General features: G+C 39.1%; 7 protein-coding genes across 9 annotated transcripts in view; 5 read left to right on the top strand and 2 right to left on the bottom strand.

Annotated features, from left to right (window-relative positions):
- LOC130723958 (putative BPI/LBP family protein At1g04970) overlaps positions 1–1,793 on the bottom strand; it is a 4,148-nt gene extending 2,355 nt beyond the window's left edge. Inside the window, exons 1-2 of one of the 2 annotated variants that reach the window (XM_057575108.1) lie at positions 1,063–1,793; positions 146–285 (exon numbers count right to left, since the gene is read on the bottom strand). In XM_057575108.1, the coding sequence (XP_057431091.1) occupies positions 146–285; positions 1,063–1,470 (548 nt within the window). In that variant the 5' untranslated portion in view covers positions 1,471–1,793. The remainder of the gene's footprint in view (positions 1–145; positions 286–1,062) is intronic. The other variant, XM_057575106.1, reaches the window with a different exon arrangement.
- Positions 1,794–3,475: 1,682 nt separating this feature from the next.
- LOC130724149 (syntaxin-51-like) lies at positions 3,476–7,253 on the top strand. Its single transcript, XM_057575322.1, has 6 exons — positions 3,476–3,727; positions 5,484–5,696; positions 6,022–6,224; positions 6,313–6,413; positions 6,507–6,551; positions 6,822–7,253. Exons 2-6 carry the CDS (start codon positions 5,488–5,490, stop codon positions 6,951–6,953), a joined length of 690 nt encoding a protein of 229 aa, XP_057431305.1. The 5' UTR covers positions 3,476–3,727; positions 5,484–5,487; the 3' UTR covers positions 6,954–7,253.
- A 4,674-nt stretch (positions 7,254–11,927) lies between these two features.
- LOC130724667 (transcription initiation factor TFIID subunit 6-like) lies at positions 11,928–18,333 on the top strand. The gene is made up of 12 exons (XM_057575944.1): positions 11,928–12,146; positions 12,493–12,579; positions 13,019–13,120; positions 13,218–13,326; positions 13,729–13,823; positions 13,908–14,045; positions 14,146–14,241; positions 14,517–14,641; positions 15,792–15,924; positions 16,275–16,400; positions 16,669–16,780; positions 17,765–18,333. The coding sequence occupies exons 1-12, from the start codon at positions 12,021–12,023 to the stop codon at positions 18,148–18,150; spliced, it is 1,635 nt and encodes a 544-aa protein (XP_057431927.1). The 5' UTR covers positions 11,928–12,020; the 3' UTR covers positions 18,151–18,333.
- A 1,161-nt stretch (positions 18,334–19,494) lies between these two features.
- On the top strand, positions 19,495–22,109 carry LOC130726430 (cell division protein FtsZ homolog 1, chloroplastic-like). The gene is made up of 6 exons (XM_057577690.1): positions 19,495–19,941; positions 20,231–20,330; positions 20,474–20,703; positions 20,983–21,150; positions 21,375–21,608; positions 21,710–22,109. Exons 1-6 carry the CDS (start codon positions 19,660–19,662, stop codon positions 21,977–21,979), a joined length of 1,284 nt encoding a protein of 427 aa, XP_057433673.1. The 5' UTR covers positions 19,495–19,659; the 3' UTR covers positions 21,980–22,109.
- A 14,820-nt stretch (positions 22,110–36,929) lies between these two features.
- LOC130726015 (protein MAIN-LIKE 2-like) lies at positions 36,930–40,000 on the top strand. 2 transcript variants are annotated; one of them, XM_057577221.1, is made up of 4 exons: positions 36,930–37,087; positions 37,620–38,615; positions 38,701–39,461; positions 39,550–40,000. In XM_057577221.1, the coding sequence occupies exons 2-4, from the start codon at positions 37,625–37,627 to the stop codon at positions 39,889–39,891; spliced, it is 2,094 nt and encodes a 697-aa protein (XP_057433204.1). In that variant the 5' UTR covers positions 36,930–37,087; positions 37,620–37,624; the 3' UTR covers positions 39,892–40,000. The 2 variants fall into 2 exon arrangements, with proteins under 2 accessions (XP_057433204.1, XP_057433203.1); XM_057577220.1 differs by lacking the exon at positions 36,930–37,087 and having other exon boundaries at positions 37,178–38,615.
- Positions 39,980–41,599, bottom strand: LOC130726016 (PKS-NRPS hybrid synthetase cheA-like). Its single transcript, XM_057577222.1, has 3 exons — positions 41,052–41,599; positions 40,658–40,965; positions 39,980–40,585 (listed from the first exon to the last, which is right to left on the bottom strand). Exons 1-3 carry the CDS (start codon positions 41,585–41,587, stop codon positions 40,077–40,079), a joined length of 1,353 nt encoding a protein of 450 aa, XP_057433205.1. The 5' UTR covers positions 41,588–41,599; the 3' UTR covers positions 39,980–40,076.
- Positions 41,600–58,282: 16,683 nt separating this feature from the next.
- On the top strand, positions 58,283–60,727 carry LOC130726537 (V-type proton ATPase subunit e1). Its single transcript, XM_057577811.1, has 4 exons — positions 58,283–58,376; positions 58,506–58,654; positions 59,699–59,746; positions 60,346–60,727. The coding sequence occupies exons 2-4, from the start codon at positions 58,557–58,559 to the stop codon at positions 60,410–60,412; spliced, it is 213 nt and encodes a 70-aa protein (XP_057433794.1). The 5' UTR covers positions 58,283–58,376; positions 58,506–58,556; the 3' UTR covers positions 60,413–60,727.
- The last annotated feature ends 9,396 nt before the right edge of the window (positions 60,728–70,123 follow it).

Genomic DNA, 70,123 nt, shown 5'->3' with positions numbered 1-70,123 from the left:
TGATTGTTGTGTTATCAGTTAATGTTTGAAAGTTAGCATTTCCGTGGGAATTTGAGAACACTGATCACAAATAAGCAAAGAAGAGTTCTCCAGAAAGAACATGTGAAAAGTTATAAAAAAAACATGGTTTAAGAAGATTGCTTACAATTGGTAAAGCCAAGCTGTTCCGCCATCCAACTTTATAGATAAATCTCCCACATAACATCCATAATCTAAGAGACTCAACTTAAGAGTTCCTTCTTGGTTCTTTAAATTTACTGTAAGCCCTACTTGCATGCCTTTAACCTTCCAAACATAGCACAACACAACAGAGTGAGGGATATTTTTGATTGAAAAGCACATGTGTGTAGTGTTTGTGAGGGCCTGAGTATTAATTCTGCTATTTACACAGGTTTCTACCAATCAGATACTGAAATTGAACTACAATTGCTTAGTTGTTCACCTACAATACAACCTATATACCACATCTTTTTCTCTTTCTTTCTGTCCTATTTCTAATCTGTTGTTTCAATTGTACTGACTTATGACCTGGAATCCTAATTCTATAACCAAAAATCCTCATTATACTTATTTCCATATGATTTCCATGTTAGCTACGACCTTTCTAAACATAAGGAAACGGTTATAGATATTTTTTGCTCTTGCTTATGCAAATCTTAAATTAAGTTGTTAGAAATATGATATAAAACCATTTAGGTTTCTTTAACCAACAAGTTTAACCTTTAGGGGTAGTTGGTTCATGATATGATATCCAAGTGGTCTAGACTCTAAAGTTCCATTCTGTAGTTTCAACTTTCAAATACCCTTGATATGAGAATTGGCCAAGTTGTATCAAGTTAATTAACTTCAATTACAAGACTAGGACAAACTTCATTCAAACCTTGTTTATAAATTCCCTAGGACAACCAGGCTAATCAATTTTGAAAAAACTATTCAACTAGAGTAAAAAATTGTTGCAAGGTCAAAACTTCAAATTATAGCTATAATTCATCAAAACTAAAACTGCAGGTGTACAAAAAGATCAAAGGAAGTAAAAACATGGGTAAAATTATAGGTTTATACCTTCACTGAAGCAGTTCCACTATCTGAAATCCCAATTGGGATCAACCAACTGCTGCAAGAATACCTCCACTTCATACTCAAATCTGCAGTGGCACCTGAAATGACTAGAACGATGCCACTCTCTCCAGTCTTAACAGATGAAGAATTGATTTGAATATCCTTGATTGTGATATCAGAAAGAACCACTTTAGCATTTCCAACAAGTGGGACTTTGGCAGAGTTTTCAATCTCTGGCAGCTGAAGCAGAACAAGAGAGGCAATACCTTTCTCTATCAGCAAATCCTTCGCAAAATCGAGACCCTTATCAGATATGACCCCAGAGATGAAACCATCTTCATAGAGTTGGACATAACCACTTGCTGGAATCAACAGAAGGGATAGCAGAACGAAGAAAATAGAGGGTGCCATGAATTTTTGGATATGAGAGGATAAAGTTAGCAACTTAGCATAAATATATACATGGCTAATCCATTGAATATTGGCACAGAAAGTTGCTTGAAAACTTGCTAGAACATAGGTTTGTGATGCTTATACAGTGAAAGATGAAAAATTGGAGACACCCATATGATGAAACAGCGGGGAAAGCTGTTGAAGTTCTGAAGAGAAGGCTTTCTTGTTAAGGTTGTTACTATTGGAACTTGGTTTCTAAAATTGAGGGAGGACCAGGGACTATGAATGGAGACGTAGGTAGCAGGAATTGGTTGGTGTTGGAGTTTTGTTCATTATATATGTGATGTTGAGTTGGATTTATCATGTTAGAGACTTTGTGAGTTCGATAACCAGGTAACGTGTAACTTTTGTTTTCAGTATATTCTAACACTTGAAGACGCATCACTCACAAGATTCTCAATTCTAATCATTATAAAATCATGTTCTCTTGCACTGTTGCACGTGTGTTTTGTGTGTTCAACTATTGATCAAGGATGAGAAAATCACCTTCAAGAGTGTTAGGGGGAACGGTAGGATATCAATAATGATATGTTAACACCTAATTTCCACTTATTTTAATTTTTATCTTTCTCCTTTTATTATCCTTCGCCCCTCATTCATAAGATATGGTGGTTCTTCTCGTCAAGAGGGTTCTTTTGCAGGACATGATGCGGCTACTCCATCGTTGGACAATGTCGGTGGGGGGTTGACACCCAAGTTAAAATTTGACTGAGAAATGAGAGGTAGAGAAGGAAGATATACGTATATTATGTCTTTCAGAATCCATTTTTTGGTCTCGTTTGGAAAAATAGCTTAATTAAGCTCTTATGGTCATAAGCGACCATAAGCACTTATGACATAAGCGCTTATTCAAAAACTATTTTAAAAAATTTATTGAAATAAATTGAAAATAAGCTATATATAAGCATAAGCTATCATGAGTAGCTTATAAAAATAGGCTCAAAACAGCTTACATCTTATGGTTGCATAAGCTCTCACAAACACTTCACAAACGTTTATCCTATCAGATATGCTCAAATAAGCTCTTCCAAACATGGCCTTTATATGGTTGGGGTTTATGAGATCCGAGGTAAAGAGGTCTTATGTTGAATGTCATGATGAGTACAATGTACAAAAATGATGAAGGGCTTCTGGCATGCTATTTAATTGGAGGGATAAGGATTGCTTATTGTGTGAAAACTTCGACCGTCGCGCCTGTACCTCAGACAGAGAATCGTCGACTTGATGCTAGTAATTGAGACATATCTCGTGACCTAGCTTAACGAGTGACTGGGGAAATGTATTGTCAGTCGTGGAAGCGCAACCAGTCGTGGAGATGCAACTGGTTGAGGAGGGGGTCTATTTTCTATGAGGTTGATAGTAACCTGAGGTAATCGACATTCGGTAAACTAATAAAAAACCATGTTAATCATGGAATGGACGTTAAGTGTAAATCAGGCTCTGGAACATATTCAGTCTTTTTGTCATGACCCCATGGTCTTAATTCCTATGGATGTGTATCGACTTTGACTGAATTGCTTGTTAAATTAAAGATTAATGATATGAGAAATGGTTCGTATTATACGTGTTATCAAATATAGGAAAATGCCCCATTTATTTCAAATTGGTATGGCTAATTTATTTTATAATATTCGAATCAATTAATTTAGCTAGTTTGTGCGTTAGATTGCTATGAATACAATCTCTATGTTTTTTTGTGCATAGCATGATCAAGATAGTTACCCCTAATTTTTATCATTTATTTATTTATTGTATATATATAGATTTTAAAGAGATCCTTATCTATTACTTTTGTCATTAGATTTAAACATGATAATGATAGATGTTAAACAGAAATTCAAAAGCTATAGACAATCAAAGCTATTTATATTACCATTATCCAATTATCTTATCTCAATAATCCATATTTCCTAGCTGTTAAAATCGATATAAATCTTTAATAAATAAAAAAAGAGATAATAAATAAACCAAGACAATAAGGCGCGTAGGCTACGCACAAGGTACAGCAAAAACGACGGTGTGCAGAACAGGACCGTTTCCTTTCCAATTCCATACCATTTAGACGACGACGAAGAGATCAGACAAACTGTGCTGCTTTTCGGTGCCGCCATTATTCTACTCTCCACACCTTTCTTTAAACGACGTCGTTCAATCACCCTCATCAATTCCCTTCCTTCTCAAACCCTAATTCAGAAGCTCCAAAATTAACGAACGGGTCAGATTTCATTCCTCTTTACGATCCTTTATTATTTGCTAAATTTTCCTGTTTTTTCTTCTGAATTGTAATTCTAGAGTTGCTGGATGAAATTTAGTTCCTCGGGATCACGTGTTTTCTGTGCCTGATTTAGAATTATTAGGTTGTTGTAATTATTGTTTTCTGAGAATTATGGGTTTTTTTTGTCTGATTTTGATCGGAAAGGCGGGTGATTTTCTGGGTAGCTCATGATGGGTGGAAATTTCTTAATTTTCCGATCAAAATCACCTTATACTGTTTCTTTCACTTTTTGGTTAACATGAATGAATTGTGTTGTGGGCGTAGATTTTTGAATAGAGAAATTTGTTGTTGAAGCAATCAGTCTTATTTGGTTTTCTGGGTTATAAGGTCAACAACATATAGAGATTCAATTTGGGTAAAAATTACGTGGATGCTAGAGTTGACCCGCGGTAGTGGTGCTAATTGGAAAATTGGCTTAATGGTTGTAGTCAAGGATGGGAGATGGCAATTGCTGATGAGGTTTATATGATGAATTACTTCTTTTCCTGTCCGGTTTGCTCTGTTGTTAGTGACTACAATAATGGAAACAGCTCAGACAGGAATGCCTCAACTCAAGGAGTGGAGTTCCTAATCTCCTTCTTTTCTCTTTGATATCAATGTTGCATCTGATTTACTAATCATTTAAATGCTTAAGCGAGTTGGAGGTTCAGCCATATGAATAGAGGAAAGCTTGGCTGTTTATTGATAAATTTGTAAAGTGTCTCGATTGCCTTTTTTGTCTTCTTTTTGGTCCAAATTTTGGAATTTGGATAAGATATCAGGGCGAGTTTTTTAGGATTTGGCTCTTTTTTCAGCCATTGGATTCTATTGGACAATATAGTTTTTCTTCTCTCACTCTAGGTGACTGGTCTGGTATTTATCAGATATGCAGAGTTCATCTTATGTTTGTAAATTTCTCTTCGTAATAGGTTTCATTTATATTATAGAACTCATTTAGGTCCAAAGTTGCAATAAGTAGGTTTTTACATGCAGAATAAAGCAAAGCGAGCATTAGGTTCCACTGATAATCAGTCATGCATTAAGTTTAGCTACATTTGAATATGAGGTTCGGTGTGGTTCACTTGTAGAGCTTCCTTTGATTGATAAGTGATAACCCTCTCTATCCTTTATTTTTTGTTGGTAGATTCGTATAAACCTCTTATTAGGGAAGAAGGCAGTAAATCCAATGGAGTAAATTCATAAAGTTCAACAAAAATAAACCTAAGTTAACTTTCACAGTGGCAGTGGCCAATGTTGTATGTAGAGTCACAGTATCGCAAATAACTATGATGGAAAATACTATTGCGTGTGAAAAACTTCAGTATGTCTATTATCATAATATTGATTGCACAACAATATGCTGGTAAGTGTTTGAGGGAGCTAAGTAGCTTGCAAGCTGTGGATATTAAAGTATCATAAACGGAATAATTAATGGTTACTTCTATCAAATCTTACTTTTTTGAGTTTCTCTAACCAGGTAAATTTATCATTTGTTAATCACGTGGAGTGGAAAAGTTCTTTATCTTGTTGGACACTATTTTAAGGTGTATTGACTTTCTAGATTATCAAATTATATGGAATCTTTTATTTGTTGGTATTATTTTTGCTATGGTTCAATGTAATATAATAAGTAGAACTTTTATCGATCATATCTTCCTTAAAATCACCATACTTTGCCTCTCACAGTTTTCTGCTTTCTTTTTCACCTGTTTTTCAGGTCAATGGCATCTTCTTCAGACACATGGATGAAGGAATATAATGAAGCAATGAAACTTGCCGATGATATCAACAGCATGATTTCTGAGCGGAGTTCATTTCCTGCATCTGGACCAGAAACCCAGCGTCACGCATCTGCTATAAGAAGGAAAATCACAATATTGGGGACCAGACTTGATAGCTTGCAATCCCTTTTGTCAAAGCTCCCTGTAAAGTGAGTATTCTGCTGCTGTTTCTGCTTACTTAGAAAAGGTCATATGCTAATATGCTATTACAGCAGAGCAACGGGGACCTGCAGCACCATGTTCTGTAGTCATCTAAATTTTTGTTTAAATAAATGTTTTGGAGAATCCTCCTGGTCTTATCTATATCTTTCTTAGGGTTTCTTTCTCATCGTAAAATAAAGCTTGTGGTGATAGTGATAAGAAAATATGTTATCAATATAAGAGTCACTATCTTTATCTTCTCTTCAGCTCTGAAGGTGTAGGATGAAGTTGCATTGTTGTCATTTTAAGTGTTTCTTTATCAATGATGCACAGGTCTGAGAAGGAGATGAATCGTCGCAAGGACACGCTTGCAAATTTGAGGTCAAAAGTTAACCAAATGGCTTCAACATTGAACATGTCAAACTTTGCAAATAGGGATAGTTTGCTTGGGCCAGAAATAAAACCAGATGCGATGAGCAGAACTGTGGGTTTGGATAACAGTGGGCTCGTTGGTCTTCAACGGCAAATTATGAAAGGTCACTAATTTGAATTTGAAAACATAGAAAACATTTAACTTGTAGTCTGTGCTTTGGATATTGATTTTGTAGAGTTCTATTTAAGCAGAGCAAGACGATGGCCTTGAGAAATTGGAGGAGACTGTAATAAGTACAAAACATATTGCTTTGGCAGTGAATGAAGAGCTGACTCTACACACTAGACTCATTGTATGTTCCCTTCCTATGTTAATTTTCTTTGCTCGTATTTTGTGGTTCATATTTCTCTCATTTCTAAAATTGAATCCTCTCTTTTTCTGCTAGGATGACTTGGATGAACACGTAGATGTTACAGATTCTCGTCTGAGGGTAAAACTCTTACTACAACTTCTATTTTGGGACCATAACTTTTGTTTAAGCATCTTAATGTCAAACTTTGAGATTGGAAAACTTCACAACATGCTCAAATAAGTCTTACATCATATAAAGTCCTCTTCAAAATTGAATCCGCTAGTACTAATTTTTTTTAGTTTATAAATTCCTTAATTCTGATAACTATATTGCCTATGAATTGAGATAGTATTAGTTGCTGGCTTGCAACTAACCCTTCTTTTTCCTTTATTTCTGTTGTGAAAACAGCGTGTGCAGAAGCACTTGGCAGTTTTAAACAAACGTACCAAGGGTGGTTGCTCCTGCTTGTGCATGCTTTTAGCAGTGGTTGGTATAGTTATTTTGGTGGTCGTCATATGGCTCTTGGTCAAATACTTGTAATGATAAAAATACGAAATTCACAAAGTTTCTCCTTTCATGTTTCTCGATGTGTGCATTTAAACATCGTATTCGACTTTCTTTGGTTGTTCTTGATGCTTTGCCAATGAGATGGAATGTATTGAGGTCTTAAAAGGCCATGATTTGTAATTGTCAGATTTTAAGTGTTGATATCTTTGTCTGCTAAAGTAAGAAAGTGAAGTGACTTCTGTTAATTCCTATGAGCGATTGCGCTCTTAGGAAGAAAGAATATGTATACCGTACATTGTTCTTCAAATAAATTAGATGCCTCATCACTCATCAGTTCTAGTTGCATCTCTTCCTTATTACCTGCTGTGTTCCGGTATCATATTCCATTCTACACTAAATCATTGATAAGAAACTACAATGGCGATAGCCAATTACTTAACTTATTATGATATAGGAGATAATGACTTCGAATTCATGAACCAATCATTCTAAAAGCTTAAATTATTCGGCGAAGATGAATAAATGATTTCAATTATTTCTAACAAGCCCTCACCTAAGAGCTTATTGGCTTGAAGCTGGACAATGTATAGGTTAACCTATCATGTATTGCAATTCAATGTTTTAGTAGAATAATGAAGACATCAATGATTGAACTCTATACACTTAGGGCCCGTTTGGTAAGTTGTATAGTATAAGGCATGATAGTATAAGGTTTGATTGTATTAGGCTTGATAGGATAAGGCCTGATAAAATTTTAATACTATACAGCGTTTGGTCATGCACTGTATAATTTGGTGGCAACATTGGTGGTGTGGTAGTGGTGGTATTGGAAGGTGATGATGGTGGCAGTGGTGCTGGATGGTGTGGCGGCGGCGGCGGTAGTGGCAGTGACAGTGGTGGTGGATGGTGGTGTTGGTGGCGGTGGAGGGTGGGGGCGGCGGCAGTGGTGGTATGAAGGTATCAACGATGGTGGCAGTGGTAGAGCATGTGGTGGCGGCGACAGTGGTGGTATTGGTGGCAGTAGTGGCGGCGGTGATGGTGGAGGGTAGTGGTGGCGGTAGTGGTAGTGGAGATAACGATGAATAGAGCAGCGTGGTGGCGGCGGCATTGGTGGAGATGGTCGTGGTGGCGACAACAGTGGCGGCGGTAGTGGTGGAGGCGGTGCTGGTGGAGAGTGGTTGTGGTGGCAACGATAGTGGTGGTGGTAGTGGTGCCGGCGACTGTGGTGGCGGCGGTGACGGTGGTGGTGGTGGTGGTAGTGGTGGAGGCGGTGGTGGTGGAGGGTGATTGTGGTAGCGGTTGATGAAATATATTGAAGTAATTTATACATTGCACTAGGCTTAATACATCAGAAGGCCCCTGAAATTGTAAAGGGAATCAATTCCAGGGCCTGAAAAATTTTCGCATCAAATTGGGTCCCTAAAAATTTTTTTTTAATTCAATTAAAGACAAAGTGGTCCAACAGATGATGTGGCTCGAACTTTAGCCTACTCAGCTTTTCCACGTGGCATTTCTAATTTTTTTTAATTGAAAATTTTGAAAACTTAAATTTTTTATTCCAAATCATAAATTAACAAAAAAAAACCCAACCCCCACCCCACCAAGAAACTCAACCCGACACCACCTTCAACCCTAACCCTCCACCAACCTGCAGCTTCAACCCAACCACCACCCCAACCAAGAGTATGCAGCTAAAATCACATTGAAATGGAAATGCCCCTTTCTCTCTTCTGCACAAAAACCCTATTATCTCTCTTGCAATTTCTATCTCTGATTCTCTGAAGAATTTTTCAACAAAACGAAACTGAAAATTTCAGATTCCACAATTCAAGTGACGTTGGGATGAGAATTCCAGAACCAGAAACGAAATTGCAGTGGAGAAACAGAGAGAACATTTGCGAAGCTTCAGATCTTCATCACCTTCATGTAATCTCCATCACCATAACGTGAAGCTTCAGATCTCAGAGGTGGTAGCGGTTTCTGGGAGAAAGGGGAAATCGAATCCTCACCTTCGCTTCAAGTCTTCAGATCGGAGAGGTGGTAGCGGTTTCAGCGAAAGAGAAAGAGTTTTGTGGAAAAAGAGAGGTGGATGTTGAGGTTGCAGGTGGGGTGGATGTTGCTGGGTTTAGAAGATGAAGGTGTTGGGTGTTGAAGATGAGAAGGATGAAGATGATGGTGTTGAAGATTAGATTTTTAAATTAGGTTTATTAGATTATTAGGTTGTTTAGTTTAGGATTATTAGATTAGGTTTTTATTAAGTTTTTTAAATTTTTTTCTGATGATTTTGTTGACTTGGAATTAAAAATTATTTTTTTAATATTTTTTAATTAAAAAAAAATTATAAAAGCCAGGTGTCACTGATGACTAGGACAAAATTTAGATTTGGTCTTAATTGAATTAAAAAAAAATTCTTAGGGACCCAATTTGATGCGAAAATTTTACAGGCCCTGGAACTGATTCCCTTTATAATTTCAAGGGCCTTCTGATGTATTAAGCCATTGCACTATTATCATGTATTATCCATCATTTATAGGGTGGATTAAATAATTCATCATTTTAATGTATAAGAGGAGATTGATGTATAAGCTTATACAATACAATGTGAGCACCAAACAATGGATAAACCATAATGTATTGTATAAGCTTATACTATCATGTCTAATACGGTGTACCAAACGAGTCCTTAGCTTTTTTTTTTTTTATGTAATATTAGAAATGTTAAAGTGGGTTATGTTAGACGGGTCGACTCAAAAGCTTGAGCTAATGTGTGAGCTAGGTTAACAAAATTAAAGTTCAGTCTAATTTGGCCTAATCAAGTCCAAACTTAACAAATTTGTGGCGGGTTGAGTATGTCCACAAACTCGATTTTTTTATTTGGTTCTTATTAAACATAAACATTTTAAATAGATAATAAGAGTAATAATAAAATACTTATTAATTTTTTCTATTTTTCATATGTATATTTATTCATTTAGTTAGGAAGATGATAATTTAATCTTTTAAGAGTATTTTAAATTGTCTTTATAGGTGAATTTTTAAAAAACCAATGGCCCACGGACTTGCAACATGTGGGTCGTGGGAGGTTGAGTTGTGTTGGCAAAATTGTAGTATGCTCCAATTTTAGTCTGATTTAACTTGACATGATAGTAATACAATGATTAATTTTTTTATTAATATTTTTTTCCAACACTTTAATACTTATAATTGATGATGGTTGTTATCATAGAATTTTTTGTGAGATCATGAAAGCGAAAAACAAAACTACACTAAGTTAGCACAAACATGTCGGTCAGGAGTAAGAAAATGATTCAGTTATGCAGGAGAAACGAAACACTTTCAGAGAGAAACTAAAACCGCAAACCTAACAAAGCAAGCTTGTCAGCAAACATGTTAGTCTCTCACCACATATTTTGGAAAGAAACACGACACATACGAGTAGAAATCAATAATCTCCATCAGCAAACCTCTCAGATCCGACGTAAAGGGAGGAGAATCCAACATCATAATAGCATCAAACGAGTCGCTCTCACAAACAATATGCCGATGACATAACTCCCAAGTTAAAAGAAGGCCATGCTTGATGGTCAAAAGTTCAAGACAAAGTGCATAAGAACCCGCAAAGGAATCCAAAAAACCACCCAACCAGTTTGCAGAAGCGTTGCGAATAAGGCCACCATAGCCAATCTGCTGCTTGTGGCAACTGACACTTCCATCAGTATTGAGTCACACGTGGATAAGCCCAAAGGATGTTGTTGAAAAGAGATGAAGTTGTGGTGGAAGAGGGGCTAAGAAATTTATCACAATCCATTGCCGTAAGCGCAACTTTCTGCAACAAATAATCCACTGATCACGATGTATCACCAAAATGGCATTGTTATGCCATTTCCAAAGCCACCAAAGAATGATTCCAAACCTGCGATGGTTCTTACGATGAATGAGAAAACCAACCCAAGTGCGTGAGCTAGAGTGGAAGAATATTGCATCTGAAGGCACCTCAGACCTGTCCAAAGTTCCCGCACGTGAATAGAGTCACGCAGACAATGCCTAGCAGATTCAACCTGGTTCGAGCAATGAAGGCAGCTATCCAAGGGAGCTAAACCCCTGGCATGCCTTAGAAGATTAGTAGGAAGAGAGTCATGAAGAAGAAACCAAAAGTTTCAGGGAGAGATAGAAGTTGTTGTCACAACACAGCAGGGAGGAAAGTCACAAGGTTATCCAAAAGCCAAAACTCATGACCCCAGACATCTTTGACTTGCAAATCAAAATCAGCAACATGAACATAATCAACCTAAGTGCAAGAGGCTCATAGCCCGACTAATCAGTGAACAAAAAGGAATAGTTTCTAGCCCCTAGTCGTCAAGGGAACCCACGAAAGCACACGCCTTCACCACACTTTTCCAAATATAAGAACGGTTAGGAATATCATAGAACAAATCTCCTCATTCAAATTCATTTATTTACTTCTAATAATATCAGCCCAAGAAGCATCCTCCTTAGATAGCAATTTCCAAATTTGTTTCCCAAGTAAAGAAGCATTTTGAAGTCTTGAGTCCATGAGACCTAGCCCACCAACTAACTATAGTGAGTAACCACTTACCAATTGGCAAGGTGCAAGCCATGAGAAACCCCATCAAGAGACCACACAAAGGATTTATTTGCACGATCGATTCACAAACGTTCCTAAACAAACAAACAAATTGCACGGGGTAGATAAGAATAGCGGATAAAACCAATTTAGCCAAACACACGCGCTCTGCACGATTAAGAAGCTTAGCTTTCCAAGAGAATAGACACCTTTAAATATTGTCCAAAGAAGATTGGAAGAGAGCTTTCTAAGACGCCTTTGGATGTTATCATAAAATAATTTAGTATTTAATATTTCACTAATATTAAATATAACTAATTATTTAAAATATTATATAAATAAATTTGAAAATTATACACTAAAGTCTAAATATATTACAATTCTACTAATATATATTTCACATAATGTATATATAGGTCATAGTATCTTCATTGAAACCTTTCTCTGTAAATTGATCCTCTTCCCTGAACACCTGAACGTGTTTAGTAGATTGCTGAAGAAAGATTGAAAGCAAGATGAGTTCGGTGCCAAAGGAGACAATCGAAGTGATCGCACAGAGCATTGGCATCACCAATTTGTCCCCCGATGTTGCTCTCGCTCTCGCTCCCGATCTCGAGTATCGTATTCGCGAAATCATGCAGGTACACACACATCCACATCCACAGTTTGTGATTTTTCTTCTTCGATTCAATGCCCCACCTTTTTTTTTGAGTGTTTTCACTGAATTTGAAGTAACCTGGTTCATATCTGGTATACCCATTTTTTAAAATGCAAAATTTGAATACCCAATTCAGTTCAATGATGAAACCCACTTTCAATTTGACATGGAATTGCTTATACTTGGAAAAATATTTAGTAAAAAATTGCATCATAATAGGGTTTTAGCAATTTATAGGGTTGGATATTGTTCTTTTGTTGTTGTTGATTATTATTGTTATTAGATTTTTGCTAATAGACATATGGGCTTGTTTATGCTGAATTGTGCAGGAGTCGATAAAATGTATGCGCCACTCGAGGAGAACTTTCCTTACTTCAGATGATGTGGATAGTGCACTTGCATTGAGAAATTTAGAGGTAACTTGCTATGCTTGCGCCGTGCTTGCTTAACTTTAGAAATTTAGTTACATGTTTATTTTTAAAAGTTCAGCGAATTTGATAAGAATGTTTTTTCCGCGATAGGGTACATTTTTCTGCTCTGTGAATAATTTTTTTCTTAATTATGTGGAAACTGGTTAACATATAACAGTGCATTATGGGAAGGCACTTATTTGTCATTTAGAAGATGGCATGTCTCTAGCAGCACATGCATATAAGAGTGGCTTGTTGTAGCATGTCACATTCTTATCTTGATTTTGCTTTGAAACTTCCAACTTGACCAGCATTTCTATTGTGTTTGAATTTTGTTTTTAGCCTTGAAAAGTTTGGCACCGAATCCAGTCTGCACCCAGCTTATATAATCTTTATATTTGTTTTCATTGTTATTGTTTTGCTTACCTTTTGTATTATGTATCAGCCGATATATGGTTTCACCTCAAATGATCCTCTGCGGTTCAAAAGAGCTGCTGGGCACAAGGATTTGTTCTACATTGATGACAAAGATGTGGATATTAAAGATGTAAGAATTTTGTAGGTACATCAAAACTTCTTTTCTGGTGGAAGTAGTTGAATTGCTTCCTGATATGTTATTCTCACATATTTCTTGATTTGAATAGCTGCTTGAAGCACCTTTACCAAAAGCACCCCTTGATACATCAATTACCAGTCACTGGTTGGCTATTGAAGGTGTGCAACCTGCGATTCCCGAAAATGCTCCAGTTGAAGGTATTTTTCTAAATTTAAGTTTAACTAAGTAAAGGAGATTAATTTTGGTACCATAAATGCGGAATGCATGGTTTGTATTCCACAATCTTAAATGCGGTGTGTATTTGTGGTAGATTGGGATAGTGAGAAAATGTGTGAGAATGATGCCAAAATTAATGCCCTTAATTAAACTGAACTTACCTCCTTACTACACTTGGATTCTTCCAGCCTCATTACTTAGTTCATATGATATTATGGCCAAATCGTGCCTGTCAAGCATAGCTGCTTTAACACTAAAAATTATAACTACAAATGATCTATGACTCTGTATTTTATATTTTATCACCCGAATGATTTCACTCCTTTTGTATGATTACAAAGTTTCAGCCATTGACAATTTTGCTTGCTAAATGTTACTTGCAGCTTCGTCTGAGATGAGAAAATCTGAATACAAGGAAGACGGGCTTCCTGTTGATGTTAAATTACCTGTTAAACATGTAATAACAAGGGAGCTTCAGGTATATACATTATGTGGTGTGTACTTTTCTTTAATTAATTTCTTGTTTTGTGCTGAACATTAATGAATTTTGTTTCTTCTTCAGCTTTACTATGAAAAAATTACTGGGCTGAGTTTAAATAAGCCTGGTTCTATTCCTTTTAGAAGAGCATTGGTTAGCTTGGCAACTGACTCCGGACTTCATCCCTTAGTTCCTTATCTCACATGCTTTGTTGCAGATGAGGTATTGACAAGTGTATAGTAGTGATTATTTTGGTCTTCTTAATGTATCATGTGAAATGGACTAAGTACTCATTTTATATTTTTTTCCCATGTCATACCAGGTGGCACGAAATCTAAATAATTTAAATATTTTATTTGCCTTGATGCGCCTTGTGCGGAGCCTTTTGCATAATCCTCACATACACACAGAACTTTATGTAAGTATGGTGCTATTGTAAATTTCTTTGCATCTATAATTCATGAACCTCAGATGAGATGATCATCGTCATCTATGATAACTCTCATGAGGTTGATCACTGATATGTGATTCTATAGATAAACATAATAACTTTGTCTCAATTTGGATGTGTCTGGGTTTCTGAAACAAAGACTCTAGGACAATTGTAGCTTGCTGAAACTTGAGCTTTAACTACAGTTGTGTGCATTCTGATCTTTATTTCACAAAAACCTGACTTTTGTTAAATTCTACCAGGTACATCAGTTGATGCCACCTATCCTTACTTGCGTCGTTGCGAAAAGGATAGGAAACAGACTATCTGATGATCACTGGGAGCTTAGGAACTTCAGTGCTAATCTTGTTGCTTCAATATGCAAAAGGTGTGAACCTTCTTTTTATTTAATGATGAGTATAAATACTATGGTAGCGCTCATTTAAGTAAGATGTTAACTTAATAGTTCTAAGAGCTCTTATGACTCCTTTAGATCAAAATTTGGTGCATATTTCTTCCGATTGTATATTTTAGATAATAGTCCAAAAAAGATAAATGAAAAGGTCCACTTTTGTTGCTGTGCATTATGGTTCCACTTCCACTGTTTAATGCTAAATGTTGGCTGTTGAGGTTGTTACTTTTCTCATATTCAAATGGTGTATTGATGACTCTGTTATTTAATGTCATGGATTGAATCATGATTATCAAATCGACATACGTATAGTGTATCAGAAGACCCTAATTTCTGAATCACGAATCGTCTCGTATAATGTATCGTAAGATACAGATGCAAAAAAATTCTTAAATTGATAATAAACTGATATATCATATAAATATACTTCAAAATAATTAAAGATCCAAGTCATAAGAAGAAAAATAGTTGCTGGTTACCCAAAGTTCAAGTGTAGGGGTTGCGTGAACTTGTGGATGAGAGGGGAGAGGGTGTTTCTGTTTCATACTTTAAGGTTTCTTTATTGTATAATAAAGAGCCCTCAAAACGACAGGAGCTGAAGCGTTTAGCCGGGGGGGGGGGGAGCAAGCAAAAAGGTCAAATCGCAAACTTGGTCATGGCCGTCGCACAACCCGACAGGGAAACACGGCGCTCCATTTCACAGCCTGAATCGGACGATAAGCACGGCCAAAATGTTTCCAATGATTCGGACACGATTCAGGCGATACAGCTGCGATCCGGAGTCAGAACGATACTGGTGCACGATTCGCATCGCCAAGGGGTGTTTTCGCACCGCATCGTGATTCTTATCGCGTGATACTGACTATCATGGGTTGAATAACACATTTCAGTAGAACTGGGTGTATGATGGGAAGGGTTTCTTCATATGCATACCTAAACTATCCTGGATAATTTAAGATTGCAAATCCTTGATTTAAGGACAAAAATTTTCTTACACCGTTTGACATTGCAGGTGTGATGTATTAAATGTATCAAAATTAAAACTATGGAACAATAAAGAATTCTAAGCTTTTATGAATCATTTACATCTCGAGTTCTTATATTCCTAGTCTGTGGAATTCTACAGATTTGGGCATGTTTATCACAATCTTCAGCCGCGTGTGACGAAGACATTTCTTCATTCTTTCTTGGACCCTACAAAAGCTCTAACTCAACACTATGGTGCAATTAAAGGAATAGCAGCTCTTGGATCAAGAATGGTATCTTCTGACCTTGGTGTTTTAAAGGGGAATATATTGTTAGATGGCTTGTCGTTGTGATATTGGTTTAATAACTCTATGCAGATAGCTATGATTAAATCTTAATACAAGCATGGATTATTTTTACCATCTGATTAGTTCTTGAGGACAATAATGATTTTTTTTTCTTTTCTTTTTAGGATATGGTGTTACCATCTAAAATATTGGCATCTGTTGTTAATGCATATTTATCATTGCTACCTTAACTAATTTTCTTTCTTTGGGGATCATGGGTGATTTTATGCTTTGTGATGTAGAACTCCTAAATGTGTTATGCTTACCAATGAATAATGCTCCTTCCCTTTGAGTAGGTGCGCTTGCTTATACTTCCGAATCTCGAGCCGTATTTGCATCTCATTGAGCCAGAAATGCAACTTGAGAAGCAAAAAAATGAAATAAAAAGGCATGAAGCGTGGCAAGTTTATGGGGCCTTGTTGGTGAGTTATAATGTTTTAATTGAGTTTAATTTTAACAAGCTGATCCAATTTTTGTTTACAGTTTCCAATGTTGTGTTTTCACATTTAATTGGACAACATCTCATTCAAAAACGTGGCAACATGTTATTGGATGATATTGCGAAACTTTTTAACACCAAGAGGACATTCAAATTAAATTCTTCAATCATTAAGAATACCGAATTCTGAGTATGATGCATGAATTCATTTGTTTCCCTTGAACATTTTTTTTACTGAAGTCATCTTTCAGTGTGCAGTAGGTCAATGTATGCATGAAAAGGCCAAAATATTCAGCAGTTTGCTCTCACCTCCAACCCGTGTCACTTCAAGAGGCAATGGAAAAGCCTTGATTTCAATGCCAAGTATGACTTTATTTCGCCACTTTGAGAATTTAATTGTTGTAATATGCCAATACATGCGTGCTCCTAAAATAATGAATTTGATAAATTTGTTTGTATGGATGCCTTCCGTTCATGGCTGTGATCTCTCTCTCTCTCTCTCACACACACACACTTAAAATCCTGACAAGAAACAAATAATAAAGGGGTAGGTGACTAGGTGTTAATAGGAAACATTTTCTTTCTGATAGAAACAAAATTGTCGATTAACTGCAGTGAGCAGCACTACAGAAAATTAATTATATGTAAAACCATTATTCTAATATTTTTTCAACAAATCAACTGTTTTGAAGAATACAGCTTATATTAAATATATTAATATTTTGTTGTTCATAATATTTCTATGTGATGTTTCTTTTGGGATTAAATTTTTCTTAGAGAAAGATTCAATGTTGGTTGCATCATGGTTAATGAAGAATTTTTATATATATGAAAGCTATAGAAATGTCAATTATTTATCATGAAAAAGTTTGCAGAAATAAAAAAATATTGGATCCTTTACTAAAAGCCATCTATTCACTTCTGCTAGTGAACTTTCATTGGTAGGTCAAGCATGTAGCATGCCCTTGCCGCATATTACACACTTACATTCTTAAATCACCCAATAATTTATATGTAATCTAATTTTCTTTTAGTAGTATCAGTTATATTGAAGAAGTCATGTTGAAGGCTTCACTATCTTGTGGAATTAGGCTCCCTTGAAGTGTATCCCTTATTTAATGCCAAATCCATGAATGTGCTTCTTAATCAATGAATATGCTTCCTGAGAAGGTTTCCATAAGAAAACTTTCTCTTTTTGGGACCCATGTAATTTACAATAGGTAACATTAATTTTGGACAAAACTTAGATACAGTTCTATACATGTTTTTAACTGTCGTACAATTACATCATGACACGTGTGTTGGAAAAAGTTGTTCTGATTCTTATGATTTATCTGTACTCTCCAGTTAATGTAGGTAAACGTAAAGCCAGCACTGACAATCTAATGCAGCAGCAGCAACCTCCACTGAAGAAAATTGCAACAGATGGTCCTGGGGGTGTAATAGCAATGAACTCCATGTCAGTGGACAACATGCAAGGTTCAACAGGTGGATATTCCACCATGATGGGGGTTTCCAATGTTGGCATGTCATCAATGGGTCGTCAATTATCCAATGACCATCACATGCCAGGAAGAGAGGTTGCGGGTCAACAATCGAAAGCATCTGCCATTCTTGCTCAAGCTTGGAAGGATGACATCGATGCAGGACAGTTGCTGTCATCAGTGGTTGAATTATTTGGCGAAAGAGTGTTGTCATTTATTCCAAAACCTGAAGCATGTATATTTTTGTAAAGCTGAGTTCACTGAATTTTTGTATCGTTATAGGCTAGAATAGAAACCTTTACTTTGATGTCTTTAAAATTTAAACCCATGAAAAAACTAGTGTGAACACCCTACTTCTTTCTTGTGTTCTTTGGTCTTGCATGATTTATTTATCATAGATTCTCTCTATACACAAAGGTGCAACTTTCTCTATATACAAAGCAGCAACCTTGATTCTAGGGGTTTAGATTATATATTGCTATTATACTTTACAGCATGGTACAACAAGTAGAGATTACTTAAGTTTAGTACACCTCATGCCATATTACATGATTTTTTTTTTGAACCGCCATATTACATGATTAATTATGGTAGTTATTTATTAATTATCATAAAATGGTACTGACATAATTTCAGTACCGAAGTATTCAGAACTGAAATTACAGCCACCATACGCAACTATTGATTTGGAAGACATTGAGGACTCATTTCATGGATCAATAATCATGAAATTATACATACAGGATACACTTGGACCTTATTCATAATCTGTATACTTATAAGTCTTAACTAAATTACTCTTTCTCACTTCTGTTATTTGTCAAAAAAATGAAGATGTCTTGAGTACTGAAAAATGCTGAGTTTTAAGCTCAGCTAGAACTTCTTCTGACTATCAATATTTACACCAATATGCTAAAGAAACTATAGGGAAGCAACACAACTGTTGAAAACAGATGTAGTTTTACATTGTGATGTGAATAAATATAACTATTTCTCCTATAAATTCGCAAAAATAACCGACCGAGTGATGAACTATTGAGATGGCAACCACCATTCGAGAGGCTGGTCAAAACTTAATCTGGATTCTGGGTCGATAGGGTAATACTGGACTTGGGTCGGTGATACCTCATAGCCGCTACCCAACCTGACTCGGAGATTGTTATTAGCGCCTTGAAAACTGGAAAGTACCCCCAGGATTGAGCCGGTCATCAAAGATTGCAAGCGTTTACTCACTGTTTTCTCTACGATCGTTTTCTGCCATGTTAGAAGACATGTCAATGTTGTGACTCATACTCTAGCCAGACTAACCTCAAATGTTTTTACTTTTCCTTCTAATATGTGGTAAAGTGAACCACCTCCTTATACTGAGCATGCTCTCTTTGTAGACTCAACTCATTTTAATTAATTGATATGATGAACTTTCCTTAAAAATAAGAAATTCTTTCCAAAGTTTACAAGAATGAATTAATTTAATTGCTGCATTAATTTTCTTTATCAAAATTAAATTATAATCATAAAATGTGCAAAAAGGAAAAAGATAAACGACGTCGTTGGTATCTTCACAAAACCTTTCATTTCCTATCACTCAATGACTAGTCACTATGCACTCAAATGCTTATGCTTCTGTTAGCTTCAGCTTCATTTGAAAACGAACCTCTCAACATGAAAATTGAACTCAATCTTTAACTTCCCGTAAACCCTAATCCCCATTGTTCACATTGCAGAAAAAAACTCTAGAATCCATAACCAAGAGTGGAAATGGCAATGCTTCCCCTCACAAACCCTAATGAGCTTCTCTCATCCTCCTCCATTCCCACTCCAATTCGCCACAATGCATTGTCATCCTCCTCCTTTTCCCTCAGAAAATGCGTTTCTCTAAATCCTACAACAAGAAGAATCAGCACCCCAGACCCCCTACGACGTCGTTTTGGGCCAGTTACCTGCACCTTCGCGCCCATTGACAACGCCAAGATTAAGGTTGTCGGTGTTGGTGGCGGCGGCAACAATGCCGTTAACCGCATGATTGGTTGCGGATTACAAGTGGGTTTCATTTTTTCCCTACCCATTTTGTAATTACTGATCAAGTTTTGTTTTTTATTCAATTTTGAAAAATGGGTCAGTTATTTTATTTATTTATCTATCAACAATGTGGTCACTGTGTTGGGTTTGTTTCTATTTTGGAGAGTTGCTTTTATCATGGTTGCAATTTTTGTAATCACTTCCATGGTGAAGACAGTGTAGACTAAGCTGTTATTGGTGTTTTGCTGCTGCACTGTAACTAAGTTGATTGCTAATGTTGAATTCTTCTGCACTTTATTTTACTAACCAGGGTGTAGATTTTTATGCTATAAATACTGATGCTCAAGCACTGTTGCATTCTGCTGCTGAGAATCCTATCAAAATTGGAGAACTTCTGACCCGTGGTTTAGGTCAGGCGCTCGCCTTCTATGCCTAGGAGGTTCCTTTGTGCTCAATTGTAACTTGAATTTATTTTGACTATTATGTGACTTTTGTGTCTGTGTAGCCTCACTCTAATGTGGCCTTTGATTCGGATTGCTTGATAGAGATGCAGGTACTGGTGGGAATCCACTTTTGGGGGAACAAGCTGCTGAGGAATCAAAAGAAGCTATTGCTAATGCTCTTAAAGGCTCAGATTTGGTGTTTGTAACTGCTGGCATGGGCGGGGGTACAGGGTCTGGTGCTGCGCCAGTCGTGGCTCAAATATCAAAGGAGGCAGGTTACTTGACTGTAGGTGTTGTTACATATCCCTTCAGCTTTGAAGGACGCAAAAGATCGTTACAGGCAGGTGTCATTTCTTCCCTTACTTGAGAATAGGCTAGTATGCTGCTTAGTATGTAGAAGCTACTTCCAATGTTACATACTTACACGATACCGCTTTCATTATTTTGCTCAAAGTTGAAATTCCCCCTTTTTTTTCATGAGTTATACTTATACCCTTCTAATTGCTGAAGTGTGATCATGTATTCCATCAATTGCTTGATGTTTATTTTTCGTTCTTCCAAGATATTGTGTTGCTCCGATAAGCGCTTGTGTGGTTAAAATTTACACGTTCTCTTCCAGGCACTTGAAGCCATTGAAAAGCTGCAGAAAAATGTGGATACACTTATAGTGATTCCAAATGACCGTCTGCTTGACATAGCTGATGAGCAGACTGCGCTGCAGGACGCTTTCCATCTTGCAGATGATGTTCTACGGCAGGGAGTACAGGGGATATCAGACATCATAACAGTGAGTTGATTAATAATTTATTCATATTTCCTGTCTGGGCATTATAAAGTGTAAAAGTTCAGTGATCCCCTTGATTGGTTGATTGCAAAGAGAACAAGGAGGCATTAGAGGCATGAATCATTCTTCACCTCCTTTCTCCCAATTCATTTGAACGACTCCTCCTCTATCATAATTGGACATTTATTTAATTCTCGGGCTGATTTTTCTGTTGTATCTTTTCACAGATACCTGGCCTTGTAAATGTGGATTTTGCTGATGTAAAAGCTGTGATGAAAGATTCTGGAACTGCAATGCTTGGAGTAGGTGTTTCCTCCAGTAAAAACCGTGCAGAAGAAGCTGCTGAACAGGCTACTTTGGCTCCTTTAATTGGATCATCTATTCAGTCAGCTACTGGGATAGTATATAATATTACTGGAGGAAAAGACATAACTCTTCAGGAAGTGAATAGAGTGTCTCAGGTATTTCATCAGAACTTGCTGAAGGAGCATTTTAGCATTCCTTTTTGCTCTCTGATCTTCTGAACTTGTTTACTGATTTTCCAACCTAATAAATTTTATAGGTCGTGACAAGTTTAGCCGATCCTTCTGCCAATATTATATTTGGGGCTGTTGTTGATGATCGCTACAATGGGGAGATTCATGTGACCATGATTGCAACTGGCTTCTCACAGTCCTTCCAGAAGACACTACTAACAGATCCAAGGGCTGCAAAGCTGCTTGACAGATTACCAGGGGGCCAAGAAAGCAAGGCAACTTCCCCTCCCCTCAATGCCTCAAATATTCCATCAACTGTTGCATCTAGAGCATCCCCACGAAAGCTCTTCTTTTAATTGCTTAGTTCTACTCTTTTTAGTTTAGTCATTTAGCTGTGGAATGACAATACTCTTCCCTCGAATATCTACTCTGTTTTTGCAAACTCCCCACTTTCTTTCTTTTCTCCAAGAAGTTGGCTTTTTCCTATTTGTATGACTCGTTAGTCTGATTGTTAGTGTAACAAACAACTTGCTTGTAGCTCACTAAACCAGCATTTTGTGGTATGTATATATAGAAGTTCAATTTTTTTGAGAAGACAATAATTGGAAGTTGGAAAGACTTCTTGAGGACAATCATTGGAAAGACTTCTTCCATTGAATTTTCTTTAGCAAGCTTTCAAAACACTTTCAATGGAAATCAATATCTTATAATGAATTGAAACATACTTGTCAAAGTACTCAGAATTTGTTTCATAGAGTGATATTTAAGGCGATAACTTAGTTAAAGGTCTAAAAATTTATCATCAATATATTAAGGATAAAATCTGGATACAATGCTATAGGTACTGTTTGTACTGTTATTCGATGAAAAGATCAGTTCTACATTGATATTTTGTTGAAATGGTATCTTGAGAACTACTGTTGGCTTTTGAAAAAGGAAAACAATGACAAAGGAAAATGGAAGAAGAAAAAAGAAGTTACATGTGAGAAGACAAAAAATAATGTAACGTGATGATATTTGATGAACTCCTTATTGTTGAGGAATATAATGCTGTTAGTTTTGTTGATAATGTACCCAGTTGGGTGATTGATACAGTGGCGGGACATAAGAGAGACGTGGCACTTCCAAAAATTTTGAAAAATTCATAGATATATGTATAATGTAATGATATTTTTATACAATATTATATATATGGTTTAATATACTCAATTCCAGGCTGCTGACATGTGGGTGTGGTCAATGCAATTTCTGCCAAAGATCCTCGTCTCGTGGTGCATAGTTCATCAAATCAAGAATAGGGAAGGAAGAAGTATGACTATTGGAGATCTAAGCTGCAACTAGAAACTGTTACATTATTAACAAAGGAAGGGGTTGAAGGAAACAACTTTGTAGATTTGTTAGGTTCTCTATCACTTAAGTGTGGCTGTATGATTAAGCTTCTGTTTATGTTGGCTGAGGGCTGCAAAGGCCGCTATAATGATTTAAGACTTAGGATCCTATTGGGTGTGTGAGAACATTCAACAAACTAGTAAAGGGGTGGCAGAATGAGGGATTGGGTAGTAAGAGTCTAAGAGATGGGAAGGAGTTGAAGTTTGGAAGAGGATATGAGACAGGTGATGGAGGAGATCGGTACCAAGGATCAATAAAGTAGCATGAATTTGTACGTCTTTTTTTTTTGTCTATGTGGACAAGCGCATTCGTAGTTGTATTTGGGCGAAGGGGGGGGGGGGGGGCAATCAAGAGGCTGGAACCTTGTACCTTGGAAGGAAACGATTCGGCCGAAAGCTGATGGTGGTCTTGGCATACGTAGCACGCGGAACAATAATGTGGCGATGTTTGGTGGAGAGCCTCCTCCATGGACAGCACAAGCTTTGGGTGCAAGCTATTTCTCAGAAATATCTGAATAATGATCTCATACTTACAGGTTCTTACAATTATGGTGACTCTTATATATGGAAGGGTATTATCAAAGCAAAGGATCGCTTGGCAACTAGTTTTGGCGCACAACTAGGAGATGGTTCATCATCTTTCTGGTATAGCAATTGGCTTGGTACTTGTAAATTGTGTTCCTGTGTCCCGTTCGTTCATATATCTGACACCCTGCTCACTGTAAGTGATATCTGGCGAAATGGCACTTGGAACCTTGAGAGACTATACACAATCTTTCCATCGGAGATAGCGCAGGAAATTATCCACGTTGCTGTCCCCATGAATCCTACTGGAGTGGACCGTGTTCGATGGACAGGTGAGAATGATGGAAAATACTCCACTACCTCTGGTTATGAATTCTTGAATGGTGATGAGGAGCAGGGCAATCATGGCTGCTGGAAGAGAATTTGGAGCAGCAAAATTCCTGAGAAAATTCGTTTTTTCTTGTGGCTCGTTCGGAAGGGGGCTTTGCCAACCAATGAGAAGCGTTTCAGGAACCACTTGAGCACTACAACGGCGTGTTCTAGATGCAGTGCTGTTTTAGAAGATGTTGACCATGTTTTTCGTCGGTGTCCGGACTCGCGAGACCTTTGGAGGAGTCTTGGCTCAACACTAGCGGAGAATTTGATATATGGCTCATGGGGTTACTGTCGAATCGCTGCAATATCCTACCAGTTGCAGCTTTGTGGTGGGCATGGAGATGGCGGAATGACAACACGCTAGGCACAAAATCTTGGACGTTACAGTACGTAGTCAGGAAGAATATCATGGATGCTCGAAGCTGGAGACAATCGCCCGGTATAGCTCCGGACAGGAACGCGGTTTCAGAGCACGCAGCTCCGGCAGCGAACAAAGTGCAGCTCCATGTCGACGGCAGTTGGAATCCTACGGTGCATCGCATGGGCTATGGTGCTATCATTCAGGACTCGAACTCGAATTGGATCTCCGGGGTGTCCGCAAGTATGGGGATGGGCTCCTCGTTCCTTGCAGAGCTTCTAGCAATGGAACACGGGCTCCTCCATGCTTGGAGCCTTGGGCACAAAGCTGTCCTTTGCAAGTCAGATTGCAGGGAAGTTGTGGAGGTTATGCAGTAGGGAATGGATGTTTCTTCTTATTGGGAGAAGGACACTATCATGAGGTTGAGAGGGCTTCTCCACCGAGACTGGAACGTGCGGTTAGATCTGATCAGTCGCGACCGAAACACGGCGGCGGACTCCCTAGCTAGGCAAGCAGTGAGAGATGGTTCAGCTCACCGTATTTGGAGACAACCTCCATTGCATGTCTTGACAGCATTGTATGCTGATAGTGTAACGTAGTTTCGTTTTAATCTTCCTCTGTAACAAAAAAAAATTACTTTTGTTCTTGAAAACTTTTGTTTAATTACGATTTACGTTTCCTTAAACTTCTAAGCACTTTCTCACTTTTTATATATTTACACGGGCTCTAATTGTGATCTCATTCACACACCTACCCCACCTATGAAAGAATCTATGCTGTCTCTATTTCTATGACAAAATTAAAAGAAATATTTTTCTTTTCATATATATTTTTTTTATTTTTTAGAAAATAAAAGTATACTGAATAGATAAAGCATAATATGTAAGACCCAAGTTTTTAAGCTTAGAATAAGTGGAAGAGATTTCCATTCACGATTAGGTTTGACGTATTGAGAAGGGAAACCTGAACAAAAGTTTATTAAAGGAAATATATTTATGAAGGAGAAAGTTCAGGAAAAGTCAAAGGATTTTATCGAAGTCGATTTAAGTTATAGCACGATCGTTATACGCTTAACCTAGGTCAGAAACCCTAGTATATAGCTGATTTTCACTTTTAGGCACGACGGAAGTTAATTCCAAAAATCTTCAGAGAAATGTTAGAACTTCTCTTTTTCCATATATCACAATCGTTTCGAGGCGAAACTCTAGGATCTACGAACGTCCGATTCCAATCATCGGAAGTTTGCCGAAACCGAATCCCTGGTATTTCAAAACCCTAGAATTTCTCGACAATGAAGACTTTATCTATTCAGAGCTTCAAATGGATATTCTACACGCGTACACCCATTTCTCTTGATGATTTCAATCTTTCTTCCGAAGGAAGTTTTCTATTCCGACATTCGGTGCAAAAAGCAACTTATCGGGTAAAATAGTTTTACACCGACTATGCATTTGTTGCCAAAAATATAAGGAGACCTCATTTTAGTTTTGGAATTCTTTCGCCAAAACATATCTTAGAATTCATGAAGAATGACGCCGGAAAAATCAGATTCGCGAAACTTTCATTTCGCCGCGAATTTCCATCTTCTACATATAGCAAGAAAGGTGAGAAAATTTACAAGAACTCCTCCATTTCTCTCCCAAACCCGCGAGCTCCATTGAAGAGGAAGGAAGAAGAGTCTTTCTTCATCTCTTGCTTGATCGTCGATTAATCAGTTGCTGCTTCAAGGCTTCGAGGTATAGTCGCTAATCCTTACCTCTGATCGCTTTTTCCATAGCTTTTCTGTAGAGTTTTCTGAGTGGATAGTTTATGGGTTTTTGCAAAACTATCCTGAATCTTTCATTTCTGATTCTAAACCTCTTCTATATGTGCCCAAGATCACTTCTGCCGGATTAGATTTTCCGTTATGTCGCCGGAATTCCGCCGGAATCAATTTTAGCCTTAAATACCCATTTTTGGAGTTTTTGAGGTAAAGCTTCAACCTTTAGGCTAAAAACTATCGCCTTAGCTTAGTGTTAGTAGGATTAGTTGTCATAAACGTCGTTAGTAACGTCCCTGCAAAATTTGGTTTTTGGGATTTCAGTTTTGAAATTTCTAAGTTAAAAATCATGACCAAAATACCCCTGCGACAGTTTTTGATCCGATAATTTTTCCGAGTTCAGAATACCCTTAGTTACGGCTAATGAAAGCATAGGAACCAAGTTTGATCGAAGAAAAATCGAGCCCCACAATTGTGAAAAGTGGCCGAGCCCTATAGGGGAGGAGGGGGAAAATTCCTTTTCCGAAAACTTGTCCTTTCGCGCTAGATTATCGTACCTCGGAGTATGAACTACTTCGTGTAACCTTAGTGAGCATTGATAGCTTAGTTTCCGATAGATTTTGATAGAATTCTGTGGTTTTACTTTCAAGGTTCTTTTGAAGAATTTCCTGAAGATCAAGGAGCTCATTGTGAAGGAACGTTTGAGGAGAACGCTGGAATAACTAGAGGTAAGGACAACTTACCTTACTAGCTAATGCTTTAGGTGTCGACGCATTCGACTTGATTTACTGTTTATGCACTTGTTTGTGTATGATTGGGAAAATGTTTTCTGAGGCTTCGGCTGACAATGTAGATGATTCATCTACTGACTGTTTTTGAGATTGAATTATATGCTAAGTGCTATGTGGTTATTGCTTATTATGTGGATATATGACATGTTGATTGATGGTGCTGAGTTATTTATGCTTTAGCAATGAAATCTGAGTTTCTGAATAGTGAGAATAGCGGGCAGGTCATGCCGATTTTATTTTGAGAGTTTTGAGAAAGTTCGATAGGACGAATGAGATTCGGGCCTTGTTATGGTGTTTATGGATCGAGACATTCTCTGGAGTCATTTGGGGATTTGGAGATCCCGAGAACTGATAGGATTTGCGATAAGACTAAAAGGATACTATTTTGTAAAGAAAACTCATAAGACATTAAACAACCTCTAAATCTTCAAATAATGATAATAGACTCGTTCGGGGAAGCTTGGGATGCAAATCTTAGTTTTTGGAAAACGAGAAGTGTCGTCGGATCCAAGTGTTGAGGAAGTTGAGAGGTTTTGAGTATGTTGATACTCTTGTGCTTTGGGAGCAGTTGTGTTGTTGGGCTATCTGAGAGATAAGCCGGGAAACGGGTAGTTTCCGAGCATGTTGATGCTCTTTGCTCGTTGAGCAGTGTTGACCATCGGATAGAGATGAGTCGGATGACTTGGAGATCATCATGAGATACAGTTTATACCTTCGGGTACAGTTTATACCTTCGGGTACAGTTTATGCCTTCGGGTACAGTTTATACCTTCGGGTACCGTTTATGCCTTCGGGTACAGTTTATACCTTCGGGTACAGTTTATACCTTCGGGTACCGTTTATGCCTTCGGGTACAGTTTATGCCTTCGGGTACCGTTTATGCCTTCGGGTACAGTTTATACCTTCGGGTACCGTTTATGCCTTCGGGTACAGTTTATGCCTTCGGGTACAGTTTATACCTTCGGGTACAGTTTATGCCTTCGGGTACAGTTTATGCCTTCGGGTACAGTTTATGCCTTCGGGTACAGTTTATACCTTCGGGTACAGTTTATACCTTCGGGTACAGTTTATACCTTCGGGTAATTCGGACATCGACGGGGGATATGATCGACCGTGAGGTTAGGATCGACCTGTTGATTGTCGGGCATAGCGGAGGGAAAAGTCGACCCGCAGGGTTAGGACTGATCCGGCTATGTCAAGGTTGTAAGTGACACTCCGGGGTTATGGTCGACACAATGCCAGTGTTAGGACCAACTCAAACGTGCCCAGCCTATTCTTTCTGGAACCGTCAAGAGTGACGTTGCATTGACATATCATGCACTCTAATTGTATCGTTATGTGTTTTGATGAGTTGATGTTGATAAACATCGTTATGTGTTTTGATGAGTTGATGTTGATAAACATCGTTATGTGTTTTGATGAGTAGATGTTGATAGATATCGTTATGTGCTTTGATGATGGAATTGTACTAGAGATTTGATAACATGCTATGTTTAAACCTTAGGGTAGACAATGCAGAACTTATATGTATGTAGACAACATATATATATATACCCCTTATACTTTATCTGGTGTCTTGTATTCTCTATCCTATATTCCGTAAGTTGACCCTTGCACGTGCTACCTGTGTTTGGGGGGCTATGTATGCCCTTTTTGTCAGATGTCGTTGGTGGATTCTTCCGTGATTCCTCGTCGTTCGGGGAAGACCCGGAGCGAAATGACTACTATTGAGCCTTCGACGTGGACCCGGACTTCATGCATGACCAGATGGGAGTCGATGATGGAAGTATGGGGGATGGGTGATTAGAGTCTATTAAGGTTGGGTGTTAGTGTCCTAGCTCTGACTTATTCTTATTTTTGAGGGCTTGTGTTGCTGACACTTGACCTATCACTTAGGGGATTGTACATTTTGCCTACGGGCGTTACATTTTTCTACTTTCCGTCACTGGAGGTTACTCGTGACGAGGTCGCTACTTACAGCGGGGAATGTTATATGTATTGTGTATTAGTTCTGTTACCTTTCGCATTTGGGTTTTATTCAATTCAGTCTTGTCTTAGTTATTATAAAAAAAAAATATTTACGTTTTCCGCATTAAGTTTATTTTGGTTACTAAAGTGACGCCACCGAAATCGGGGTGTTACATAATACACAATCCTTCACAAAGGAAAGCGAAATCCTACAAAAAGAAGGACAATCTAGCAAAAACAACTCAGCCTAACAATTACCCTACCTTTTCATATAATTATAAAATTACCCTACCTAAGTCCTGCTAAATAATGATCTAGAGTTGATGCAACAAATTTATGCTCTTTAGAATTGACCTATATATTTAAATTTATACAATTGTTCATCAATATTTGTTTTTATTATTATTATTATTATTATTATTATTATTATTATTATTCTTATTATTATTTGAGATGTATCGTTAAAAAGACTTAATTGCACTTGTGGTCCCTAATCTACCACACTTGTGTGATTTGACTATCTAATGTTTAAAACGAGTGATTTTGATCCTTGAACTTTCAATTTGTGAAAATTACGTCATTTCATCAAATCTCCGTCCAATTGATAACGGAGTTGGCTTAGGTGGCACTCATTAATTGACTTGGATATCCAGGTGTATGCCCTGTAAGAATTATGTGTCATCCTCATCCTCTAAGCTGAACCGTATTCTTTCTCTCCACCAAAGTCCAGCCTCCCTAAGGGGTTTCAGATCCCAAGTCGTGTCCTCCATAGCACTCAACACTGCCACCCTCCCCTCCCTCCGCCTTCGAAGCTCCTCAAACTAATTTCCCACCATTATGTTTCTCCCATCTCAAACCTTCCCACTCTCCATTCTCTCTTTTCATCATAAGCTTCGTCAGAATTAATTTTTAAAATAATGAAGTTTTTTGCTTTTTAAAATTTAAATTATTTTAAATGTTTATTTATTTACTTACATAGCATTCCAATGACATGAGATCAGATCCACATCATTAAATGAGTGCCACCTAAGCGAACTTCGATATCAATTGGACGGAGATTAGACGAAAGGATCTAATTTTCACAAATTGAAAGTTTAAGGATCAAAATTGCTTGTTTTAAACATTAGGGAGTCAAATCGCAAGTGTGATAGATCAAGGACCAAAGTGAAATTAAGCCTATTAAGAAATAAACATATTTTCATATATTAATACACGTTTTCACTCTGTCACTCACACAATAATCAATGGTTAGTTCATGATTTATCCTCTCACTACCTTGCGAAACTCTCCTCCATCGTGCACCTCCTCCATCGCGAAACCCTACTTCCCAAATCACCCATTTGTTCTTCGCAAAACACCATTGATCTTCGCAAATCATCCTACCAAACCCTCCATCGCCCGGAACCAGCACAAATTGGGAATCATGTAGGCAGCGAAACCACCACAACGAATTGTGAAAATTTTCTCTATTTCTCTCTAAGGTAAGCTACTCAATCTATAACCTCCACTCCATTTTAGGATCTCGTTCCCAGTCTATTAGATACTTACAAATCGCGAATCATGAAGGTTGTGCAGTGAAGTTTACGACGGTGTTTGGGACGTTGAAGGTTGTGACTGTGAAGTGATTTGCTAGGTGAAGTGCTATTCATCTCGAGTGTTGTGGTACCTTTGCGAAAGCAAGGTGATTAATTCTGAAACCCTAACTCACCGCATTGTTTTCCTTTTCTTATTATGAATGGATAATGCTTCATCTGGGAATTGATTATTGTGTTTTGATTTATTGGTCTATTAAGAAAAGAGAGAAAATTACTCAGTTCGTATAGGCTATCTAACTTTTTGAAGGATAATCTAGTTAATTTGATTTTTATTAGTAGATGAAAAATCTGATTATTTTGATTCGATAAACATGATATTATAAAACTAATACAATTAATTTATGATATAAATAATCACAATATACGATTTAATTTATAATTAAAACTTAAAGATCTTGTTTCGCGTTTCAAAAAGAAAAAAGATCTTGTTTCAGTGATCTTATATATCAAATTTTTATATTTTTTTGGAAGTCCAAATATTATTATTCATAATGAAGAAGGAAGATGCTAAGCTCGAGAATAAGACAGTGAGGATAACAAAAACAAAAATCTATAATCATCCACAGAAATACACTTAACCACCCTAAAAAGTATAGACAATAAGAACTTCACTGAACAAAAGAGAAAAACCAAACGCAAGCAGCCAAAAAACCTAAACCACAAGCAAAGAGAACACCAAAAGCAATAACCTCAACTCAGGGCGGCCACCACTCCCCTATTCCTATGCCAAGCCACGGATAGCAGTCTCATGCCCACCGTCAAAAGTACAACCCACAAGCTTGCCAACCACCTACGCCTTCTTGGCTCGCGTTCAATAACAACTACTTGGAGCACTTCCTGAATCCAATGAAGCAGGACGAAGCGAGGGCATGATCGCACTCGAGGAAGGAACTTCACCATCAACCGCAACCGAACCCACACAAGTCACCGAGATCACCTGACGGGGCTTACGACCTCTCTTGACCTTTTAAGGACGCCCTCTCTTACGAGGAAGAGAAGCAAAAGGTACATCAGGAACAAAAGCATCCGAAGACGGCGCATCCAAACCAACGGCCACATCAAAGAGCTGATGTTGAGCGACCCCACCTTCTTCAAACGGGACCAGACACTTAGGCCTAGAGGGAGAAAAACCAAGCACATCAGTAGCAGTAGTAGGATGAACCGAGTCAAACCCGTAGGCTCTCACATCAACCACATCAGGTGGATGTAGAAGAGAACAAAGAGGTAGGAAATCAAACAGATTCCGACCAATAAAGGCATCCATCAAGGAGACATCAAAGGAAGATCTTAGAAAAGACAAAGGGAACTGACTGTCAAAAGACAAAGCCACAACAACCTTCCCTTCTCTAAAGATGAGGCTACGCAAGAGGTTTACGAAGACAACACCCACAAAGTTATCATTAAAGACGATCCTTCTTATACCTCACCGATTAGTACTTGGAGAAAACACTGACAAGGCCTGCGATGGATCGACTACCAACCTGCTAATCACCTCATTATGTTCTACCACTCCAGAAGAACATCCAATTTCAGGGAAAAGAATAGCATCCCTCCCTCCCACAACAAAGGTCAAATTTTTATATTAAGTATCATGAAGTAAAATCCTAATCAAACTTTTTTTATGATATGGTAAACTTGGGACAAGTTTTATGAGAATTATGTTTATATATATATATATATATATTTTTTTTTTATAGGCAAATGTTAGTTGTTAGAAATATTTTTATATGTGTCCATAAAAATAAATTATGACCGTTAAAATGTACTACAGATGGTCAAGATTTAAACAATTAAATGGTTCCATGACCACCAGAAATGTCATGTGAGTTAAGCTAAGAAAGTGACATGACTTCATATTTTATTCTTATCTTCTCATATAAAAATATTATTCTTATAAAATATATCCCAATAAATCCAATATTTATTATACAATTCTTCTATCTTCTTGATCAGTTATATATATTATATGATATGATATGATAAACCCAATCTTTATCCTCCATCTAAGATATTAGAAAAGGTTTTCCCAGCTTTGATAGAATTTATACTGTTCCGCTATTTCCATATTTCCAATTAATTAGCTCTTTACATTCATAGTTAGAGAACTTGTTTCATGCTCCATATGTTTCATGTATTGTGAACAACCTTAATTTTCCTCAATATGTTTCATGCTTTGCATTGAGATTGTTGTTTTTTTTTTTTTTTTATGTAGTCCATAGATAATTTTTGTATCTGAACACAATCAATCAAGACATTCAATTTTCCAATGATAACTTATTTTTTGCTAGTTATTTTTATCTCCAAGTTATTTATTTAAATTTCTATATATGCAGAGACAGAAAGACACTATGGAACCAAATACAAGAGATAGGAGAACAAAGGATCAATTCCTTCTTCCTCCCCAACCTTATCCTTGGCTTCTTTATTCCAATGGAAATCCCAACGACAAAAGCAAAGTCAAAGACCAAAACAACCTGACTTTTTGCTCCATCTTAGATCCCACCAAAACTTATTCAAGAAGCATTCAAGAGTTGGGGGCATCATCATCACTTTGGACCGTGCAACATGGTTGGTGTCTTTTCGCAAACAAGACCAAACTATTTCTTTGGAACCCATTTACACTCAAGAAGATTGAGCTCCCACCCCTAAAGCACAGTGGCATTAGCGATATCATTTTCTCATGCTCTCCAACTGCATCTGCTCGGGCTTGCTCCATATTTTTATTCTCAGATTATCCTACTTCTACAATATTCTATTGTCAACTTGGAGAAAAGCAATGGACTGAAGTGGACTATAGTGAGGACCTTATGAGTGTTGCAGCCTTGGAGGGTCAAGAATTGGAGGAAGACTACTCCTATCTTACCAACCCAGTCTACTGCAACGGTTGCTTGTATGCAGAGTCATTATTTGGACGTTTTCTAGTAGTAATTGAGAAGCTCCGGCACCATCGCCTTAAAGTAAAATCTGCTTGCATTTCCTTGCCAGAGTGTGTGCTAACCACCTTTGACTATACATGCAAGCTGTTTGAATCTAACCGCGAACTATTTCGAATTGAAATCTTGCATGCACAAAATAAGATCATCAGCGTTGTTGTTCACAGATTGAATTTTTCTGGAATGGTGTGGGAAAAGGTGAAAAACATCAAAGAAAAAGTGTTCTTTATATCCCTTAACAGGTTTGACTTACCATTTTCTTGTGAAGCAGTCAATCATGAAGTTGAAGGGGGTCGTATCTATTTCCCCTTAGAAGACAATAATTTCATCTACATATACAACATTGAAGACAATAGCTTTATGACTTCTCATCCTTTCTCAAATTTACCATATAACCGCTTTTTTCCTAGATGGTTTATGCCTGATCTAAGGTAATACAATTTTTAACTTTATTTTCATTGATTTTGGAATATAATTCCTTTCATTCAATGCAATATGGTGATATTATATCTATTTATTTTGTGTAGGATGACCGAACAAACTCAGATTAATAGTGTTGATGTCTATTCAGAAGAGATAATGGATGATGAAGCCAATAATGCATCTGCACTTCCTTTTTACATGGTTGAAAATATGTTTGAACATCTTAATGTCATTGACTATTTGAATTTTCGAGCTACTAGCAGAGCACCACTAGTTAAATGGAGATCTTTCTCTTCCTTGTCAGTGGCAAGACATTCATGGTGTCCATTATTTGTCTCTTTTGAGAAAGATAGTGTCTTAACTATGGCACATCCAAAGCAAGGTCTCAAGTACAAATACAACATTAATGTACCAGAGAACTTCCAAGCAAATTATGAAATATGCTACTCAAAAGATGGCTGGCTACTACTGTCTGTGAATACAATCTCTAACATTATTTTTTTCAATCCCTTTACAAGAGAGGTGAAACAACTTGCATATGGACCTCTAATAAACAGGAATACTCGATGCCTTGGCTTTTCACATCCTCCAACCTCTTCTGAATGTGCGGTTGTCGAACTTTGTAAGATTGGACAATATCCGGTAGTGATGGCATTCAGCGCGTACCTTGGGCACCAAGAATGGGATTGTAGCAGATTTGAAGGTACTGATTTTCCTCTATGCAACATGAGCCCTATTTATTATAAAGGAGGATTTTATTATATTAGCAGAATAGGACAATTGGCAATTTTACATCTAGGAGAAGAATACGTCACTTGGGAAGAACTTGAGAAGCCTCGTGCTCCGTGCACCCGCTACTGCAACAGTTTTCTAGTAGAATGCAATGACAGTCTCGTGGCAGTATTTGAGGGTCATTTTGGAAAGTGGGTTCGAGTTTTCAAGTTGAATGAATCAACAATGACTTGGATCAGAGTTGAAAGCTTGGGAAATCATATGCTTTTTGTTGGTAATACATCACTTTCTGCTCTAGCAAACATTCCTGGAATGGAAAACAAAATTTATTTTCCCAGATTTTATGGTCAAGACATTGTGTTTTATTCACTTGAAACAAATAAGTTCCGCACATTCAAGAATGAAGTGGTGAATTTTCACGATGTGAGAGAAAAACTTAATAGCAGTTGGATTGGGCCAAGGTGGAACTAAGTTGCAAAAGTAGCCAAGTAAAACTTTTTTTGTATAATTATTTTGACTTTTGATGTTTGGAAAAACTCTTTGTACAATTGAAGAGCTTTTATATTTTGAATATTTACCGTGATGATTAATTATGCGAAAATGAACCACAAAATTGATGGAATCTGAAGTTAATACAATGGTTTTTCATTGATGTCAAACCTGCTGATTCATTGACCTTTGTTCGACGAAGTCATGAGTACAATTTCTACTTTAGTTCAATAATATTTTTATCTGTTATTTCTCTTAATTAGTTTTGAGTGACACTGATACAATAACAAATCTTTAGACAAAGAGTAACTTGGTTGTTATTTGGTGTAGTGCCTTTTGGCATTTCAAAAGTCTAGTAAGAATAAAAATTAGATCTACTTATTTAAATCAGAAAAAATATATATATTAGCAAGCATGAACAAGTAGCAATGTATTGCTATATATTACTGTTATATCATGAGTTTATAGATTCAGTATGTGTTTGTCCAAGTGAAAAATACCAATTATGATTTAACTTATTGGTTTCTCTACTTTGAGTCTTTGATGTATATATATTGTTCAAGTTGAGCATTACTTTTCACCGTGGAATTCACTCTTTTTTTTTTATGCGCAACAACAAAGAGAACAAAAGAAAAGAACAGAAAACAAGAAACCCCTACTGCCTAACTGTCACAAAACCCATAGAATCCGCCAAAAGCAAAGCCTCTATTCTAGGAGGGGGATCCTGTAAATAGAGGAGAGCACACTCCTGGGAAGCACCAGCTTTCGCCAAGAAGTCCGCACAAGCATTTTCCTCACGTAAGACATGAGTCACCCGGGTATTCCAATCTCTATGCATCAAACTCAGGATATGGTGCAGCAACACAACCTCCACATGAAAATGAGAAGGAGGTGTTTGGATCAAATTAACAGCTAACAATGAGTCGGAGAAGCACTCAACTTGGCGATGCTCCAAGTTCTACGCTAGTTCCAAACCATGGAATATGGCAAGCAGCTCCATTCGAAGAACTTACCCTTGCGCACCAAAGCCCATGAACCCAGCAAGCCAGCTCCCGCTAGAGTTCCGAATGCAACCACCGAAGCCAGAGCGCGCCGGCACCCCAAGAGAACTGCCATCACAATTGACAGCAATCGTCGGCGCCACCGGAGCTTGCCAGGAAACCAACCGAGGCTGGGCGACAGGCTGTGAAGAAGACCACAGCTGCAGAAATAATCCTCGCTGCTTATAGATGGAGTGCAGCAGCTTCTCCTCGGGAGTAATCGTATGGGCTATTACTGCTTGATTACGGGTTCAAGAGTATTTTATTTTCCAAGAAGATGACATTGGGAAAAAAGAGTTAATAGCTGGTTGTTAATTACTTTTTTCCCCTTTGTGATAAGTTCTTATATATTGTATATAAGCAGAACACTACCAATCTTACAGTTAAGAACATTGAAATAATCCTATACAATCATCCTATCTAAACCACCTTTATAAAATGTGACACTAAATCAAAAACCTCAAAAGATATATAAGCTTAAATACTCTAAGGGTCCCTGAAATTGTGCCCCGTACGAAAATAAGTCCCTGTAAAAGATTTTTCCGATTTTGGATCCCTGAAATTGTTTTTTTAATCAGAATAAGTCCCTGCTCGTGTTTTAAGACTATCTGACATATTTTTTGCTGACTCAATATTTACACGTGGCTTTTTCCTTTATTTTAAATACACATGGAATTAAAAAAAATATGTAAAAAGTTGGCCGATTTCTAGTTGGATGGGTCGGATCTGGTGCTATTGCTGAAACCACAAATGATGGTCTGGGCTAGGGTTATAGGGGAGTTGGGTTTGGGGCCCCCCCTATGGGGCTCCCCGCCCCACTTAAAGTGGGGAAATTACTGGAACGCCCCCCTTTAATAGAATACGGAAGACACATTTCCGTATTGAATACGGAAGTTTAATATCTGTATTATATTAGTATGTAAACCGGCAAGGGTTTATTCAAACCCATTTCCGTATTTTGCCAAGCTCTTCTCCCCTCTTCAACCTTCGATCTCTGTCGCTCCCCTTGCTTGAACCGTGTACTTGAAAGGTTCCATCATCTCCATCAAAGCTCTTCACAACCCCATTCTCAGAATTGAAACCTAGAGGTAAGGATTTTTGGATTTTCCCCATTTAACTTGAAATTATGTTAATCATTGAACCCTAGGGTAGTCGATTGTTGCTTGTGTAGAGGTATTGTTGGCTGAAATGTCTTGAATGTGGTTTGGGTTTAGGGCCGATAGCTCATTGTCGTTAATGGCGTTTCTGGGTAAATACGGATCACAGGTTTCCGTATTGAATATGGAAAATGGTTTTCCGTATTCAGTATGGAACATGGTTTTCCGTATTGAATACGGAAAAACGTTTTCCGTATTCATCTCAGAACCAAACCCAACACTTATAATTGATTCTGGGTTCAGAATCAATTATAGAAGGTTTCCAAAGCATTTGTGAGTAGTTTCTAGATGCCATAATTGATTATTAGGAAAATAAAAGTTGATCCAAGCATGCATAATCCACAGAAGATCCGATTATCATCTATGTACTTATAAAATTCTAGGAATTTTCCATTTGCTTGCATCATGTTTCTGTCTATGGCTGAAATGGTATATATAGTGAATGTTTGCTCTGAATATATAGTGAGAATGAAGAACAGAAAGAGGTCTCATGCTTCTAGTGAGGATGTCGGGGCTACTGAGGATAGACACCGGCGGTTACATGCTTCTAGCCGGCGCGGCGATCATGCTGCAACCTCTCAGGCGGTGGAGGCTTCAGCTCCAGTTGTTTCTCCGCCGTCTCCCATGATTGAGGTTCCTCTGGTTGATTATCCGCCGTCTCCCACGGTTGAGATACCTACAGTTGTTTCTCCGCCCTCTCCCATGGTTGAGTCATCAGGCGAGGAGTCCTCAGGCGAGGAGTCCTCAGGCGAGGAGTCTTCCGGCGAGGAGTCATCAGGCGAGGCCTCATCCGGCATGGGAGGATCTGACGAGGATAGTATTCCTCCGCCTACTGTTGATGCTGATGTCCTGCCGCCAGAGCAGGGGGAGCAGGGGGCACAGGGTGGCGAGGAGGACCTGATCCAGAGGTTGCCGCCGTTTCCGGGGGGGCCTGTTGAGCTATCGCTCCTCACCCATTATGCTGATCACAAGGCTCCCTGGGCGTGGCATGCACTCCTACGCACAGACGAGCGGTATGTGGACCGTCGACAGTTGAAGGTGGCCACAGCTGGGGGGAAGGTTTGGAACCTTGCTTGTGATGGTGATTCAGACAGTCACAGGCGGGTTCGAGAGTTGATTGAGCAGACGGGTCTTCATCAGCTACCATATTGCAGCTACCCGGTGACAGATGCAGGCCTTATTTTGGCCCTTGTGGAGCGATGGCATGAGGAGACTAGTAGCTTCCACATGCCGTTCGGGGAGATGACTATCACCTTGGACGACGTGTCGGCTCTTCTCCATCTCCCCATGGGGTCGAGGTTCTATACGCCTGGGAGGGGGGAGAGGGACGAGTGTGCAGCGCTCTGTGCTCAGTTGATGGGAGGATCTGTTGGTATTTATGAGGCTGAGTTTGATACGAATAGGTCCCAGACTATTCGCTTTGGGGTCTTGCAGACCCGGTATGAGGCTGCGTTGGCGGGTATGTCTTAATTATTATTGTATTGTCTTTGTATCTATTATTATTGTATTGTTATAAACTATTAACTTAATTCACTTCATTGTAGAGCACCGATATGAGGACGCTGCACGGATTTGGCTGGTGAACCAGCTAGGCGCCACGCTCTTTGCTAGCAAGAGCGGAGGCTACCATACGACCGTCTACTGGATAGGGATGTTGGAGGATCTTGGTCGAGTGTGCGAGTACGCGTGGGGCGCGATTGCGCTCGCTACGCTATACGACCAGCTTAGTCGAGCGTCCAGGAGGGGGACGGCCCAGATGGGAGGTTTTACCTCGCTCCTGCTAGGATGGGTCTACGAGTACCTTTCTGACCGCGTCATTATCCGTAGGGCGGATCCGGAGTACTCGCAGGACCAGCCTAGGGCGCGGCGGTGGGCTATGTCCCGGGTCGGGCATGCAGGCCTTGATGAGAGGCGAGTCATGCTCGATGAGCTGACGGTGGATGACGTTATATGGACCCCATTTGAGGACCATCGGGCTCATCGACCACGGGATCCGAGGGCCATGTATTCTGGCTACATCCGGTCGCCATTTGGCCGTGTTGTTCGACGGCATCTACCAGAGAGGGTTCTGCGCCAGTTTGGCTTCATACAGGATGTCCCTCGACACCCCTCTGAGATCCAGACGTCTGGGTCCCTTGCTGAGACCGCAGATGCTGCCTTTGCTGAGTTTGCGCCGCACCTCCGCCCTCAGGGGATCCCCGCTACATATCCGGGAGAGGCTGTGGAGGATTACATGAGGTGGTACAGCGCTGTGTCCCATCGGTTCATCATCCCTGATGATAGGAGGGAGGAGTTCAGTGCAGTGGTAAGTTTGAATTTTATTTTCCATTCAATTGTGATTTTTTGTTCATGATATTTTATTTGTATCTAATGTATCTACATTATTTTTGCAGACTGTTATGCGTCGGGCCGTGGACTTGTTGGAGCAGTCACTCGAGGTGCCAGATGCTCCTGCAGAGGGCACGCATTCCCGATCCCTCACTGAGAGGGCGCTGGATCTTATTAGATCCAATGCTTTCATTGGTACCCAGGGGGTAGCCTTTGCTGCTGTCCGAGGAGCTAGAGCTGCAGGAGGCAGAGGTCGTGGAGACAGAGCGCGTGGAGGCAGAGGCCGTGGAGGCAGAGCCCGTGGAGAGGGTGCTCCTGCAGAGGGTGCGCGTGGAGGCAGAGGCCGTGGAGGCAGAGCCCGTGGACCTAGAGGTCGTAGAGGGGCCGGTAGGGGTCGGGGCGAGTGATTGACTATATATTTGTATATTTTTTTTGTATTTTTATATTATGACATGTGACTCTTTGTATTAGGACTCTCTTTATATTAATCATGCTTTCTATTTTCACTCATTATATGCCGACTCTTGTATTGAAAAAAACCCGTATAACTACACCGTAAATAATCAAAGGCAGGATAAGTAACATAAATAATTCATGGCAAACAGTTTAAAGGGTACACGAAATTATTCAGAAGCAACACGAAAAAGGCTGGAAAATGACCCATGAAATAGCTTGTATCAGACTTCTTCACACGCTTCTTCTTCTTTGGTGGTTGTGAAACCTTCTTTGCCTCTCTGATCTCCCTATCAACATGTTCAAAACCTGAAAGATCACGAGTCAAGGATCCTATTGCTTTATTCTTAGGTGGTATTTTCTCATTCGCCTTAAGAGTGCGCTTGGACCTTATCTTAACCGCAGGAGTACAAAGTGAACTGCTTTCAGGACAATAGATCGCTTGAAGCTTCCTCCTTACCATACTCTGCCCTCCAGTATCCAAAGAACTGAAATAATGTGTCAATGCCTCAACTTCTGGTTGCATATCTCCATGGTTCATGCCGCAAATATGGTTGCTGGTAGTATCTGCAACAGGTTCAGGTACATGCTCCCAACTCAGTCTCTTCCAGAATGGATGAATTGACTCATATGGAATTCTTTCATAACCTGCAAGTTCACAAAAGTGTCACTTTCAATAACAAATAGAATTAATTGACAAGAGAGTGGTTGACCGGTGACCTGCAAGTTCACAACCGCAAGGTAGTCCATGAGTCTCTCTCAACAAGCAATCGCATCTGCCGTAGGACTTCATTCTTATATGTTCATCGTCGATGAGCTGCAGGCATTTGTTTGACACAAATCCTCTAATATTTGTGTAAAATGGGAACATGAAAATGTGATCAATTCTGTGAATACTGCGCTCAAACGATGCTAATATTTCAGTATGTCGATTACATGTCAAACTATGCGACGCATCCCATGAAGTGGCCAGGTCACCCTTGCAATCCCGTAACATCTTATTCAAACTGGCATGTGCACCCTCAGCCCTGCAAACAACAAATAGATATCTTATTAACAACAATCTATCAAATGAACAAACAACGCATAAATTAAGCTCATGTAATTTTTTTACCTGTTACTTGTTGTTGTTCCAAAGTGCATCACATGATTTGTCCATGCCTTGGCGAATTTCTCCTTGTGAACCAACCATGTAGTAGAACAATAGGAGGTAAAGTTGCTGTATTTTGCCTTGCACATATTAAACAATTGCATCCATTTCACTTCAAATTCTTCAACTGTTGCAGCATCCACCACCTCTGCCCACTTCATCATAACCAACTCAGCAAAATCATCTGTGCCAACATAGAGTTTGCACTTTGCCAAAACACACTTGTTGATGTGCCACAAGCATAATAAATGTGTAGTGTTAGGAAGGCTTTGCTTAGCAGCACTCAATAAGGCAAGATCCCTGTCAGTAACAATCACCTTAGGCAACATGGCTTGATCAGCTAATAGAGACTTCATACACTCCAGTGCCCAAACGTAGTCATCTGTGCCCTCATTAACAATGTAGCAAAAGGCTATGGAGTATGTCTTATCTGTGGAAGTCAGTCCAACAATCTCAAGCAAGGGAATTGCATATTTGTTTGTCTTGTATGTGCAATCCATAATCACTACAATGGAAATGTGTTGAACAGTTTGATAGCATTTGGATGAGCCCAAAATACATCCCTAATGACTTCCGATCCAGGCTCATGTCTTTCAAAGTGGACATACTTGTCACCGTCCAACTTCTTCAACAAGTGTTGCATTTCTGTCAATCCCCCGCGGAGGGATTTTCTTAACCTCTTGCAAACACCATAAATCTGAGATATGGTAGTCAAGTTTGAAGGATTGTTTTCCTTCAAAGTCAACAACATCTTTCTCGGTGGAACCCAACTCCTTGTCATTTTTCCCACTTGCTCCTTCTCTCCGGGTTTTAGACGACCAACAAAATTGTGCCCAAGTAGTGACCTAGCTGGTTCATGGTTGTGTATACCTTCCATCACCTTTAGCCGCCAATCTCTATCTATGCCATTTTTCCTAGGTCGTCCTTTTAGTCTAAAAGGACAACCTGTCTTTTGTGATCTCGTCCCTTCAACAAGGTCAGGGTCTCTATAAGGAACATATTTACCATGCTTCTCGCACCCCAACATGACATAAGCTTTTCTGCTTCCATTCCCACCATAATCTGACTTTGTGATCAACGTAACATATCCATTTTCAATCGCAATTCCATGAACCCAATTGATAAGATCATCACGGGTAGGGAAAATCTGTTATAATAATAAGAATTGATTACAAGGGTGATCAAGACATAATAAGAATTGATATATTACACTCTCAAAACAATGCAAAAATATGTTCAAAGAATACCTGATCAGTTGCAAATAAATGCGAGACATCTATACTTATACACGGGGGCACAAATGCTGGTGGTGGCACCTCTGTAGTGGCCTCTTCAGGTTGACCATTGTGAAATTCAGCTTCAATCAATTGTGACTCACCAAAGAAAAATGAATCTGTCATCCCTGGAAGAGAATACGGAAAGTTACATTCCATACTCAATACGGAAATATACTTTCCATACCGAATACGGATTGTTACTTTCCATACTGAATACGGAAAGTACCTTTCCATATTCAATACGGAAGATAACAATCCGTATTATATCACGACTCAGAATTCAAAAACCCATCCTTCTAACTACTTAAACTACTTAATCTAACTACTTAAACTACTTAATCTAACTACTTCCACTACTTAATCCTACAAAATAACAACAAATAAACACATAGACTTACCTCTACTACAACACTTGTTGTAGTGGTGGAGAGCTTGGGAAATGGAGGAGTGGATGGTGGTGGAGAGCTTGGGAATGAAAGTGAGGTAGGAGAGGGTGAGAGAGAGGGTGGTCTGGAGGCATTGAGGAGGTTAGGGGGGCTGGTGAGGGGTTGGTGAAAGTTGGTGAGGGAGGAGTAATGGTGGAAAAAGGGGGAATCCTGTCAGAGTTAAATACGGAAAATACCTTTCCGTATTCATCAAAATATAATACGGAAAGTACCTTTCCGTATTCAGTTAAATTGAATACGGAAAGTACCTTTCCGTAGGGCACTTTTGGGTTTAAAAAAAAAGGTGGGGCGCGCAGCCCCATAGGGGAGGCCCCAAACCCAACTCCCCGGTTATAGTGGAGGAGAAGAGATTTGAGGAGATCTTGCCAGATCTGAGGAGGAGTGTTGAAGAGGAAGTGCTCCACGCTGTCCCAAAACGCAATGTTTGAGAACAGATCTGTGCTTGGGCAGGCTGGGTTTGATGATGACGGTGGACAACGACAGAGCAATGCTGACGGGGTCCGATGGCTGGGTTCGCCGCTCTGAAGTCCTTGATTCCACCACTGCCCTCGGTGTCCTTCCTCCCAGGTACGGCTGGGCCGATGATCAAGTGGTTCGACACCAACTAGAAAGTGATTAGTGCTTGATGATGCTTTTGTTGTGGTTTGATGATCTGATTGTTAAACCATTGTGTGTGTTGGTACCTGTCGTGAATCTTGTGAGTTGTGATTGTCAGATGCCAGTAATTTCAATTTGGTACTCTTGGAGTTCTTCTTAATTTAAGCAAGGGAATATAATCTCATAATCTGAGAAGCAAATCATTCGGTCTTTAATAGCCAAACTGCCAAAGTCATGTTACATTTCCAGATTTGGCAATCACAATTGTTTGACCCTTAATTGTGTGATTTTCCTCATGCTGCTATTGGTCATCAATGAATAATTAGGTAAATAAGGTTTTATATTTACATTTAATTGTTTTTTTTATAATTCCATGTGTATTTAAAATAAAGGAAAAAGCCACGTGTAAATATTGAGTCAGCAAAAAATATGCCAGATAGACTTAAAACACGAGCAGAGACTTATTATGATTAAAAAAATAATTTCAGGGATCCGGAATCGGAAAAAAAAATTCAGGGACTTATTTTCGTACGGGGCACAATTTCAGGGACCCTTAGAGTATTTAAGTCAGATATATATTATACTTATTTTGACCTATTGAATAAAAAGTAACCAGTTTATAATTCAGTTTAAGGTATGATTTAAACACACTACTTTTGTACAAATTACATTTTTTTATAAGCCATGTGTAAATATATATTGAAGTGAAGTACAAGTGGTAATTAAACCCAATACAAGAAAAGAGTAAAAAAGAAAAAGCAACATAAAAATGTTGCGTTTAACCCACCCCCTCCTTGAAGGAGAGACTTTAGAACCTTGACTCATTAAAACCTTATCAGAAAAAACTCCCTTAAAAAAACCTGGAGAAAGAAAAATAGTACAAAAAATCTAAAAATCTAAATGTGCCCTTCAAGGAGACCTAAAAAAAACACAAAGGTACATTTTCTCTAATCTCCTACCCAATATTGACGCAATCTCAATACATACATTAGTTACAATTCCATATTCCAGCCATTTAGCCACGCGTCCAGTGCCCAATACACTCCATTCAATCAATATTCACCACTTCAAATTACTACATTTAACTTTTTACTTTTGAACAAAGATGAACAGACCGAAGAAATTACACAAGATGCTTTTCACTTTTTTGGTCAACACAAGTTTCTTGACTTAACGAAAAAATCAATATCAAAATATGGTGCCAATCTTGGCCTTCTCTGTTCCATGTGAAGCCCATATTTTATACTTTCAACTTTTTTTTTTCTATCATTTTTTTTTTGAATTCAAAGAGCATGATATAAATTAAGCGGCAAAGATGCCAAACAATCAGAGTCAACAAAACATATAGCGCCAGGCGGAACCTCCTCCACCCAGACAGATTCGCCATAGGTGGAAGCGTTCCTAGCTAAATAATCTGTCACGGAATTACCTGAGCGTCTATCATTTCTTTTATTTGGTGTAAGATAGGTGTCGTTTATGTAGAATCAAACATGTAACATGTGAACCAACCACCCGTCAGTGTATGATTTCATTTCATATATGTGTTTTTGGCTTTTTGAACTGTCATGTAGTAAGGGGCCGTTTACTATGGACCGGTTTTTTCTGGTCTATAGTTGCACCACCTCCTTTTTTACTTGCAATTGCAGGTTTCTCGGTAAAAAAAAAAACATATTTATTAATCACAAAAATTAAAAATGATAAAATACTAAATTAGGCTAAATCCTTCTTCTCCAGAATTGCTGAAGCTTCACCATCCTCACCCACTTCTCCCCCTCCCTCGCCGCCGCCGGTGCCAACGATTTCTCCGGCCTCCAGATCCTCGACCACCCCCACCTCCCTCACCGCCTCACCTCCTTCCTCGCAAACCCTAACCACACCTTCGTCGGCGCCGGCATCGGTGGCAACGTTGACAAGCATCACGACCACTAATCCCTCCGCGTGGCTCGTCGACCTCCGCGACCTCGCTGCTGATGTGATGCACGACCGAGATGCGGTGCAAGATCAATCGATGGAAAAACAACCTTGCATGGCTTTGATCTGCTTCACAACACCTCCATCCTTGTTTAGATCTGAAGCCAAATCAGAGAAAAGGTAGAAGCTTGGTGATTGATTCACCCAGCCACAACCCCACCCCAGAACCACCAGGAATCCACAACCTCTGCATTGGAAACTGAACCATCTCTACAACTGGGCTTGTGTTGTGGTGAAGAATGTTGTGTTGCTGAGTGTGATTTCTAGGTTTTGAGGAGTGTGGTGGTGGATGGTTCTTTCTTTGTGTTCTGATAAAAAAAATGTCTTTTCCAGATCTGTGTGTTGAAGACTTCATAGATGAATCTGGGTGTGCTCGATGCATTTTTATCTACCAGTGTTTATGGCTATTCAATTGTTATTCAATTGGTAACTTTTGACAGGTTTGTTGGAGGAAATTTCGTTTTTACACTTTTATGTTTTGCTGGGCACTGTCAAGAAGAAAAGCTTCAATGCTTTCTCTCACACTTGCGACAAAAATCAAGTTGTGGAAGAGAAAGAGGGGAAAGAACGAGTGCATACCATGCTTGGTGGAGAACTGAAGATTCTATTATTCTCCATTTTCTTCAGAAAAGGTTGTGAGTAAATTGATGGTTGGAAGAAATCAATTTGTTGGGTTGGGGGTGGGATGAATGAAGAAATGGAAAGAAGTCTGATGAAGGGTTTAATTTAGGAATTAGTTTATTTTTAATAAACCAGGTTTAGATAATTAATTAAAAATTATGAAAAATATGTTTTTTGATTTTTTTAAAAAAACCTGCTATTGTCGGTCAAAAGGGGGTGGTGCAACTTTGCACCACCAAAAAGTGGTCCATAATAAATTTTCCTATGTAGTAAGGCACAATATTGCTTTTACTCCTTCAATTATCAAATGGGTAATGTTTCATCTAGGGCTGAGCAAAAATATCTGAACCGACCCATACCCGATGAAACCGAATTATTTTTCATCATTGCGGGCGGGGCGGGTCAGATTTCGGTTTGTTTCGGTGTGTAGAAACAGCTAGAAACGGTTGCAACCGGTCGGTTTCGGGTGGGCAAGACTCAATCAATCGGAACCCGAACCGACCCAAGGTATTAAAATTAATTATTTTTTTTCACGTGATGAGCCAACTAGCACTGTCACACTAGGCTGTGACTACTCATCAGTGTGTGATGAGACTAAAGCCTACAACTTTTTCTGTAACAAAGCTTTTCTTTTCTGCCATACTAGCCTAAGTAAGTAGCCTTTCATCACGTGCTTGACAAAGAAATAAAGAGGTAATAATAAAAAAATCAAATACTCCCTCACCGGTCACCATTCATCACTTTACCTTCTTCAAATAAATTTTTCCTTGTCTTTCTCTTGCTCTCCTTCTCCAGACTCCAACCGCGCTTCCACTCTGGTTCACTACCATTTTTCTCCTTCTTCCCCCTTCCTCTTCTTGGCCACACCCATTCTTCCATCTTCACAATTCTATTTTCACCCTTGCCTCTTCTAGGGAGTTCCATTGTTAGTCATCTTTGAACAAAAGACCTTGCAAGATGAGAGCTTTGCAACCTCTAGTGGCGGTGACTCTGCGACGACCGCTGCCGCTACCTCGTCCTAGACAAGGAACACAAGCTCTCTATGAAGCTCAACAATACCCGTTCCAACCGACCCGCACAACCCGGTCATCGATTCAACCCGCACCCGAGATATCCGAAGCTTTCATCAGTCGGAAACGGTTTGATTTATGTTTGATATAAAACCGCCCAAACCCGTATGTTTCACCCGACGCCGACCGAAACCGACCCATGCTCAGCCCTAGTTTCATCCACACCTCTCTTTTGAGGTGGAGAAGTGTAATGATGAAAGAGATAGGAAGAAAAGAAAAAGTAAGAGAGAGAAAATATGAGATGTGATAGATGATAAGATGAGAGAGATAAAAATAAAAAGAGGTGAAAATGGAGTGTTTAAAAAATGAGGTGTGTATATATCATTACTCCTAGTTTTGACAACCAACACTAATATTTCATACACACATAATTTTTTTATCTTTAACTTCTTAACATTTTATGATATGTGAACCACAAAATAGTATCAATACCCATATGGAACGCATTGGCGAAGGTCGGTCGAGGATTGTATTATAAGAGGTTGAGCAATCTGCAACAAGAAATTTGCAGCTAATTGTCTTAGAGTTACGTCAATCCTCCAGAGTTAATCAAGACTTGAAGTAACCAAGGGGAGTACGATGTGGAACCCTCTGAAGCCAACAAAATCATATCTCATAGGGGTCAAATCTTTACTATCGAAACCTATCTTATGAAAACAAGAGCTAAAGAGGATACTGACAGAGCTTCCTTGATCAACGAGCATTGTAGTTACTATTGTGTTGGTGATCCTCGCTCCAACCAAGATGGGGTCGTCATGATCACGCTTGGTACAACCAAAATCGGTGTTGTTGAACGCAATCATTGTGTCAGGGTGATCTTGATTACCTGATTAGGATCAATGGAAACTGAGAAACCTGCATTATCTCCCTGAGGGCCCTCATATGGGCGTTTTTCGAGGGTTCTCCACCAAGTAACATATCGGCCCTCAAAAGTACTTGGTTACCTAAACTCGCTTCTCCAGAGCCAAGTGGCCAAGGATAATGAAGAACATGACATATGTTTTCCTTCAGGTAATCACTACTTGAACCAACTTCCTCTACTGGATATTTGGAGTCTGCCTTCCTGGGAAAGAGTGTATTTCCTTTGTTGTCTTATACTTTTCCGTAGTAGAGATGAATGGGAATACGATTTACATGTTTTCCACAAACAACACCAATGTTTAGGGTAAGGGAAAATCGAACCTGATTATAGGACGTTGGCAAGGTTGTAGGGTTGGATGCTTCGCTGAACCGCTCCTATATGTGGAAGATGCTCCTTCTTCTCGTATCCACCGATCACGTGAGCAATGTAGGTAAATACCTATAAGAGACTCTAACACTCAAGTCAGCAATACTTCAGAAACAAGGATTGGGGTTGAGCAGATAGTGTGTATCTGAAGTGTATCCCTTTAACTTGTATATATGCGTAGGGTTGTTATAAACCCGCGGTGAAGTAATCGCGGATACGATATTAAGATATAACATATATTATCTGATAATGGTGGATGTTACCGTGATTAGGAATCTTTGTTCTCATAAGCATAAGACTTAATCAATATTGAATTAAAGTATTGGAACTATAATTTATTCTATTACAATGCATATATTGCATATTCTCTTATTTCTTTATTTTATATTTTCTTTTCATTCCTAATATGTAAATTAAGAAAAAAATTGTCCATCATAAAGTTACTACAAGAAGATAGTATTTGAGGAAGAGCTTAATTTTTTAACATAATATCTATTATACTATATTTTAAATAATAACTTTATTGAATACCTAATAATTTTCAATATTGAATATAATTAAAATGCATAAATTAAACTAAAAATATGGTTAGTTATAATTTTTTTTAAACAGTTATAAATTATTTAATAAGATATATCAAAATAATTGCATTTGATTATATTGTATTTCATAAATAATATATTATATTTCTTAACATATTACTTAATTATATATTTAAAACATAAAAAAAAATTGCACTCGAAAGATAGCCCTAGTAGTAAGAGTGAAGGGAATCATGCGGTTGATTACCGCAGCGGAATAAAATTCCCTATATGAGAAGATCTTGCAAAACACATGTTTCAAAGTCCATGTTGCAATCAAACACGTAAATGAGTAATAAGGATTACCTCTTGAAGACAGTTTGGGCAAACAAAGCACTGGTAGCCTTGTCTCTACAGAAGTCTTCGCGAACTTTCCCACTAGATCTCCCTTGCGGCTCTTTGTACTAGCAGAGGCAAGAGTGTGTAATTTTCTGATGTAGGGTTTGAGCATCTCATGCTCTATTTATAAGCACCCACAAAGAGGCTAGCCCTAATTCTTATTGGAGCCTTATTGGGCTTATCCAATGGGCTGGTCCAATAAGACATAATTCTAGTGGGCTAATTCTATGCGTGTGACCCTATAGGTATCTCTTACATATTTAGGTTGTAATATTTAAATATAAATATTAAGCTACTAGTGCATATACCAACAATCTCCCACTTGCACTTGAGCTTAATCAGGTATATTTAATATCACTAACAATGAGCGGCATCTAGCAATACATCACTATGACCTAAATATTAAGAATGCCCTTGCACCGACATAGTATACCATGTGACAAACATTTTATATGATTGATCCCTTTGTCCTTATATCTAATTGAACCAAGGCATGGATGTGTCATCATTGTATGTTCAATTTGTGTTCCTCGATACCCGAGAAGACTTTCCATAAATAAATATCTCATATTTACCCTTTCTGAGCATGGCCATGCATTTCAAAGTCTTACTCTATCAAGTGGCATGTAGATATTTACTCCCGTTACATAGGAGGGACAAATCCTATCTACATCACTCACATTCCTCCACATGATTCGCGCTATACCCAATTATCGCCTTTATAGTTACCCTGTTACGGGTAATGTTTGAAGACATTAAAATATAAGATTACTCATGTAGGAATCGTAGTGACTTCAAGTCAAAGGATTACATATACCATTGTCACAATGAGAACCGTTTATGACACTCACGTAACGATCCATGTTACGTTTTCATAGTGGGTCAGTCCAGCACACCATTACTCTTAATGTGTGCCCGCGTGAAGACTTGACATCTCATGTCCATGATCTATGAGATTTAGATCATTTAATCACTCACGCACTAGTCTTAATATTGCCCAGATATTAATAATGACTAGGGACAACATTTAAGAACGGTATTTTTGTAGAATCTCACAGTTAAGTCTACTACTCAACGTCTTACAAATTTGTATATACTATTCTATGGACGTTAATATTCTTTATAGAAATATTAAACTGAAATGCCTTTATTAATAATAATAAAATGATACAAAATGTGTTCAGAACATTTGGATCCAAGTGCATATAATAATGGTCTCCCACTAGAACTAGAGCTAATCAGGCATAAGTTTAATGCCTATTGCGCTAGTGTGACTATCATGCTTCTGTTATGCAAATAGTTAAGGGGTGCTCCACACACCTTTCTCTCACTGGTCCAGTGCCACATCCGTCAGAGCACCAGATTATATGTTTGCTCATTGTCAACAACAACCATTGGGTGAAGGTACTTTTCATTATTACATTTAGTATACATTCACATTACATAACATTATAAGGTAATTATCATCATTTTGTAGGTGCATATGTCAAGTGACTTTCCTTTGCCGGTGATTAATCCACAATGGCGCTATCATTGTACCGTTGAAGCTCGTGGTTGGGAGCGACCATACCTGGATCGCATGGCCATATTTGTGGAAAACATACTGCAGAGTGATGAAATCGTAGATCTCGCTGATGACTAGCTTATTTATGTTGTAATAGTGGAATTGCGGTCGTTATTGTAATGTAACAATGTAATATTATTATAATGTAAGATGGTTATTATCTGTTTCAGTTCCTGCAACATTGTCATTATCTGTTTCTGTTTTGAGGTTGTGTGTTTCTGTTTTAGTTTCTGTTACCGTCTGTCAAGTTTCTGTTAAATGTCGCATATTGAAAGTACGTCTGAATCGCACTTTGAACATGCGTGACAACCGCAATCAGAAAGTGCGATAAAACCTGATGGTATTAATTTATCGCACCTTCTACGAGCGTCAACGACGCTTGTACATGGTGCGTCTTCATCGCCCTTGAAAAAGTGCGACAACACGCTCTCCTAGAGTGCGTTCGAATGAGGTATTTTCGAGAATCTAGTATTTTCTTAGGCCTGAATAGATGTGGGGGGGTCTGAATAACAATTTCCAATTACTATTTGTAAATACTGAATACATTTCTTTCCAAAATACCTTGATATTAAAAAAAAATATCCCCCACATTCTTTGAACCAATATTTCTGAAAAGAGCTCGTCTCTGGCACCATCTTCCTCTTTACATAATGTCTGATAGACATAAATTGATATGTGGTCACCAATCGGCACACACGGATTGTGGCGGAAGGAATCACCACATATTTACATGTTTATTTTGCGAAACATTTTCTTTTAACTCTTCACATTTAGCGACAGTTGTTTCTCGTAGATCGAAAATACGTTGTGAAACGCCAAAATTCACGTATAAGTATTGTTCCTCGTTCCATATTATTTTCAGCTACCAGTCTTCTCCATTGTTTTTGGTGTCCCCTTCAATCATAAATATATAGGAATTGTTATTCAGACCCCCCACCCCTATTTAGACCGGAGGAAATTTCTGAAACCCGAAATTACCCCTTTCGAACGCACCTTTAACTTGCGTGATGGTCGCAGTTTGAACCTTATTTTCCGAGTGCGAAACAGACGCACACTGAGGGTGCGATTGTGATGCACTTTGAGAGTGCGTTTACAACGCACCGGCCATTGACCATGAGTCAACAACCGGTAAAACTCATTAAATGAGTCATTAAGTGCGTCATTACAACCTAGGTCATCGTAGCTCTATAAAAAAGGCTTCCCAATCCTTCATTTTTCACACAACACCTCTCTTCTTCCTCTCCTCCTCTTCTATGCTTTTCATATGTCTTCTTTTTAATGTTATTCTTTTGGTTTATGGGGTTTTGAGTGGTTGGGGTTATGTGGATGTTATCCCCAACATTAGCAACTTTGAGTACTTTGAAAGTGAAATTTCAAATTGAGAGTGCCAAAGTTGCTAATGTAGGGGTGACCATCCTTGCTCATCCTTGCTTGTTCAAAGTACTCAAAGTTGCTAAATAGAATAGGTCCAAGCTCCAGTAGAAAATGCCCTACGGAGTCTCCTTTTTGTGATGGAAACATCAAGGCTCACCCAGGCTCAGGTGGCTGCACTAGATCCATCCGGGATGCCGAGGAGGAGAAGACAAGGAAGAGGAGCTCAGAAGCCAAGGAAGAGGACCTGAAGAAGAGGAAGACTCCTGATTGTATCCCATATGTGCAGGGGTCATTGTACTTGTATATGTCAAGTACTAGGGTTAGGACTTAGGGTCTAGGGGTCATTGTACTTGTATGTTCGAAAATTTTGTAATGTATCATCAAACAATTATGAATAAAGTACTTATTTGTTTTACCTTGTTTCTGTTTCTGTTTCATATCATGTTTATGTTTCTGTTTATGTTGCAAATCGCAATCTCAGGGTGCGGCTGCGACGCTGCTCCAAGGAGCGTCTGCGTCGCACCATGTAGAAGCGTCTAACACACACCCTGGGAGTGCGATTAATTCAGAACTTGTGTCGTGTACAGGGACCCTGGCATGGAACATTGTTTGGGTGTTATATGTCGCACTCTCATGGAGCGTCTGAGACGCATGTTAAGGATGCGATTGAGACGCATCCTGAGTGTGCGATGAGAACAGTAAAAGTTACCTATTACCAAAACATAACAATTGGAGACTAAATTAAGGGAAAATTAATAACATCACAACATAACTTGTCTTTAAAACACAACCTACGTGAAAAGTAATTTGTCTTCAATACAATCATCCTTTAATTAATCCTAAAACACTAGACCTAACTAGTCTTCGAGGTAGATGCTTTTGCTTTTGCTTTTCCTTTCTTCTTTTTGTCAGGGCCACCACCACCATGAGGTGCAACTCCATTGCCTTTGCCACTGTCATCATCATCACCTCCATACTCCAAGTGCTGCATTATGATATCCCGCATACGCTGGTTTGCCTCGAGGATCCGCTGAGGGGTCTCACTGGGGTCAACTGTGATATCACCCAACTCCCGTAATTGTTCGAGAACATCCTACAAGCAACAATGAAACAGAATCATAAATTGTAACATATGCGATAATCAAACTAGTCATTAAATTATTGATCCTTACCACAAGAGTTACTGCCACATGACCTCTTGTTTCAGGAGGGACCACAAAGCGGTGTGAGATTGTCTTGTACCACTCAAAGTAGCGAGGCGTCGTTGGAGTGTGATGTGCAAAAACTGCAAGTGTACAGTTTCATCTGGGGTTTTAATTTATCGAACCTCAAGGATTGTGATAGTTTACTTCTTAATGTTACCAAATTCTCGTTGTAAGGACGAAAAGCGAAATTAAAAGAGGGTTTAGTTGGTTGATAGAACGAAGTAACAAGAAAACGTGGAAAAGATAATTACTGATTTGAAATCACTTAGAGAAAAGCGCACCAGGGAATTGATTTCGTTTACCCTTGCTATGTTTCTACCCGCTACAATTATATATGAAATTAGTTAAATCTGTTCATGGTGCTAAGCCTATACTTGCTAATCCCTTAGTCAAGCACCCATTCTAGTTAATTAGTGATAGCTAATTCCTTAGTACCTAATCCTAATTAACTAGAGATTCAATTTCATGTTCAGGAAAACACAAATAAATTGCTACCCTTATCCCTAAGGCGTAGAGACCCTTATTCAATTTCTTCCTAGATCCCTACCATCTACCAATTTCCCAATTGTGCAAACGATGGCATGAAACCCTTTCGCGATTGGATTCAATAAAATTAAAGAAGAAATTCATGAACTAAAATAACCATTCATATATAACTGAAACGTATCAAAACACAGTTTAGAGAAAACTACACCTTATCCCCAGTACGAGAGAGGATTAGTTCCTCATAGTCATAGGAAACAATTCAAGAAAAAGGTAGCAAAACATCAAAATTACAATAGAAACCTGTAAGGGATCCTAAAGAACTCAGAGCTATGCCTCCAAAGGTCTCTCCAAATGTTTCAACGTGAAAAGATTCATAAAATAGGTTAATAACGCACTTAAATAGAGTCTGGCTGTCATTTCGCGCAAATACACGAATTCTGTGAAGGATCTCGCGCAAAATAATTCAGAAGCTAATTCCTTTGCGTAAATGCGCGAGATGCAAGAGGAAATTGGCGCAAAACCAGCGCAAAGAAATCCAGATTGCTCCAGACTTCGAGATTCTTGGCTCTCTCCCTTGATTTGCTCATTGATTCCACATCTTCTCCTAAAATAACAATAATAATAAAGGAAAATAATTAAAAACCAATAATAGAGATTAACTAGAAGATAGAGTAAGATACCGAATTCAAATAACTTGATTAAATCCTAATGAAATCTATAAAAATAACATAAAAAATATAGAAAAATACTAAAACTAAATGAAACATTAAAATGCATGAACTAAGCCTAAAGTGTCCTAAAATGACCGAAATATCCTAAAAACTATATTAAACTACATGCAAATAAATCAGGAAAATAGCCTTAAATCCCGGGTCATCAGAGTGTCAGTATGCTGAGCAGCCACGCAATGAGACATGTTCTCAAACCTCTCATCAATATCCTCAATAGGGGGAATGTTTGCCGGTGGTAAATTGGGTTGATCCTGGATCATATGGAACTGCCTCAACACACGCTCTGGCAGATATGGCCGGATGATGCCTGAATACCGAATTCACCCACTGTAAAGACACTCCTGCTGAAAGGGCCAATCCACTATATGCTCGTCATATGAAGTCCATGTAACATTGTTATCCCTAAGGTCATCTAGGATTAGCCTCTTTGCATGCAGGTCCACAGTCCCCCTCTTGGTGACCCATTTGCAAGCTCGCGGGTCTTTCTCACTGTATTTCCTGTTCAGGTTTCTATCAAACAATGAAGCAGGGAAGTGCTCAAATATCCATGCCTGTAATCAAATAATCATACATCAAGATGAGATACTAATTACGTTAATTACAATTTAACTAAAATAAGAGTTGTAGAATCATACCTGAAACAGATTTAAGTATCCTCTAAGACTTGTGGTGCAGACCTTGGTGGCGTCCTTCAGTTGGTCATAAAGGAAAGCCAATGCCATGGCGCCCCATGCATACTCCCCAACCTTTTCCAAATCCATGAACATCCCCAAATATGCGACATCCACCTTGTTGTTTGTCTTCCCACAGAAGATCGTCATGCCCACCAAACGCAGCAAGAAGGCTCTAGCAGCTTTCTTGGTCTTCCCTTCCTTAGCCATGTCCTCAGCCACCTTCAACAACCACGTATAACTAGCATAAGGTCCTAAGGACTTCCGGATCTCCTCTTCAGCATCTGCTTGTGTAACACTAAGTTGTTTATGCAATACAGTGGCTGCTTCCTCACGAGTCAGGGTTGGGAGAGTGAAGAATTTGTCCTTTACAGGAATGTGTAGCAAAGAACTAACATCATCCAGTGTGATGGTCATCTCCCCAAATGGCATATGGAAAGAGGATGTTTCCGGCTGCCATCTCTCCACAAACGCTGTTAGCATGGTCTTGTCAACAGAGGGAAGGTTGCATGTCAACAAAGGCAATAGACCAGCAGCCACAACCCTTCCCTTTACATAAGTCGAAAAGCATTTTAACACATCCTTATGCTTGTTCTTATCATTCCCAAGCATAGCATTCCCATGGTGGTAGGTTTTCAAGACACCCCTATCAAGCACTTCATCATGTTTCTTGTAATGCTTCCACACCTCCAGTGATATATGTTGCTTGAAGCTCTTCAGCAAGGTATTGTCATAAGTCCCCCAGGAAAGAATATATCATCATCATCATTTTCCTTACCTTGAACTGCTTGTGTATGCCCGCCATCCTCTTCATCCTCCTCTTCCTCCTCCTCTTCCTCATCCTCTTCCTCCTCCTCTTCCTCGTCCTCTTCGTCCTCCTCATCCTCCTCCTCAGTAGAACCCTCCTCCTCTTCTTCACCAGAACTCTCCTCCTCTCCTTGACCAGAACCCTGTTCTGCATCAACCATATCATCATCTTCAGGTTCAGGCTCCTGTACTTGTTCAGGTTCAGGCTCCTGTACTGCACTGACAGCAGTCGTTGCACTACTTGCACGCCTTTTACGGATTACCTCGTCACGCCTTTTACGTGCTTCTTCTTTCTTTCGTAGGGCAGCGGCTGCACGCTCCTTACGTACCGATGCCGTGGGGGGGGGATTCTCCCTTCGTTGGCCGGTGGCACACTCAAATTCTTTGTTCTTGCCATATCTGAACCAACATTGGAAACATAAGACTCAAAACAGAACAAAAACATATCATTGAAGCTTTGACAGATAAGGGTCGATGACGCACTCTCAGGGTGCGTCTGTGTCGCTCCTTAAGGGTTTGTATCAAGCGCACCCTTAAGGTGCGTGCATACTGAACACCCACATTCAAGATGCGACACAGACGCATCTACAAGGTGCGATCAAAACCATAACATAATGGGTCGGGTCGCGTAACGAACCTGGGTTCCGGGAAGAATGTTGGGCTGTTGGCAGCAGAAAGTGGTGATGGGGGGTGGCGGCGACTCCACATGGTTGCGGTGTAGCTGGCGATGACGACGGTCGGCGGAGGCAGCGGAGGATATGCGTGAGAGAGGGAGGGAGATTTGGAATGAGAGAAATGTGTTTGGGGGAGGGGGTGGGGGGGGGGGGGTTTCAGAAGTTTGAAAAAGGCGTTGCACTACTTGCACGCCTTTTACGGATTACCTCGTCACGCCTTTTACGTGCTTCTTCTTTCTTTCGTAGGGCAGCGGCTGCACGCTCCTTACGTACCGATGCCGTGGGGGGGGGATTCTCCCTTCGTTGGCCGGTGGCACACTCAAATTCTTTGTTCTTGCCATATCTGAACCAACATTGGAAACATAAGACTCAAAACAGAACAAAAACATATCATTGAAGCTTTGACAGATAAGGGTCTATGACGCACTCTCAGGGTGCGTCTGTGTCGCTCCTTAAGGGTGCGTATCAAGCGCACCCTTAAGGTGCGTGCATTCTGAACACCCACATTCAAGATGCGACACAGACGCATCTACAAGGTGCGATCAAAACCATAACAGAATGGGTCGGGTCGCGTAACGAACCTGGGTTCCGGGAAGAATGTTGGGTTGTTGGCAGCAGAAAGTGGTGATGGGGGGTGGCGGCGACTCCACATGGTTGCGGTGTAGCTGGCGATGACGGCGGTCGGCGGAGGCAGCGGAGGATATGCGTGAGAGAGGGAGGGAGATTTGGAATGAGAGAAATGTGTTTGGGGGAAGGGGGGGGGGGGGTTTCAGAAGTTTGAAAAAGTGTGGGGGGGGGGGGGAGATAGTGGGAAAAGTGAGAAGTTTTTTTTTAACAGGGGCATTTTGGATAATTTTTAAGGGGTCTAAATAGGGGTGGGGGAGGTCTGAATATCAATTTTCTAAATATATATCGAACTAGAGTAACTCTTTAGTAACTATAATTTTTAAAGTGTAACTAAAGTTCCAAAGTTTGATTCTTTCCCACAATTTGAAGCTCTAGAAATTTAATTACACTTCAGGATATGTTCAAGTTTTGAAAAAAAATAAATTCATAACTTGAAGTACCGAAAGTATAAAACTACACTTGTAGAAAATACAACTTTTGATCTAAAATTGATTTAGCAGATAACTTTCAATAAAGGAAAATAAGTTTTTCCAAATAAAAAATTATTTAGAACTGTTAGTTTATGAATAAAAACCCTAGCTATGAGGAAGAGAGTTCGTCGGAAAGAACGAAAAGATTTGTTGAAGAATGAATTTATAAGGAGCGTAGATAGTAATTTTAAGGTTCAAACCTTTTCTATTTAAAAAGTATGCAAAAGAATGTGTATTTTTTTTTTCTTAAATGAGTACTTCTTTTTCACATTTAAAAGGTAGTTTTAGAATTGCAAATAATTAAATCAAATTTAGTGCATTGTTAGTAATTTTGGGTGTGTAAAAAACAACCCATATTTTTTTTCCAATAAAAATGTAAGTAGGTAAAAGTAAAGCCCAATAGTAGCTTTTTTTTTACCCTTATGGGCCCAGCCCAACTCATTCTTCATCAGAAAATCTGCGACGCGTATATGCAAACGTGATCAATCAATCTCTACAGCACCGTGGGATCTCTCTACTTCGGAGTTCAGAATCAGAATCAGAATCAGAGGTAACCAACATTTTAACGTTTTCTCGTGATTTTCCTCCACTTTCTCGGCAACCAAACACCCCAAATACGTTTACATTTTCATTCCAAAATCATTCAATTTGCGAATTTGTTTTTTCAATTTCTGCTTAGGAATCCATTTTCTCTGATCGGGATCTGGAAGGAACGAACGAACGAATCGGCATGGGTTTCTTGGTGACGACGCTAATCTTCGCGGTGATTGGAATCATCGCATGCCTCTGCACCAGAATTTGCTGCAATAGAGGACCTTCTACCAATCTGTATGCTTCTTCTCATCTTCCTTTCGATCTTTCCCCCTGTTTTGTATTCTCAATTAGGGTTCTCTGCACTCAATTGTTCTGTTATGAGCTTCTCAACTCTAATAATTAGGGTTCTCTCATCATTGGTTTTAATTGAGTTCATTGCTGCATTTAGTTGGAGCTGTTTTTTTAATAGATTTTGATTAGTAAAGTTAAATTTTGATCAGAACAGCTCAGGGTTTATCTAAAAAAATGTGTTCTTATTTGGATTTGGATCCTCTGCAGAATTGCATGCACTTCTGGTTGTCCATGAAAATGTAGTTTATGATTTAGTGTCTGTTTGGTTTTCAATTAGAAAGTCCGTTTGAAGCATTGGAATTCGAGATCACGATTTCCAATGCACATTCAGCCAACGGAATGCACTTGTTGGGTTGAGTGAATGTGCTTCACATTCACCCAACTGAAAACCAAACAGGCTCTTAAATGATTAAATTTTTATCTTTCAGTTAATGAGAACTTAGAAATGTCAATAGCACCGTGTGCAGTTATTTTAGCTATTTTGGGCCCAGATACTGCTTCGAACTTTAGAGAAGAATTTGTAAGATCAAATTTGATTAAGGGTGTCTTGTGTTGAAACAAATAAGGGCATTTTTAGTCGAAGTAACTGATGCAGTTGGTAGAATATGATTTGGCCTTAATTTTGGACAAGTATTTTTCTTATGCGATTTGTCCAACATTTCTTCAAATGTTAAAGTTGCTACGAATGTATAGGTGTCGTTTCTTCAGGCATGTGGCTTCTATATGATGTCTTGTTTCTTCTAGATCTTCGCTGTTATTGTTCTCGTTAATAGCTGATATGGTCATCAATTGTTCATGCCCCAACTTCTGGTTTTATAATTCATTTAGTGACTCGAGCAAAAGCTCTAAAGAATGTTATGCACTACGTGTACTTACTCACAATCACAAATCCCTGGACTTATTTGATTGATTACTGCTCTGATGCTCTCTGCATATGCTTATATATTCTCATTGACATTACTCTAATTTCTTGTTATTTTGTTTCAGGTTTCATTTAACTTTGGTTATTACTGCAACAATATGCTGCTGGATGATGTAAGTGCTGTTATAGGGGCATTCTTATCTTCTTTTAGTTTGTAATAGAATAGGAATAGAAATATAGCAGGAATAGGAATTAACGTGTATAGAACTTGTGCAGCTAGGTTTATCCCCCAAATAATTAACTTTTCTAGTAGAAGATGAAAATAGCAAATGGCATGGCCTCTCCCCGTAAATAAGTCCACACTCACATGCTAACATCTTCTCATAGTCAATGCTCTAGCAGCTGTTTGTTTTCTGTAGTTGTTCTTTAACTTTCTTAAATATTGTCACGTGAATTCTTGTGTTTTAGTCATACCACCCATAGCAACCCTCATTAATAAATAAAAGTGGATAGTTTAGTTAATCATGCCTGGGCTGAACTGCTATTCATAGATGATTTTGTTTTTCTTCATAGTTCATTCCAAAGTTTTCTATCAACATGATAAAGCCCATCTTCATTGATCTTTTTGTTACTTTATTTCCAAAGATAGGTGATGAACTTATGTTCATTTGTGTGAATATTTTCGATTGGTTCAGTTGTAATTCCAAATTGAGTTTGCCTATCATGTCTCGTCTAGCCTTAAGCTCACTTGGTCTTTCATTTGTTCTATCAGGTGGGCGATTGTATACCTAGCACAGATGAAACCGCTCATAGTACCTATACTGAGTGAGGGCGAATAGGTCTCCGTGTGAAAAGACGTAGCTCCTTGTAAGTTAGACAATATGGACCACAGATTCGATGCTGGAAAGAATTTGATATCAGCCCTTGTGAATCATTCAGTATTGTGAATCTATATGTATTTTTTTGTTGGATAATGGAATTTTTATTGCTGTTGGAGTTGTTGTATTTAACCTCATTCATTTCAGATGTCAGTAGACTGTAGACAATGATATTACGTATGTATTTTGGTGAGAAATAAGTTGATGAAAGAAAAATGTTTCCTCACATGACTACATGAGGGACATTATGAATGACGTCGACACCATATTCTTGGATCTTGCTGATGTTTCTTACAGTATTTGTTAAATTCACATTCTCATATCTCTTCTCGACTTCTCCTCTTTCTTCTCAATTCATTTCTTCTTTATTCTTGAAATTATATAAAGAGATTAATGTAAATGCACTGACAGTATGAATGTCTTTTTACACTGTCAACCAATGAGATTTTAAAGATCTCTATCATTGTTTCCACTTTTAAAATAGAATTAAAATAAAATCTGCCTCTCTTTTTGTTTTGGTCAAAGGAAATCTGCCTCTCTAAAGTCCCGTAACTGCGCCGTCAAGGGAAAAAATCGTGTAACCACCTATGTCGTTCTGGTCTAGTAGTTAGGAAGATTGGAAGCTCAGCAGGGAGATGCCTCCGGGAAAAGGATTCTGGAGGACAAACCCATATGCACTTGCAACTCTCCATGCCCTTCATTACTATCCATTCATTCTACTTTCTCTTGGTTGTTTCTCTCTGAAATTTTTCGTGCAAGACTGATTTCAATTAGATCATTGCTTTATCTAAAAAGAGAATGATAGGGAAAAAACCGAACGTGACAAGGAGGAATAATGCAGGTTTTGGGACAGGGAAAAAGTGCGCTGTTTCTGGCCTGGTTTTAATTAAACAATACCATTTTTAAAATGAGTATGACATGACAAAATGTGATTTAGAATGGTAAAAACTTGGCCCATTAATCTCTACAAATAAACTGCATAACCAACTTTTATATATATATATATATATATATATATATATATATTATTTTTTTTTTCTTCATCGGAAGGTATAAAGATATATTGAATTTAAATACGTAAGTTTGACTTAAATAAAATACGTAAGTTCGAAGGATTTTGGATATAAGTTTTAAATATCTATTTAGTAAAGTTTGCTTTAGATTCCATTGTTTCCATCTTTTAAAATCAGATAAAAATCCAATCAAATAAAACATTTATGTATTTTTTTTTTTCCTTTGGCCACCACACTCCATGGAAAAGGGTCTCACGTGACTAATCTTTAAGGAAACGCACATTCACCACTTGTGCCACCTCTTGTGGTTCTTTATCTTTTAATAATAAGTAAGTTATTATCAATTTTATTATATTTATTTTTTATGGAAGGTGGCTTCTAGCATGGATGAGCATCATGGGTCATTCATGTGTGAAAGAGTGTTTTGACTTGTTACAAGAGTTAAATATTTTTTATTTCACAATAAACAACCTAATTACACTTTCATTTGAGAAGTTAATGACATGATATAAGAGGTTAGGTAACTGGTAGAATTAAAATAATAATATAATTGTGAGAGGGTATGTATGTAATTGTGAGTTCTCAAGCACAATATTAGGCTTCAAATCCATACAAACAGTGAAGATTGGAATTTGCCAATTTGGAAGTCATGAACTTTGGCAGAGATCCAATTCCAATTCCAAGATCTAATATAATTTAGATCAAACACTGTTGATATCAAGCTGGCTCACCTCTAAAAATAAATGTTATTCCGTGGATCCATAATAAAAAAACAGATTGGTACTTACATGAAAGTGAGGTGCAACTGCTGATTCTTGATCACAATTGAAAAACAAGTTGGTACTTTAATTTCATGAAGTGAGGTGCGACGACTAAAGAAAGGAGAAGGGAAATAAACCCTAACTTTTGATTTAGTAGTATTTTCTTTTGACTAATTTAACCCTCTTGAAAATAGCATGTTGATAGCTGTTCTGGATCTAGATCTAACATGAAAAAAAGACCTTAATCCAAAACCCTAGCAGACCAAAGTTAAGAGAAAATAAGAGTGTAATATATTAAAGATCATTTTTATAATGAATGACCTTCCCTTTTATAGTGGGATGGTCTAATATCCTAATGCTGTAATAGAGGGCCTCAAAAATCCTCGACCCGGAGAGTTGGTCGCCCTATGGAGGTCTCGCCTAGCCGTTTTATAGTCGCGCCAAACTCTTACTCTGGGCGGGTCCTATCATGAGCAGGTCCCGCCCAGTCCACAAGACATGCGTCCGAAGTATAAGGGCAAAGTGTCTTAATTGTCTCAAGTCTTAATGAACATATGTCGCCCTTGGATGACTTGTTATAGAGATAACCTTTCGATTGGCGGTCATGACCAATACGCTAGGATGCCCCCCCACAACTAGCCTTCCAGGCTACATTGCTCTAATCTCGACTTGGGCGATAAAGCTCGCCCTCTATAAAGCATATAAGCCGCTATAAAGCATAAAGGTCGCCAACATGGCGTCATAAACATACAACCCGCCAAAAGGGGCAACTAATAAAAGTAAGTGCTAACAACGGCATAATAAACATACAACCCGCCAGAAAGGGCGACTAATAATCATAAGCGACGTCAGATCGTCCACGCCTGAAGAGGTTGCCCGCCGGATGGTGAAATCACGTTTGGGGAGTATCTGACCAGCCCACAAGACACTGTGTCTGAAGCATGAAGGCAAAGTGTCTTAACGGTCTCGACTCTCCATCGTTTCCTTCTGCCTTTCACGACTTGCCATGGAGCTCACCAATCGTGCTCGCCTCAAGTCATGCTCGCCTTTCAGAAGCATATTGTCACGCTTTGTATGACTTGTTACCTATCTTTCACATGTGTCAATCTGGAAAGCAATGATTAGTTTTTCCAACAGATATAATCAGCATGCTTAATCGCCTCTTTATGGCGAATCATAATATTTTGAACGCCCTGGGCGTTGCTCTTTCTTTCTCCTCCATCTTAAATGAACAAGAAAACTTGTATATTGAAAATTACATGTCATAGAGTTACTTAAACAATCAAATGTGAATAACTATATTCTTTAATCCTGTCACCTTGTACTAAACAACAATTCTTTTAAGAACTTAACCATATTTCAGTCATTCCAGAAAATGCAGAAATGTGTAAAGTTTAGAAGATACCAAACTATGCTTTATTTTGCATCGGCTTCCCTTTCTTACAGGTCGCCTCCTTTTGAATGAGTACATCCATTCTTTGGAAATTGGGCGGGTCTTTTGCCCGTCTTTTCCACAACAGCTTTATTTTATTTGAGTATCACTTGCAATAAGAAATTCAAACCCTAGGCCTTGCCCTTTTTGTCTTTCCTTTCGGTTGTTTCATTGTAATGGGCCTCGCCCCTTTTCTTGAATGAAATGAAAGTTTTATTTTTCTCAACTTGTGTACTTTTGTCTTTGCTTTATTTCGGCGGGTTGTATGTTTATGACACCATGTTGGCGACCTTTATGCTTTATAGCGGCTTATATGCTTTATAGAGAGCGAGCTTTATCGCCCAAGTCGAGATTAGAGCAATGTAGCCTGGAAGACTAGTTGTGGGGGGACATCCTAGGGTATTGGTCGTGACCGCAAATCAAAGGGTTATATCTCTATAACAAGTCATCCAAGGGCGACATATGTTCATGAAGACTTGAGACAATTAAGACACTTTGCCCTTATACTTCGGGCGCGTGTCTTGTGGGCTTGTGGACTGGGCGGGACCTGCTCATGATATGACCCGCCTAGAGTAAGAGCTTGGCGCGACTATAGGACGGCTAGGCGAGACCTCCATAGGGCGACCAACTCTCCAGGTCGAGGATTTTTTAGGCCCTAGGGCCCAACTATTATAGCATTAGGATATTGGACCATCCCACTATAAAATGGGAGGTCATTCATTGCAAAAAGGATCTTTAATATATTACACTCTTATTTTCTCCTAGCTTTGGTCTGCTAGGGTTTTGGATTAAGGTCTCTTCTTCATGTCAGATCTAGATCCAGAACAACAGCAACACGAATTGTAATTGTGTTAACCAAACTGTACCATTTGGGGCATGCATGTGACTACTTTTTGCGAATTGTAATTGTGTTAATTTCATTGGATAACTTGATATAGGTCTGCATACGATCTTATAAATATTTTTTAGTGCTTTTTTATTCTCTCGTTAGTTCTTTGAATTTTAAAACATTTTGTAGTACGACTAAAAACTGATTCTAACGATTTTCAGCAAAGAATCGTACATGAAAACAAAGAAAACGCTCTAAGGCTTTGGCTTGTAAGGGTCCTTCGAAGCCTTCTCATACCTCACATTATGAAGATGAAAAACAAAACAGAATGTCAAACGCTCGCAAGAGAAACAAAATGAGACTCTTCAGACTCTTCAGATCTTCACTGTGCAACCGAGTAGGTAGTTCTATGAGAAACAGAAGAAGAAAAAAACGACTCTTCAGATCTTCATTGTTTAACTGACACTAGTGATAGTTAGGAGGTTGCGCCTTGATTGCATGCTTTGCATTCACGTGCTCGGTGAGCTCCGTGAGTATCTCAAACCAACTACTGCAGGACTGGCACATGCATGTGCAACTAGCCTGCTTTTTTGGAGGTTGCAGAGTCTTCTTCTTCTTTCCTTTGCGGTGGTGGTGGTGGCGAGGCATACGTATTTTATTAAATACATATTAGTGTTTCTTGTAGGATCTTACGATCCAGATCCCGATCCTCCGAAACTAGTTTGGATCCGAACCGGTTTACTGAATCAATAAACCACTTTTATTCGATTCGGTAGTTTCATAATTGATTCAGTTCAATTTTAATGAACCATTTTTTCAATTCAGTACAATTCGATTCAGTTTAGCACAATTCAATATAAATGAATATGCCTACTATCAACCCTGCAATGGTGAAATGAAGGTTAAACAAATAAGCAGATAACAAGGTATCGAGTTACTCTTCTATGGATGATATTTTAGCATGGAAGTTATTTGTTTGGAACATATCCAATAACCCTCTCGTGTCTCCATGTAGTTCCACCACTGTCAACACGCATTCCTTCCTTGATTTTTGTGGATGGCTATGATGCTTATGAAGAGGAAGAGTGGGTGAATGAAGGGTTGGGAGGAAGACGAAGAGCAAGAAGGGGAAAGGAATAGGTATAGGGTGGTTGTGGTGGGTGGCGAAATGTATGGTGTGGTAATTATGGAGGAAGAGAAAGAAGGGGGGAGATGAAGAAGGAGAACAAGAACTCTCGATGTGATTATAATATATTTTAAGAGACTAAAATATGATCTGAAAAGTCCATGGTCAACCCTTAGCTGATTAGGCTCGCCACATAGATGCTTGACTGATGGATTAATGATATGTGGGCGACTGGACCTAATTTATTTACAAAAATCTAAGGATCAATTGCAAATAATTTATTTTTAGGGACCCAATTTAATTTATCTTTATATGTTTGTTTGGTTAGGAAGGAAAAATAAAAGGAAAGGAAGGGAAAGGAAAGAAAGAAGAAGGAAGGTGAAGTGATTTTTGAAATTATTTAGTATATAAAAGAAAGTGGAAGGAAAAGTGAAAGGAAAGAAAAGAGTATATTAATAAAATGAGATAAATACCATATCCTTTATTGAAACTAAACTAACCCTTTCAATAAAAAAATATTCTCTTGAAAACCTTTACACAAAATTTATTTTATATTTCTTGCAATAATTAAAAATAAAATAAACTGCTATGAATCAAGAATCCCAATGATATCAAATTTGATGATCTTACACTCTGTATCAGATCTTGGCCACTGACTTTTTTGTGATAAAATCAAATAAAAAAAGTGTCTAAACTCTAAACCAAATGCCTGAACTTTTGATATATTACTATAAAACTAAAACCATTGCAATTGGGAGAGAAAACCTTGTGCGGCGCGGCGTGAAGAACATCAGAAACGTCGTGAAGAAAACCTTGTGCAAGGGTGCAGCTGCGGTTTTTCCATGGAGGGAATGGACACGGACAAGAGTGCTCTCTCTGACGATGAAAACAATAATATTCAGGGGCGGCCGCCGGAGGGGGAGGAGGGTACGCCACAGCAAGTTCAACGACCATCCTTTCGTGATACTCTCATGGGGGGGTTCTGAAAAAACTCCTCCCAAGGAACTGGAAGATTTATGGGCTACTGGTAAGATGAAAGTGGACTATGTGAATGGCAATACACAATTGCCGATGTTGTATGTTGATGAATCTGTGAAAGCCAAGATGTGCACGCGTTGGAATAATGCGTTGGTGGTCAGTCTGCTAGGGAAAAAGCTTGGCTTCCGCCTCATGAAAACCAAGCTGTGTGCGCTGTGGAAGCTTTCCGCGGATTTTGAACTCCTGGACGTGGACAATGGATTCTTCTTGGTCAAGTTTGATTTAGAGGAAGATAGAAAGAAGGTGGTGGAAGGAGGCCCTTGGATGATCTTTGATCATTACTTGGCGGTGACGACATGGAATAGAGAGTTCATTGCGCCCAACGCAAAGGTTTCAACAACGTTGGTGTGGATTAGAATCCCTGGGCTGAATGCGACTTACTACGATGCGAGTTTCCTCATGTCGGTGGCGAAGCTTGTTGGCAAACCGGTGAGGGTGGACATGAACACACTGAATGCTGAACGGGGAAAATTTGCGCGAATTTGTGTGGAGCTCGACCTTACTAAACCTGTGTAGGAAAGTTTTGGTTTGAGGGAAATTGGTTCAAGGTGGTGTATGAAGGTCTCCACATCATTTGTGGTAGTTGTGGGTGCTACGGTCATCGAACCCGTGACTGTTCAGGTCCTCTGCAATCATCACCTTCAAGCTCGCAAGAGGTGCAAGCCCTGGCAGGGCAGCCGCAAGGAGGGGAGCTACCAATTACCCCCCAAACCCTAGCAGGCCAGCCGACAGGTGGGGCGCCGTCAAGCACCATGCAAACCCTAGGTTCGGTGCAACAAGTCCAGCCGGTTTCGGAAAGTACGGGAACTCAGGAGAAAATCACGCAGCCAGTGATTTCAGGTGAGAAAGATAGGGAAGCTATAATCAAGGCAATCACGATTGATGATCCCAAGATTCTAGATTCTGTAGGGGATTGGTTAACGGTTAAGTATAAACAGAAAAAGAAACCGAATAAAGCTATGCAAAATCAGTTGGAGGGGCCCCTGAAACTAGTAAAAAACGTAGGAAGAATGATGAGCCTATGATCAAGCAACCTGTGCAGGGGCTGGGAGATAAAAAAGCTACAAACAATGGCAAGCCTCCAACTCCAGGGAGGCAAGCTCTAAAGGTGAGGGACCGTGTGTCGTCCTCAACCATAACAACGCCAAGAAGGAGCGAAGCCATGGCAATTCCTGCTGCAGCCGCGGCGGCTATTGGCACGCCAGAATTCATGAAGGTATCGAGGAGACTTGAAGATTACCGTCAAGTGGGGGGTATTTTCCAAGGAAAGCCTCCTGATAAAAGCTAAGTTTCAGAAGTTTAAGCATGGGGATGGCCTTTCCCCCATCTTCAATTGTTTTAATGATTAGGTTTGATGATGTAAAGATTGTTTCTTGGAACATGAGAGGTGCTATGAATGAGGATGGTAGACGATTCCTAAAAGATTTAGTCCGTTACAGGAAGCCGGATATTATTATCATTGTGGAACCTCGTTGTCAGTTTAGTCGGGCGCGCTCTTTCTGGGTGTCGTTGGGGTTTTCTCCCCAGTTTATTTCTGAAGCATCATGTTTTAGTGGCGGAATATGGGTTTTGTCTAGTGATGCTTCAAGCCTTTCTTTCCGGCTCTGGGACATGCATCCTCAGATGATTACGTTTGAAATATGGCGTGCTAACTTCTCTTGGATTTGTAGTGCGGTCTACGCTTCACCTATACCAGTGAATAGAGATGTGTTATGGCAACATTTGTCTGGGTTGCGCGTGAATATCCTCCTCCCCTGGTTGTTGGTGGGTGATTGGAATGAAATTCTCCATCCGAATGAGGTTCGCGGTGGTGATTTCCACCCTAACCGTGCTCTCCGGTTTACTTCTGTGCTCGAGGAGTGCAATCTGGTTGATCTAGGAATGGTTGGTGGAAATTTTACCTTGTTTAGGAAGATGAATAATGCTCTCATCCTTTCTAAGAGATTTGACAGGGCCTTTGGAGACACGGATTGGCAAATTGCATTTCTAGAAGCTCATGTTGAGGCGCTGAATCGAATCCACTCGGATCATACGCCTCTGTTGATCCATTGTGGTGCATCGATGCATGGCTCGGTTGACCGTCCTTTCAGATTTATGGCAGCTTGGATGGATCACGAGGAGTACAGGCCGTTGGTGACCAATGCGTGGAACCGAGGGCATGGGAATGTACAGAACAAGCTTAATTCCGTTCAGGTAGATTCAATGTCTTTTAATAAGGAGACCTTTGGCAATATTTTTAGAAGGAAGATGGGACTTGAAGCTCGCCTGAAAGGTGTTCAGCGAGAGTTGAATGTCAGAGTGAGTTCTGATCTTGTGATGTTTGAAGCGGCCTTGCAGAGAGAATATAGGTCGGTGCTTAAACATGAGGAGCTTCTTTGGTTTCAAAAATCTAGAGATAATAGAGTCAAATTTAGGGATCGTAACACCTCTTATTTTCATGCCCAAACATTGATTCGGCGTAAGCGAAATATGATTCACAGGTTGAAATTAGGCAATGGTGAATGGTGTTCAGACGGGGTGACATTGCGCTCTGAGGTTCTGAACTATTTTCAGAATTTATTTGGGGCCCGTGGAGTATAAGAGGGGACGGTTCTTAACCATTTGTCATTTCCTCATCTGTCTGAAGCGACTGTGAATTGCATTGGTGACTCGGTGGATAAAGAGGAGGTTCGTCAGGCGCTGATGTCTATGAAATCATTTACGGCACCAAGTCCGGATGGGTTTCAGCCAATATTTTTTAAAAAATATTGGGATGTGGTGGGGGATGATGTGTGACATTTGGTCGGGGGATGCTTTTGATACAGGAGCAGTGGATGCTAGTATTATGGAGACTCTGATTGTGTTGATCCCCAAAGTTGATCACCCGGCGAGCATAAAGGAGTTTCAACCAATTAGTCTCTGTAACGTCATTTATAAGCTAATTACCAAAGTCCTGGTAGGGCGTATTAGACCCTTCCTGGATGGGATTGTTAGCCCAATGCAAAATACCTTTCTCCCGAGGCGAGGTACCATGGACAATGCCTTCCTAGCACAGGAAATTATCCATTATATGAGTAACTCTCATGCTAGGAAGGGTAGTTTGGCGTTCAAGATTGATTTGGAAAAAGCGTATGATAGTGTGTCTTGGACTTTTTTGGAGGAGACCTTGATTCTCTTTGGCTTTCCCCGTCGTACTATTGATCTGATTATGTGTTGTGTTACCTCTTCCTCCTTATCAATTCTTTTAAATGGAGAGCGTCTTCCTGCTTTCACTCCGGGGAGAGGGCTGAGACAAGGGGATCCGATGTCTCCTTATTTGTTTGTTCTGTGCATGGAGAGACTTTCAGTGCATATCCAATCTCTAGGGATGGTCCACCGATTTCTCACATATTTTTTGCGGATGATGTTCTTCTGTTTTGCCAAGCCCCGGGAACCCAGGTGCAATTGGTGGCCGATGCTCTGAGGCTCTTTTGTGATAGCTCTGGACTTAAGAT

This window comes from Lotus japonicus, chromosome 6 (assembly GCF_012489685.1).
Source record: "Lotus japonicus ecotype B-129 chromosome 6, LjGifu_v1.2".
NCBI lineage: Eukaryota > Viridiplantae > Streptophyta > Magnoliopsida > Fabales > Fabaceae > Lotus > Lotus japonicus.
This window is presented reverse-complemented; position numbering and strand designations above follow the sequence as displayed.

What these genes read in the sequence shown, in the direction of transcription:
- LOC130724149 (XM_057575322.1), top strand. Translation starts at nt 5,488, where the DNA reads ATGGCATCTTCTTCAGACACATGGATGAAGGAATATAATGAAGCAATG. An exon ending in TCAACGGCAAATTATGAAAG is followed by an intron (nt 6,225 to 6,312) that starts GTCACTAATTTG and finishes CTATTTAAGCAG; the next exon opens with AGCAAGACGATGGCCTTGAG. An exon ending in CTCTACACACTAGACTCATT is followed by an intron (nt 6,414 to 6,506) that starts GTATGTTCCCTT and finishes TTTTTCTGCTAG; the next exon opens with GATGACTTGGATGAACACGT.
- LOC130724667 (XM_057575944.1), top strand. Translation starts at nt 12,021, where the DNA reads ATGAGTTCGGTGCCAAAGGAGACAATCGAAGTGATCGCACAGAGCATT. An exon ending in GTATTCGCGAAATCATGCAG is followed by an intron (nt 12,147 to 12,492) that starts GTACACACACAT and finishes TGAATTGTGCAG; the next exon opens with GAGTCGATAAAATGTATGCG. An exon ending in GTTGCTTCAATATGCAAAAG is followed by an intron (nt 14,642 to 15,791) that starts GTGTGAACCTTC and finishes GGAATTCTACAG; the next exon opens with ATTTGGGCATGTTTATCACA.
- LOC130726430 (XM_057577690.1), top strand. Translation starts at nt 19,660, where the DNA reads ATGGCAATGCTTCCCCTCACAAACCCTAATGAGCTTCTCTCATCCTCC. An exon ending in ACTTCTGACCCGTGGTTTAG is followed by an intron (nt 20,331 to 20,473) that starts GTCAGGCGCTCG and finishes ATAGAGATGCAG; the next exon opens with GTACTGGTGGGAATCCACTT. An exon ending in GACGCAAAAGATCGTTACAG is followed by an intron (nt 20,704 to 20,982) that starts GCAGGTGTCATT and finishes GTTCTCTTCCAG; the next exon opens with GCACTTGAAGCCATTGAAAA.
- LOC130726015 (XM_057577220.1), top strand. Translation starts at nt 37,562, where the DNA reads ATGTTTCTGTCTATGGCTGAAATGGTATATATAGTGAATGTTTGCTCT. An exon ending in GTATGAGGCTGCGTTGGCGG is followed by an intron (nt 38,616 to 38,700) that starts GTATGTCTTAAT and finishes ACTTCATTGTAG; the next exon opens with AGCACCGATATGAGGACGCT. An exon ending in GGGAGGAGTTCAGTGCAGTG is followed by an intron (nt 39,462 to 39,549) that starts GTAAGTTTGAAT and finishes TTATTTTTGCAG; the next exon opens with ACTGTTATGCGTCGGGCCGT.
- LOC130726016 (XM_057577222.1), bottom strand. Translation starts at nt 41,587, where the DNA reads ATGGATTGCACATACAAGACAAACAAATATGCAATTCCCTTGCTTGAG. An exon ending in GGAACAACAACAAGTAACAG is followed by an intron (nt 40,966 to 41,051) that starts GTAAAAAAATTA and finishes TGTTGTTTGCAG; the next exon opens with GGCTGAGGGTGCACATGCCA. An exon ending in TTGCGGTTGTGAACTTGCAG is followed by an intron (nt 40,586 to 40,657) that starts GTCACCGGTCAA and finishes GTGAACTTGCAG; the next exon opens with GTTATGAAAGAATTCCATAT.
- LOC130726537 (XM_057577811.1), top strand. Translation starts at nt 58,557, where the DNA reads ATGGGTTTCTTGGTGACGACGCTAATCTTCGCGGTGATTGGAATCATC. An exon ending in AGAGGACCTTCTACCAATCT is followed by an intron (nt 58,655 to 59,698) that starts GTATGCTTCTTC and finishes ATTTTGTTTCAG; the next exon opens with GTTTCATTTAACTTTGGTTA. An exon ending in ACAATATGCTGCTGGATGAT is followed by an intron (nt 59,747 to 60,345) that starts GTAAGTGCTGTT and finishes TTGTTCTATCAG; the next exon opens with GTGGGCGATTGTATACCTAG.